Here is a 72,089-nt window from a genome sequence, read left to right as displayed (position 1 = left end):
CCCACTTAAACATACGTTCACCCTCGAACGTGTTCAGAGTTGTCCTCAAATCCATCAAACCGCCGTATAACCTTGCCATGCACATACCCGAGGGTGATCCCACGTCACCATATCCCATATAGGTCCGATATCTCAACGTAACTGAAATTTCAAAATTCAACCAAGCCCACAAGCCTTAGAATCCAATTTCCAACATCTGGAATTTCTTATAAGATCCGAATCTCGCAACCTACACACTGTATAAGTCTGAACAAGTTGTACCAAGCCACAACCATAACCAAAGATACAATTGCATGATATATCACATAACACAGATATTCGTAGCAATGATTTCTAATCACAGTAGCTGCTCAAAATAACATAATGCCAGTAATGAACCTCATACCAACCAAGACTCCATTCTAAAACCTTCGTACACTACCGACAATGAAAAAAACACGCAAAAACTCATAACCATTCATCAGATTCACCAGTCATGGAGCTCTCTCACCTTCGACAAGAACTATAGCAATTTCTAAGTCGGCTTCCAATATTATCCTTCCAACCATGTTGTAATCTATTCCGATAGTATCCATTCTAGGTCCAATGAACCCATCTCGTCCAAATCCAACTACTTTGTTTGCACGCAATACCAATACTACCCAAAGACACAAACCGTGCCATTCATGCACCAATAAGCAACAATCCAAATGTACTCAATCACGAAAATGACTCAATCAAGAGAATCGTCCCGCAAGATTAACAAGTACCGCCACAACAAAATGCTAAAAAATCCATCACACACCGTAGAACCATCACACGAATCTAACACAATGTTCATACCTTAACATAACTCTGCTGCAATGCGTGACCCCATCCAAACGGTTGTTCATATTATATACTCCGAGCCAACCTGCTCAAAATCAATAACCATGTGAAATTCAATATCATGTACCCAAAGTACATGACCATAACAACGAAGAAGCAAATGACACAATGCCACAAAAAAACCCGAAAAAATATAACCAATGAATCACAACTCCTCGTAGCATAGAAGAGTAACTCAGAGATCATTTCAGAATACGGGTAAGCTCAACATCAACCAAATGGAACATTCTTCGACAATAGCAGTATGGAGTCAACTAATCCGACTCGGTATAGAATACACATCCTAATTGAACCTAAAAATTGATCCCCAAATCAACTCTGGTCACCCACAAATAGATAAATAACCCTCCGAAAATCCACAGAGACTGATTCATAATACATACTATTATCTAGCTAGCTTCGTCCACGACTTCACAGTCCGTGACCATGAAACAATCTGCTCCTGACAACTTCTAGTCTCCAAATCCATAGAACACACGAATCACCATTTCTGATTCCATCTCCACAACTCGAATGTCTAACACATCTCTCATACACAATCCTCCCTTTCAAAACTAAACCGTGACATTTGTCACGACCCAAATTTTTTACCTTCGGGACCATGATGGCGCCTAACATTTCACTTTCTAGGCAAGCCAACGTTAGGATATAATTTTCCATTTTAACATAATTTTAAATTAATTAATAACAAAGAAATAAATGAGGAAAAAAAGTCTAAAATAAAGTGAATAATCCATAATAATCAAGATGTGTAAATACCATCCAAGAAATGGAGTCACAAGTGCACGAGCTTCTAGAACAATATAAATAAGGGTCTGAATAAAATAAAGTTGTCTGAAAGAAAACACACAGCTAAAATAAAGTAGACGGGGACTTCAGAACTGCGGACGATGTGCAGTTATACCTCAAGTCTCCTCTGGATGGCTGAAATCCGAGCAAGTCTATGGTATGCCGCTGGGACCAACTCCGCAATCTACACAAGAAGTGCAGAGTGTAGTGTTGTCACCCAAACTCACACCACTAATTTAGGTTGTGAGGCGGTCAATGCAATACTAAAAACCTAACACGAGTCGGGGTCGATTCCACATGGATCTTGATGTAGGATTAGGTATATACCTAGTGTGAATGTATGACGTGCCTAAGATTACACTTTCACATTTTCAAATATTATTTCTACTTCTACTTTTATGCTAATGCTTATACTTGTAAAGCTACGAGACAATGTTTTTGGTTTTGGTTGTTTTTCAAGTTATAAAAGATCTAGGGTTACGACTTCCGCCTAGTTGGTTATCTAACGGATTTAGAGCTTTGGGAAATGTTTGGTTGATCGGGATACAATATAGCAATCACACTCAATTACTCACTCTACACCACTCGGTAGTTTGAGTGATTTTTCCCAACTTGGCTTTCTCTAGTCCAAATGGGTATCTCATGAAACAAGTGATAAATACTCAAGTCGGGTCGTACTATATCTAGATTCGATCCTTTAATTAGGGCTATATATTTCTTGCGTTCACCCCAAATTCTTGTTAGCTAAGTTTTTCTAGACTTAGTCTCACTTTCTCAAGTAAAGGCTGAGTCAATTAGGCATGAATCAACGTTTGCAACCATTAATTCTCAAATTCAAGCAAGAACTAGGCAAAATATCACATACCCAATCATAAATAATCCCTAAATAAATCATCCATTAAGTACCCATACTAGGATTGGGTCACAACCCTAGCTAAGGGTTTAGCTACTCATGGAAAATGAAAAAATTAAAGAAGAAACTAAGATAAAATGCATAATAATTGATTAAGGAAAGAACATCTGATGTTTAAATGCTAAACTAGTACAAAGTTACCCAATACAGTAAATAAAAATGGCTCTCAGTGTTCAGGTGCACCAAACTTAACCTAAAAATGATAAAAACATCTATTTATACCTAGTTGAAAATATCTGACAAACTTTCCACTGTGAAGATTGTGCGGCCGCACAATTATGTATGTGGTCTGCACTTTGAAATTGACTGGTTAGGTGGTCTTTCTGCGGTCTCATAAAAGTGAGACGCAGCCGCACTTCCTCTAATTGTGCGGACCGCAAATTTTTGTGTGTGTCCGCACTCTTGCTCCTGGACTGGATCTGGACTTCATTCTGCGGACCGAACATTTATGAGTGCGGCCGCACTTTGGCATCCTGCGATCGCACAATAATAGTGCGGTTCACACATCTTTAAGATCCCAAACTACAAGTCTCTGAATCTAGTCTTCTGCGTCCGCACAATAATTGTGCGGTCCACACTCTGTGAAAGAGTTCTATCAGTGCATCTTCAGAGTTTGCAGCCGCACACAGTATTGTGCGGTCCGCACTGCAGCCCCTTTTGCCTTTTTTTGGTTCTTGTCCAATTTTACTTTTTTGAGTTGATTTCCACTTCTTTGGCTCGTTTTCCAATATTCCCGCAAGAAAGCACATTTTATTAGTTCTCGGGAATACCTTTAAGCATGTTCTTTAGCTAAAACGTAAGTAAAAGAGAGCAAATAAGCGGTCAAAAATCCCTATTTATCAACTCCCCCAAACTTAAGCTTTTGCTTGTCGTCAAGCAATTAAGGCAATCTCTCACCTCCACTAGAAAAGGGCTATTTCAGCTGGCCTAAGTTGAATCAAACACAAATCAAGTGGGACCAACAATTACCCACACACTCATGAATCATTATCAAGCTTATGATTTGAATGCTAAAGCACAAATGGCTCTAATATGATGCCTGAGCATCAACTGTTGACTTTGTTCATCAAGGAAGCTTGCATTTTCATGCAGGTCATTGTGGATCCCAAACTCCTCCTCCTATACTCTCCAGAAGCTCATCTCACTCACAAATAAAGAATTCAATTCAATGACTCTAGAAAGATTTGCTTATCATTCTCAAAAGAATGTCACAATCCCGACTCTAAGTACCATATGCTTGCCCCTCATGTAGATCACCACTAATGTAAGGTCGTTCGGCTTGAAATCACGTAGGGCATTTTCGGCATGTAATGAAGGCTTTTAGACTAAGGAGGAAAATATCAGAATGGAATTGGATCTTCTTTCCTTTAGCACTTCATATTCTCTTTTTGGCTCTTACTCTGCCGACTATTTGAGTCAATTTCGTTTTCTTTAGGGGGATTAGAGAGACTTGACATCACTCTTTCTTTGTCATGCTATTCATACTTTCCTTTTTTGTTATCTCCATGCTTTGAACTTTTGCTTTCTTTTGCATTTTTTCAACCCTTTCACATTATTCACTTCCTTTTTGTATTTTTCTTTTGTTCTTCCTTTTTTTTTCTTTGCCTTTCCTTTTCTTAATTTCTTTTCTCTTTTTGTGCCTTGAGACCATCTTTAAATCCCTCGTCTCTCCCCCAAATTTATGCTTTTGCCATTTGAATCACACGAGTGCTAAAGAAAGTTCAGGTGCCAAGAGAGAGTGACTATAAAATGGTAAAGGCTTGTGGTTATCAAATAAAAAGGCTTTAGGCTCAAAAGGGTTTACTAAGTATGATATCATTGGTGGGTCATGGAAGGTTTCAAAACGGGTCAAGTAAAGCCTACAATCACTTCTCAAGCCAGGCTAACTTAGAATTTCGCCTAGAAATACATACGGGACAAGTTCTAGACCACTCGCACTGGTACTTGTACTTGTAACAAAATACCTCACCTCTCACACAACCGGATTGTTAAAGAGAATAGAGTCGAGGGCCCACAACAACCGCATTCAAAATTGAAAATTGCTAATGGTTCATCTAAACCACCCGATGATTGCCTAAGTCAACACAAGAGTCACAAGGTCACTAACTAGGGCTATTTCTTTGCAAAAACTTGTTTTTAACCATAAGCGCGTAGTTAAGTGTGTTGATACCAAGTGTAGCATGCTTGACTCTTATTTATTCATTAATACTACTTATTTCTACCTAATCATCATCAACTGACTTGATCCCTTAAGAAGGTTGTCACGCCATCCATCGTTGGGAAGAGTCACCCGGTTCACACAAGACCTACCTTTGGAAAGAACCGTAGCATTAAGAAAACCAAAAACTTATTGTTCACTAAAGCAGAAAAAGAAGCTAATAAAGTAACTAAGAAGCTATACTATTAAAAAAAACAAAATGAAGAAGCTATGAAATAAACTACTGAAAGTAAGGCAGATGAATATACAAACCGAGAGGAATAGAATATATACATGAAAGATGAATATATACATAATGAGGGAGAAAATAAAAAATAAAAAATAAAAGAAAAGGAGTACTAAAGTTATTACAAACCCAAAAGTAATAAAATGTCATCAAAATGTATCACAGGCATCCAAAATGAACCAAAATAGACCATCCCCCAGAATAAGAACAAGCATTTTTCTCAATGCTTAGCACAATCAAAACAAAAGAGGATAGAGAGTAAAGAAAACTCTCTATGTGGTCTCAGGGTGACTGGCACATCACCACCCTCAGTCTCCTCCAACTGTATCTCATCATCACCGGGCTGAGGGACAACAGGGTTGGTGAGCATCTGAAGCATCTCCTCAGTAGTGGGATCTGGCTCGTCAGACTAGCTAGCTAGTGTCTTTGCTGATGGTGCCGCTGGGTCAGCTGGTACTGATGAATCTGTCTCCATCAGTAGGTCAAAATGCAAATCACCTGCTCCTGCTATCTTCGTCACCTCCTTTATCAAACTCTCCACTGCTTTCTTTGAAGCCTGGGATTTTCTCATCTTCTTCACCTGCTTGGTCAACTCCTCAATAGCACCACTGTGGGCCACCAGTGTATCCATAATAATAGTTTTCTGGTTGTCCATAATATTCTTCAATATTTCCTCCACTGACGGAGGGACCTATGTTGCTGCTGGGGTAAATGTTTATGCTGCAACAGTACTGGATATGTCAGACAGCTTAGAAGTGGTTGTCTGCATCCAGTTGTTGAGGCTCACCAAAGTCTGGGAGGCTCGCAGTGCAGTGAGAGGATAAGTGGATGAGGCTGGCACTGGTACTGCAACTGATGGCCTAGAAGATGAAGGTGGTGGCACTTCGGCTGACCCGATGGAAGGCCCGACTGCTGTGGAAGGCATGGGAGTTGTAGATGGCTCAGCAGTAGCCTTAAAACCCACCATCGATGGCTCGTCAGACTGGACAACGGTGGTAGTGACCTTACCCTTGAACTTTAGGTTGTCAGCACCCTGCAGATGGTACCATGAGAAAGGCTTCTTGGACTTTACTATTGTGTCATATGGCCTCGGCTCCACCTTGGCATCATTGAAGTACTCTGTGAGGGTGTTTGGATAAGGATAGTACTTTTCACTTTTTCGGACCACCAATGTGATTTTGGTTGACATGATGGCACCCACATTGATCGGGTACCCCAAAATAATAGAAGCCACCAGAACTACCCGGGGAAGTAGGAGGTTGTTCTTATTCAAACTCGGATCAATCCGGCTACACACAAAGGTTTGCCACCCTTTAGCTTCAAAATTAAGGGTGGCCCGGAGGATAGGAACTCCTGCTGTAATCCATGGTGGGGATGGTCCTCGGGCGGCCAAAATCTCAGTTAACCAAGGGCGAGCTACATCACTCAGAGCCAACTTCTCTAGTTACTGGACTTCCTCCACTTCTTTGAATCCCACATAAGTGTTCAAAGAGCAGGCGTTGAAGCGGACTTTCAAATTTCTCATCTTTGTCACTTTTGTCCCTGACCAAGTGCTCATTTGCATCTTTGACACTGCGGGTGAACCCCTTACACCCCTTGCGCTCGTGAAACTATCTTAGGATATTTGGATTATGAATATCCAAATCATTCACTAAGAACTTTCGCTCAAGTGTGAGCGACCTCTAGGGCCACAATTCCCGAAACCTGTTGAAGGTTGTCAAGCTGACGTAACGATCCTCCCATATTTCCTTTCCTTTTGACCTCTCAAGGCCGCCCACTCGAGTGTCCCCCCCTCTACAATCATCCGGGACATCATCACCATCGACATCAATAGCTACTGGTGCCGGAGGAGCAGGTGTAGAGGAGGGCTTGAAACCCTGGCTTCCTGTATCAGAACCTCCATAAGAACTAGATGTAGGTTCGTCATGCAATTGAAAACATCCAGTGGGTTGGGATGGTTGGGACTAGGCCTCAGGTTGGACCTCCAATGAATGACTCTTGGAGGCTTCCTTGGATAGGGCGTAGGAATTGGATTCTGAGGTTTCTGTGGCCCTTCCTCTATCGGTGGTCAGCGTTTTAGCAATAGGCTTCGATTGCAATCGCAGAGGGCGAGTTCCTTTTCCTCTGCCTCGGGAGGATTCACCTCTCCCTTTTGAAGTATCACCTTCACCATGTGATCTAACTATTGTCTTCAATACAAGGTACATAGGTCAGTTGAGTTCAAAGCAATTCAAACATTTGCAGAACAATTACAGCACAACAGTCATTAAAAGAGACAGTGCGGACCACACAATTATGAGTGCGGACACAGACTGTCTAGTGTGGACCGCACAATTTTGAAGTACTGTCGCACCCCCTGAAGTGTGGACTGCATAATTGTGAGTGCGGCCGCACATTCTGAAGTGTGGACCGCATAATTGTGAGTGCGGTCGCATATATCCAATCCTGAGATACTGATCCTCTAAAGTTCAAAAGTGCGGTCGGACAAATTATTATGCTTTCGCATAATTTTTCTGCGGACCGCACAATTTTGAGTGCAGTCCGCACTTTTCAAGCATAATATTTGCCCTATTCAAGTGGTCTGCGAACCATACAAATTTGTGTACGGCCGCACAAATTTGTGTGCGGCGAACATTTACGGCGGTTAGGGTAGGGTTCATGCAATGTTTCACAATTTAGACATGGCATGCACAAATTAACATGATTAGTGGTCTACCCAGTACCTAATGAACATATAAGAAACTACCCACATGCTCTTAAGCACCCACGACTAACAATTGACATTTTAGGTCTAACAATACTTCTACCACAAAAGAACAAAAACTAAAAGAAATTGTAAAATCTAAAGATGTAATGAACATACCAGTTATGAAGGATGCATGTAAGAATCTACACTGATGAAATGAAGGAAGATTGTGAAGTAATTGATCGTGCACTGTGTTTTCTTAGGGTTCAAGAACTCAGAGTGGTAAGGTTGTGAATAGTGCTTTGAGGTTTTATTTATAGGTTGACCAAGTCGCCCCAAACCTAAGGCGAGTGCGGCCGCACAATTTTGAGTGTGGACCGCACTTTTTAACTAGACCTTGAAGTAACTCTGCAGTCCGCATAAAAGTGAGTGCGACCGCAGAATTTGTGCGGACCGCACAATTTTGTGTGCGTCCGCAGATTGGCTATGAATTTTGACAGGCCAACTTCAGAGAACTTGCAATTTTTGGTCTTCCAGTTGTGTGACCGCACACAGAATTTTGTGGCCGCAGAGTGATTTTTGCTGTTGCCTTTAGAATTGTGCGGTCCGCACAATTAATGTTTGGTCCGCACTCTTTCAATACTTAGCCAATTTTGACACAGTCCCTGCAATGCACATCCATTCCTGCATACACTTCAAAACTAGTTAGCAAAGAGCAAAGCCTATCTAATGAAAAAGAAAAAGAAAAAGACACATGGCTTGCCTCCCAAGAAGTGCCTGATTTAACGTCGCGGCACGACGTAGGTTACAATCAATCACTTGAAATGAATTAACGCCACAATGTGGCCATCATCAATTTTGCCAAGATAATGTTTCACCCGGTGACCATTGACTCTAAACACCTCATCATTCTTGTTCTTCAAGTCTAATGCACCAAAGGGTGTCACATGTACAACCCCAAATAGACCACTCCACTTGGATTTTAACTTTCCCGGAAACATATGCAACCGAGAATTGAACAATAGCACAAGATCGCATTCTTTGAACTCCTTGTTTCGGATGTACTTGTCATGGAGGTTCTTCATATTGTCCTTGTACAAAGACGAACTTGAATATGCATCGAACCGGAATTCATCAAGCTCATTCAATTTTGCCACCCTTAAGTTGGCGGCGACATCCCATTCAAGATTAAGCTTCTTCAATGCCCACATAGCCTTATGCTCAAGTTCCACTGGTAAGTGACAAGCTTTCCCGAACACTAACCGATACAGAGACATACCAATCGGTGTTTTGTAAGCTGTCCTATAAGCCCAAAGAACATCATCAAGTTTCTTTGACCAATCCGTCCGGTTGGAGACTTCAACTTGCCCACTTGCTTGAGGATGATAGGGAGTCGACACTTTGTGATTGACACTATATTTTGTGCGTAAGGTATAAAAAGCTTTGTTACAAAAGTGCAATCCCCCATCACTAATAATGTCCCTTGGAATACCAAATCTCGTGAAGATGTTCTTTTTCAAAAATTCCACCACACTTCGAGCTTCATTGTTGGGTAAAGCCACGACTTCAATACATTTTGACACATAATCCACAACTACCAATATGTAAGTGTTCCCACAAGAGCTCACGAATGGACCCATGAAATCAATGCCCCACACATAAAAAATGTCAATCTCCAAGATGGTGGTGAGGGGAATCTCATTCTTCTTAGAAATCCCACCGGCCCTTTGACATTCATCACAAAGCTTGACAAGATCGCTAGCATCCTTGTAAAGAGTAGACCAATAGAATCCACAACTCAACACTTTTGTTGCCGTTCTACCTCCACCATGGTGACCACCATATGGCGAAGAGTGGCAAGCCTCAAGAATTTCCATTTGTTCCTCCTCCGGTACACATCATCGAATCACACCATCGGTACAAATCCGAAAGAGATAAGGCTCACCCAATAATAGTCAAGGTAATCCCGTTTGAGCTTCTTCCTTTGGTTTGAAGAGAACTCGTTCGATACAATGCCACTCACAAGATAATTTGCTAAGTCGACGAACCATGGCATCCCGGTCATAGAAATGGCTAGGAGTTTCTCGTCAAGAAATACATTATTTATCTCAAGGCCATAATGTGGCCTCCCCTCCTACTCCAAGCGAGACAAGTGGTCTGCCACTTGATATTCACTACCTTTGCGGTCTTGAATCTCTAGATCAAACTCTTGCAAAAGAAGTACCCACCACATTAGTCTTGCTTTAGAATCTTTCTTTCTCATCAAGTATCGAAGCGCCGCATGGTCGGTGTGAACAATCACCTTTGTACCCATCAAGTACAGGCGGAACTTCTCCATAGCAAAAAAATAGCAATGACCTCTTTTTCGGTCAATGTGTAGTTGATTTGGGCATCATTCATGGTCTTACTAGCATAGTAGACCGGATAGAAGATTTTGTTGATATGTTGCCCTAACACCGCTCTAACCGTCACATCACTTGCATCACACATTTGCTCAAAAGGTAAGCTCCAATCCGGTGCGGTGATAATAGGAGTAGTAGTCAAATTAAACTTAAGAAATTCGAATGCCTTCATACAATCTTTGTTGAAATAGAACTTGGCATCCTTCTCCATAAGTTTGCACAAGGGGTTTACCACCTTAGAAAAGTCATTGATGAATCGGCGATAGAACCACGCATGACCCAAAAAGCTCCTCACTCCCTTCACGAATGTAGGGGGGGGGGAGCTTGGAGATCACCTCAATTTTGGCCTTATCGACCTCAATACCACGCTTTGAAATTTTGTGCCCGAGGACTATGCCTTCCTCGACCATGAAGCGTCATTTCTCCCAATTCAAAACCAAGTTTGTTTCCTCACATCTTGCCAATACCTTATCCAGGTTGTCCAAGCACTTATCAAAAGAGTTCCCCACAACGGAAAAGTCATACACGATGACCTCAGGAAAATCCTCCACTATATCAGTAAAGATGGCCATCATACACCGTTGAAAAGTTGTCGGTGCATTGCATAACTCAAATGGAATTCGTGAGAATGTGAAAGTACCATAGGGACAAGTGAAAGTAGTCTTCTATTTGTCCTCCAAAGCAATAAGAATTTGATTGTAGCTGGAGAATCCATCAAGGAAACAATAAAAAGCACGTCCGGCCAACCGATCAAGCATTTGATCAAGAAATAGAAGTGGAAAATGATCTTTCCGAGTGAATTTGTTGAGCTTCTTATAGTCAATACAAACTCTCCACCCGGTGACCATCCTTGTGGGGATCAACTCGTTTTGTCATTTGTTACCACAGCCATGCCCCCTTTCTTTGGGACACATTGCACCAGAGAGGTCCACAAGCTATCAGAAATGGGGTAGACAACCCCGGCATCCAACCATTTAATGATTTCCTTCTTCACCACCTCTTGCATTGCTTCATTTAATCTTCTTTGATGTTCAACGGAGGGTGTAGCGTCCTCCTCCAAAATAATCTTGTGCATGCAAAAGGCGGGGCTTATACCCTGAATATCCGCTAATGTCTATCATATAGCTTTCTGCCTCTTTTGGAGCACCACCAGAGTAGAATCTACCTGTACGTTAGTTAAGCAAGAGGAAAGAATAACAGGTAAAGTAGAACATGGGCCTAAAAACTCATACCTGAGATGTGAAGGCAATGGCTTTAACTCCAAAGTGGGAGGCTCCTTGATTGAGGGCTTTGTTGGAGGAGTCTTCCTGTTCTCAAGATCTAAGGACAATTTTCGGGGTTCATAAGTATACGACCCCATTCCTTGTAATGCATTTACACATTCTACATAGCCATCCTTCTCATCATCATCATGATTTAGCAATACGGCTTCCAAGGTATCATCAAGATTCATCATTGCACTAGCATCATCAACAATTACCTCGGTCACTAAGTTCACATACGAACAAACTTTGTTGCTATTCAGTTGCCTCATACATTTGCACACATGGAAAAACACCTTTTCATCGCCCACCCGAAAGGTGAGCTCACCGGTTTCCACATCAACAAGAGCCTTCCCCGTAGCAAGGAAAGGTCTACCCAAGATAATAGGCACCTCGTAGTCCACTTCGCAATCAAAATTCACAAAGTCCGCTGGAAAGATGAACTTATCAACACAAACCAACACATCATCAATAATACCTAGTGGCCTCTTCATAGTATGATCCTCCATTTGTAACCTCATAGATGTGGGTCTTGGTTGCCTAATTCCCAAAGTTTTGAACACCGAGTAGGGAATCAAGTTGATACTCGCCCCTAGATCACATAGAGCTTTGGCAAAGTCGACGCTTCCAATAGTGCAAGGGATTGTGAAAGCGCCGGGATCTTCCAATTTCGGAGCCATTGAGTGCACAATAGCACTTACTTGATGTGGCATCTTGATAGTCTCACAATTCATTGATATTTTATTTGTCACCAAATCTTTTATGAACTTTACATAACCGGGCATTTGTTCCAACGCCTCAACTAATGGCACATTAATGGATAAGCTCTTCATCATGTCAATAAGCTTCTTGAATTGGTTCTCACTATTTTGCTTGGCGGGCCTTTGACGACATGGAGGAGGAGGCCTTGGCATTGGTGCCTTGGCCTTTTGTACTGCCAGTTTCGGTATGTCAATCACGTGTTCCCTAGACGGGTTCACTTCTTCTTGGGTCTCCTCCACATTATCATCAATATCAATTCTCACTTCTTCATTATCTTGAACCACATTACTTGGAATCTCATCTTCTTGAACCACTACGTCATCATCCACAATTCTTATTTGATTTGAGATGGTTGCATCTCCACCTCTTCCATTCCTTGTTGTTACGGCCATGGCATGTCCCGTGTTGTTATCACCCTTCAGTTTTATCACCGTATCACTAGGTAGTGCCCCCTTCGGACGAGTGTTTAAAGCTTGCGAGATTTGCCCAATTGAACTTCCAAATTGCTGATTGAAGTATTGTGAGAGGCTAATTGAGCATCGGAGTTGGCATTTTTCTCGATCATTTGTTTGAGCATATTTTCAATCCATCCCATATTATTGTTGGAAGAACTAGAACCTTGAGATGGATAAGGAGGCGGGTTGCTTGGTTGTTGATACATCAGGGGCCTTTGAGAGCTTGGCCCCCAATTCCTTTGGTTACCGTTCCAACCCCCTTGGTTGTTGCCTCCCTAATATCCTTGATTGTTGCCACCCCAATTTTCTTGGTTGCCTTTATTGTTCCAATTGCCTTGATTATTTTTATTGTTCCAATTACTTTGATTGTTGGTACCACCACTCCAATTGCCTTGGTGGTTTTGATTGTTCCAATTTCTTTGATTTCCTTAAGACCGCCATTGTTGGTGATTCAAGCCTTGAGAGTTGTTCCTTTGCCCTTGGTAATTATTCACATATTGCACTTCTTCCTCTTGCTCATTGTATAATTCGTTTTGGTCTAACCCACTATCATCTTGCACAAATTGTTCCACATGGTTTTGTATTTGTTGACCATTTTGCCTTCACTTGTTCACCATCATATTGACACATTCCATTGTATTTACTTGCTTAGGACCTTGAACCTGTTGAAGTTGAGATTTGGACAATTGATTCATTGTAGTGGTGAACTCGGCAATTGCTTGCCCATGATCGTCCAATTCTTTGTGTAGGTGAATCACATTTGGATATCCTTGGGGAACTTTGCTCTACTTTTCCATGCCGATGAAGTATCCGCCATTTTATCTAAGATTTCACAAGTTTTGGAATATGGTATTGTCATGAAATTTCCACCGGCAAGTTGGTTGACCATGCAATGATTGGTAGTATTGATCCCCCTGTAGAAGGTTTGTTGAATCATAGCCTCGGTCATGTCATTATTCGGGCACTCTTTCACCATAGTGTGGTACCTTTCCCATATCTCGTGCAAAGGCTCATTGGATTCTTGTTTGAATGCTAGAATCTCGGCTCATGTGCGGTCTGCACTTTGAGATTGATTAGTCAGGTGGGCTTTCTGCGGTCGCATAAAAGTGAGATGCGGCCGCACTTCCTCTAATTTTGCGGACCGCACATTTCTGAGTGCGGTCTCACTCTTGCTCTTGGACTGGATCTCGGCTTCATTCTGCGGACCGCACATTTAAGTGTGGCCGCAATTTGGCATCCTGCGGCCGCACAATAATAGTGCGGTCCGCACATATTTAAGCTCCCAAACTACAAGTCTCTGAATCGAGTCTTCTGTGGCCGCACTCTATGAAGGAGTTCTATCAGTGTATCTTTAGAGTTTGCGGCCGCACACCGTATTGTGTGGTCCGCACTGTAGCCCTTTTTGCCTTGTTTTGATTCTTGTCCAATTCACTTCTTTGGCTCGTTTCCCAATATTCCTGCAAGAAAGCATATTTCATTAGTTCTCGGGAATACCTTTAAGCATTTTTGAGCTAAAACGTAAGTAAAAGAGAGTAAATAAGCGGTCAAAATCCTTACTTATCATGTAGTATGAGTACAACAGACCACATGTACTCTGTAAATGGCGAGCCTAACCTCGACGAAGTAGTGACGAGGCTAAGGCAAGTCGCTTACATTAATCTATACACAATAATAATAATAATAATAATAATAATAATAATAATAATAATAATAATAATAATAATAATAATAATAATAATAATAATAATAATAATAATAATAATAATAATAATAATAATAATAATAATAATAATAATAACAGAAATAGTAGTAAGACCGGTAAATAATATCAATAATTAAAGTCATTTCAAAAGTCATAATCCCTTAATTTATTTCTATTGTGGCGTGCAACCCGCTCCAACAATATAAATATAGAATAAAATTCGTTGCGACGTGCAACCCGATCCAACAATATAACCTTTTAATTAAATTCCGTTGCGTCATGCAACCCGCTCCAACAATATAAACTTTAAATAAATCTGTTACGGCGTGCAACTCGATCCCCCAATATATTTTTATTTCTGTTGTGACGTACAACCCGATCCTCCAATATAAACTATTCAGCATCAAGGCATACAATAATTATAATTTATTTATGAAATAAATAATGACAAGTAGCAATTAATTGTGGAAATCGGGGAGAAAAGGGGGGTAGGCAGTTTATGTCAAGTAGTAATTAAGATACATAAATCAAATAAGCATGTAACAATTGTTGCAAGAATTCAAGAATTAATATTTGACAAGAAATATGAGAGAAACAATTATTATAATAATTAATTCGTGTCTTAAAATAATTTAAGATGTTTAAATAATTAAGCAAATAATTGATTTGACAAAGTATAGGCACTCGTCACCTTGCCTATACATCGCTACACATGAAATTCACGTTGCAAATAATTCAAGGGTTCTATTCCCTCAAGTCAAGGTTAACCTCGACACTTACCTCGCTTCGCAACCAAATTCAAGTTTCCAATACACCCTTGTCTCACGAGTTAGTGTCCGAAATCCTCAAATCGAGTCATAAATAATTCAATATATTCAATACAAATCATACGAATTAATTTCATATGAATTTATAAATTTTCCGGATTAAAATCCGTAATTCATCCCAAAAATCATCAGTGTGGCCCACGTCTCGAATCTCGAAAAAACTTATGAAATCCGAACACTTGTTTCGAGACGAGTCTAACCATATAAAGATTATCAAATTCCGATGTCAAATGGACCTTCAAATCTAAATTTTTCATTTTTTAAAAAGTTTTACAAAAATTCCAATTTCTTCCATCTAAATCCGAAATAAATGATGAATATAGACATGGATTCATGAAATATAATCATTATAGGATAAGGAACACTTACTCAATTCGAACCTTTGAAAAAATCCTTCAAATCGCCCAAAAATCGAGGTTTAAAAGTCTAAACCAAATGAAGAAAAATGGTCATTTTCGACCCCTTAATGTTCTGTCAATTTTCGCTTCTGCGACGAAATGGCTGCATCTACGGCGTCGCTTTTGCAACTGAAATGGCCGCTTCTGCGCTGCCTTCCGCTTCTGCGGACTCACAGAAGCGTCCAGTTTTCCGCTTCTGTGGCTTCTTGCCCAACCCCTCTGCTTTCTCTTCTGCGGTGGGCTTCATGCTTCTGCGACTAAGGATTTGCAGAAGCGAACACACCAGAAGCAGCAAATTTCAGAATTTGCTTAAGTCCACAATTTGATCTGATTTCTATCCGAATCATACTCGGGATACTCGGGACCCCGTCTGAATATACCAACAAGTCCCGTAACATAATACGTACTTACTCACGATCTAAAATCACGTCAATGAACATCGAAATTATAATTCACACCTCAATTCGAACTTTTAGTTTTTAAAACTTTTTTACTTTGCAAAACTCATGCCAAAACATATTAAACGAATCTGAAATGACTTTAAATTTGGCACACAAGTCATAATGACATAACGGAGCTATTCAAATTCCCAAAATTTCAATCCGAGTTCGATATCAAAAAGTCAAATCCGTTGTCAAACTTTGGTAATCTTTAGCCTTTAAATTATTAGTTTCCGTTAAATGATCATAACTTAAGTTAGGGACCTTCAAATTAAATTTCTGGCATACGCCCAAGTCCCAAATCACGATACGGAGCTATAAAAACTGTCAAAACACTGATACGGATCCGTTTGTTAAAAATGTTGACCAAAGTCAACTTAATTAAGTTTTAAAGCTCTATTTCATGTTTTAATTCATTTTTCATATAAAAAATTTCTGAAAATATTTACGGGTTGAGCACGCAAGTCGAGAAATGATGAATAGTAATTTTTGAGGTCTTAGAACACAGAAATAATTATTAAATTTAAAGATGATATTTTTGGTCATCACAACCTTGCACACGCAAACCTTATTTCAATACAACACACCGCATCTATCATTCCATCATATGAAAAATACGAGAACTTCATAACCATTCTGAGTCACAAGTAAAATACATATCCGATCAGCTAGAAGCCTTCCATTTGATCTCATATGGTAGAAAACCACACTACTCAACATGCTCCTCAGGCCGATAGGAAATATCCATCTCAAATCGTGGTAGAAATCCTCGAGAATATTTTGAAATTCATTTGCACATAACCAAGCTATTATGACTGAATTCTTCTAACTCGACCTGGCCACGCAGGTCACCAAACCCAAGAATATTGCCACCAAAATATCTGTAAAATCTTACCACATCGTAATTACTCAAAGGACCGATCCTATCATTACCATACTTGTCCAGTCTACTACCCAGTTGTCCTATTTCTCCGAGTCTCTTTCGAATTTGTTTTCAGATTGATACTTCTCCTTGCTAAAACACCACGATCTTTAACCACAACTCACCCCACAAACCCTAGCATAGAACCACAATGCCCTATGGCCCTTAAGCAACTGTATTCTTCTCAAGAACCTCCATAAATACCACAAATGTAACACTCACTATGAAAATATCTTGTGTGAATTTAAAAATTGTTCTTCTTACCTTCCTTATACGAAAATGTAGAATCCATAGTCATACAGAATTTTCGCAAGTCCAGGCACCATCAAATGTAAATCTCAGATTTTATTCATATACAAGCCCGGGGAAATTCTCAATTGTTGTATATAAACCTCAAACCTATTGAAACTTTCTCGAGAGTCACCCACTTTGCTCAAATCCAAATTATACCGTCCAAATGGGTCAAAAGACACATGCCCTATTAGCACAACAACACTTAAAGAGGTAATCCTACCTTAACACCACCACTCAAATTCATACTCTGTGCGCACTGCATTATTCACTAATAACAACTCACTCAACTTATGACTTTCATATACTCATAAAGTTCAATATAATCCATATTTAGGAATTTCAATACTCGAGTCCTCCTCAATCTCAACTTCTGCAAGACATAACTAATCCACAAGTATGCCTCAGACCAAAACTAAAATTTAACATATAACCATGAATTGAATCGTATAGCAGGCTCCCCCACTTGGATCAAAGCCATAAATTAAAACACTCTATAACTCAAAATATCCATTTTCTATTATTGTGATATTACTGCAGTCAGTACAACGAAAATTCTTCTCAACCGCATACAACGCCAACCATAAAAAAAAAATACCTCAATCGTCCGCTAAGCTCGCATTCATTCTCTGAACACTCAAGTCAACTTTGTCAACCAGATTCAAATTCAAATCTCAACACATACGCCCCACTAGTAGAAAAGAAACTCCCCACTCATATTATAAAAAACACGCCTATGTAGTTTACTCCGCAGGGGATAACCCACCTGCTTAGCCTCAAATTCGTATCTTGTTATACTCTTTCGCAGTCACAATTACTTTGCAATCACTTAGTCTTTCTGAGTCCGAACTCATTAACTAGACATGAGAATTTAATTTATTTTCAAAATTTAAAACCGTGAAAAATCCTTCAAAACATTCGTACTCGAGACTGTACGTTAAACCAAAACGAAAATCAAGAACCCAATGGCCATTTCTTTATATTTTAATAAAACACTTCTCTTCATATTTAAATCATTTTGACACATCCCGCAGTTACATCATACTCATCACAAAGCCATTCCACCGCTCATCGAGCCACAAATTGCACTCGTAGAGACATTACCGGACATATGAGTCCAAATGTACAAGCTACAACTGAAGCTACCGAGCTTAAGCTGCGGTCTAACCATGGCCTCAAGTCCTCCAAACTAGCCTATCACTGAAACACATAATACACACTACAACAAAATGGGACTTTAGCGGCAATTATAAAGTGGCAATAAATTAATTGCCACCAATTTATTTGCGGAAGGCAAATATTAGTTACCAATGGATATTAGTCGGTAAATATTTACTTTTGGTATTCCCTCCAATTTTTAATTTTTCCTCTAAATCCTCTTTCGCGTAAACATTATACCCTCTCACACCCTCTCATACCCATAAATTACAATTAAAGAAAAACAATACCTAGTGCAAGCTCTCTAAATCTCCATCGGCAACCAAATTGACGGCCACCATCAGATTATTGGTAAGTATCTCTATTTTTCTTTAGGTCTTACCATCATGTGGATTGACTATATTAGAGTCAGTGGATGGTACAAAAACAAAGTTCGAATCTCACATCAGATTCCAAAAGCCAACGAATATGATGAGGTTTGTTTATCTTTTTGGTTACTTTGTTGATGAGTTTCTATAATTTTTATCTCCCATCTCAATAACTACAAGAACTCACATAGCAATTATGTTGTCTGAGTTTTGCAATTCAACAATTGTAACAAAACCCAAAGCGCCAGGCTACTCCTCGGACATCGAATAACCATTACACTCACTTCCCAGACCGTCGTCTTGAAACTTCTAATTCGGTTGATGAAATTTTCTAATTGCTGGGTGTAGTGTTTTTGATTGACGAAGATTTAATTCTTGAAAGACAATTTTATTAGTATCTTTTCTAATTTGGTATTGTTGGTTTATATAATTTTCTAGCTTCCAGTTTCTATGAAACTGTTTTTCCAATAATCAAATCACACCACCTATGGATTGCTGCAATGTAGATGATTTTATAGCATTATTTTTCCATATTGCATTATGAATTTAGTGATTTAACTTCATTATTTTTATATTCTAGATCTCTAGTTTTTGATATTTTATAGAAAAGCTAGTGCGATATAATAAGTTTTCTTTTCTCTCTAATATATATTTAGAAAAGCATTCATCTGCTGGAGCATTTGCGATTGTATCAAGAGGAAGAGGTTGAATATGAATACGTTATTTATTTAAGCAAATCTAAAATTGAAAATAAATTATGTGTGTTTTAATATAAAAAAAATAATGTGAGTTTTTGAGATTTGATAAACCTAAGAATGCCCACCTACATCGACTGCGATATAACTAGTACTATTTGCGCATCTTCTTTGGTATTCCTTCTTCTCTGGTTCATATAATAAAGTTGATGTAATTCAATTTTTGAGAAGTGTGTCTTGGATAATTTCTTATGATATTTCTTCAACTCATGTGTTATGGATTTATATATTAAGAAGATGATTTATTGAGCATTTGAAGTCGATTTGTGATTTGTTATGTCCAACTATGGCAGTATGTGATTTGTAGAGATAAGTTTTTTTTTGTTAGCTATGTTGTGATTTTTGATCTTTGGATGCTGTGAAATTGGCGGGAAACTGATTGGATTGATTTCTCTGTTTTTTCTAATGTTATATGTTTACTTTCGATTGTTATAAGCTATTCATAGCAGATTATACTTAAAGAAAATCCCGTCAATTTAAGCGTAAGGCAATTCTATTTGAATTGTATATTTAGGTGGATGTGAACTATTCGGTCATAAGGTAATTTTAGTTGTTAGATTGTCGTTACTAAAATCAGTTCGTTTTCTTTGTAGTTCTAATCCTTACTGGTAATATGGATGTGGATTTTGCAGTTTAATCCTTTGTTTGAATGAATAACTCATTCAAATTTGTTATGCTTAAATCGATTTAAAGGCGTTACATGCATTTGTTATTTACATTTAGTTATCTATGATGGAACCAACCTCAATTATCTTTTATCTTTTCTGCTTCTTCCTCATTTCTTAATTCACTAAGAATTTCTCCTCTTTTTACTAATGTATTTTTAGCTCTTATAATAATTGCAAAAAATAAAAGAATATCTTGAATGTCATGGATATTTCTAAAAATAAAAGATGGATGTATTGTGACAGAGTTAGTAAAGAATACTTAGACGAAGTAGAGGACTTTTTAAACCACGCCTTTTTTTGAAAAACAAGATGGAGAAAAATATTTATGTCCTTGTATGGAACATGCACTTATCCATCAAGTAAATAGGGCCACAACATATGATCATCTTATGGTTAATGGTATTATGCCTTCATATAATACTTGGTTTTGTCATGGGGAATCTCTAAAGGCATCAAATAATACTCAAGTAAATAATCACAACCAATCAACTTTAAGGTGCAGTGATATGAGAGGACTGATACATGATGTCTTTGGAGGCTTTACACATTTCATGGAGACTGACGTTAGTGAAAGGGGTCAGATGGAACCAAACCTACAAGAAAATACTACTCATCCATCTGGAAATCAATCTCATCCAGAGGTGGATAAGTTTGAATGGCTCATGAAGGAAGCAAACGAAAAACTATATCCTGGATGCAAGAAGTTTAGCAAACTATCCTTTGTGGTGCATATCTATCGTACAAAATGCACATTCAAATGGTCAAACGAGTCTTTTAATGCTTTGCTTGGACTATTGAAGGATGCGTTGCCTAAAGGTGAAACATTGCCTCCTTCTTTCTATGAAACCAAAAAGATAGTTGAAAGCTTATTAAAGTATGAAAAGATCCATGTTTGTCCCAATGATTGCATGCTTTTTAGGAAAGAGTTTTCTAATAAAGATGTCAATGAATGAAAAATTTGTGAGGCTTCTAGATGGAAAAATAATGTTAGAAAAATTCCAGCCAAGGTCCTAAGGTATTTTCCTTTAAAGCCAAGGTTGCAGAGATTGTTTATGTCTTCAGAAACTTCTAAAGCAATGCGATGGCATCATGAAGAGCGCAACAAAGATGAAGTTCTAAGACATCCTGCAGATTCTGAAGCTTAGTATTAGCTTCTTATGAGTTTAATACATTTGGTACAATATGAACTGTTCATAGTACATGGCCAATTATTTTAATGAAATATAATCTTCCACCATGGATGTGCATGAAGCAAGAGTTCTTCATTCTGTCCTTACTTATTCCTGGACCGAAAGCACCTGGCAATAATATTGATGTATTTTTGCAACCTTTAATAGAAGATTTAAATGAATTATGGGATGTCGGAGTAGAAACATATGATTCCTCTACTAAGAAGATATTTCAAATGCGAGCAGCTCTTATGTGGACTATAATTGATTTTCCAGCATATCGTACTCTCTCTGGATGGTGCACTTATGATCGGTTTGTATGCCCTTCTTGCAACATAAACACTCAATCTAGAAGGCTCAGACATGGCAAAAAGTTTTGTTACATGGGGCATCGAAGCTTCTTAAAGTCGGGACATAAATATTGGAATGATGCAAAATCGTTTGATGGGACTAAAAAAACAAGACCTGCACCTTGTCCAGTATCTAGGTCACTAGTGCTTAATCAAATTAAAAATATAAAATTTACTCTTGGCCAGCCGAGTGAAGGGGTAAGTGGGGTAATGAAAAATACATAGAAAAAGAGGAGCATTTTTTCGATCTTCCTTATTGGGAGTCTAACTTAGTGCGGCATAATCTTAATGTGATGCACATAGAAAACAATGCGTGTGATAACTTAATTTATACACTATTGGATCTTGGTAAGAAATCTAAAGACAACTTAGAAGCTCGTCTGGACTTGAAGGAGATGAAAATAAGACCAAGCTTATGGCCTCAATATCGAGCTAGTGGGAGAGCATATCTTCCTGCTACTTTCTTCATAATGTCTCCGAAGGAAAAGAAGTTATTTTATGAAGTACTACAAAATGCCAAGTTTCCACATGGCTATGCATCTAATATCACATGTTGCATTCGCAAACGAAAAATATCTGGGCTAAAAACTCATGATTTCCATGTTATAATGCAAGAACTTCTTCCTCTTGCCTACAGAGATCAATAGATAAAAGAGTCAGTTCAGTTATAATTGAACTATGCACGTTCTTTCGTGTTTTGTGTAGCAAAGAGCTAAAACTAGACAAGTTAAATTCACTTGAAGAAAAAATTCTAGAAACCTTGTATACTATGGAGAAACTCTTTATCCCAGGGTTCTTTACTGTTATGGTACACTTGGTTATTCACTTGGCAATTGAGGCTAAACATGCGGGGTCAGTACATTATCGCTGGATGTACCCATTGAAAGGTATGTAGAATACCAGTGAATTTTTATTAGATATATTTAGTTGTTAGATATTATAATCTCAAACTAATAACATTACTTTATTTCATATAGGTACTTGGGTATGTTAAAATCATATGTTCGTAATCGTGCATGCCTAGAATGTTCAATAGCAGAAGCATATATAGCAAATGAATGCTTGGCATTTTGCTCACGATATTTGGAGGGCGGAGATTCAAGGTCTTATTTCTCAAGAAAATACGATGACAACATTGAGCATGAAACTAGTAAAGAAGAATGTCTTTTTCCTACTGTTGGAGAGTCCTACAGTGGAGTAGGTGTATTTGAGTTGGATGAGAAAATATGGTTGCAAGCACATCGACATGTGCTTTTCAATTGCGAGTCAGAGGTTGTTGAGAATTATAAAAATATCACGACCCAAAACCTAACCCTTCATGATGGCGCATATCATGGTACTAGGCAAGCCGACATTTCCAAGACTCTTTTAAAATTGTAACAGAAGTGAATTAAGACATTTAAAATATCCAGAGTTTTTAATAAATATGGGGTAAAACCCAAATAAAAACATAAGTGCAGAAAAATAGCCTGACATCGGGGTGTCACTAAGTCATGAGAATCTAGATAACCAAACTAATACAATCAATGTCTAAGTATCAATACAAGACAGAAATAATTATATAGAAGGAGAGACAAGGCCCTGTGGACGCTGGCAGCTGCCTCGTAGTCTACGGTACTCGATCCTCTCGAACTCAACGACCTCCGTAATCAAACACACCTGGACCTACACATGAAGTTCATGGTGTAGCATGAGTACGACCAACTTAACAAGTAACAAAAATAAATAAGGAACTGAGAAGCAGTGACGAGCTATGCAGTACAGTTCATTTTAAAATTTTTCAGTAAAGAGTGAACATGCTTTCAAATCCTGTGGTATAAGTCAAAAACAGTTTGCACTCATGTAAAACAGATATAAATCTTCCAGAAATTTCACAACAACAACATATAACAACCAAGTGCAACAATAAATAAAGCATGTACAGCCTCTCAAGGCAGCAGTCACTCAACCCATCTCAACCTCACACTCTGGGCTCTCAGCCCTCAATACACACTCTCAATAGGTACATGCGCTCACTGGAGGTGCCCAGACTCATGAGGGGCTCACGTGCTATAATATCATATCTGGATCAGCACGGACAACTCACTTTCCATAGTATAAACATAAAGATCTGCACGGACAACTCACGTGATGCATGGACAACTCACATGCCATAGAACAATACCTCACAACCAGGCCTTTGGCCTTACTCAGTCATGAACCTCTCTAGTCCCATAACTCTCAATAAAGAAAGGGAAAGCAGCCCAAATCAAAGTGTTACAGTATCTCATCAAGGAAAAACAAATAACAAAGACTGAGGTAAACATATACGGGAAACACTATGACTGAGTATAACTACCATGAGCAGGAATATAGCCTAAGCATGATTTCTAACATGAAAGGCAGTCAAGTTCTAGTAAAACAGGAATGCATATAAACACAAATAAAGGCTATTAGACTTCACAGTCTCCCGGGACTAACAAAGTCTCAATCCCGCACGGCGTACATCCACACGCCCGTCACCTAGCATAGGTGCCACCTCCAAACAGTCACATTATACCAAAATTCGGGTTTCATACCCTCAAGACCAGATTTAAAACGGTTACTTACCTCAACAGCATAGAACTCCTACTTCGGAATGCTCTTGCCCCTCGATTCGGTCTCTAAATGCTCCAAATCTATTCACAATCAGTACAATACCATCAATTTAGGCAAAAGGAATGAATTCCACAAGAAAATACCAAATTAGACTCAAAACCCAAAATTAGATCACCCCCCACCCCGGGCCCACGTCTCGAAATCTGACCAAAGTCACAAAACCCAAAAGTCATTCTCTCACGAGTCTAACCATACCAAATTTACCAAAGTCCGACATCAAATGGCCATTCAATTCCCCAAAATTAACTCTCTAAATCCCTATGCTCAAACCCCCAAATTCCACCTCAGAAACTCACCAACTAGGTGTAAAATCAGTGGGGGAAACATAATCATTGAAGAAAACCCCTCTCAAAATCTCTAAAATCCGAGATCAAAATGTTAGAAATGGTGAAAAATCTCGAAACCTCATATTTATGTGTTCTGCCCAGGGCTTCTGCACATGCGGCTCAAATCCCGCTTCTGCAGTCCCGCTTTTGCAGTTGACAGTACGCTTCTGTGGAAATCACTAACTTCTCCATCTACTGCATCTGCGGCCTCGCAGTTGTGGAAATAACCTCGCACCTGCGGCCACTGCCAAGCCTCCTCATTTTCGCTTCTGCGGGCTACTTCCCGCTTCAGCGGGATCGCATATGCGCACATCCACTCGCACCTGTGGTTCTCCCCAATCCTACACACTCTCGCACCTGCGTCAGTCCTACCGCACCTATGACGTCGCACCTGCGGCCCTACCCTCGAAGGTGCGATTACACCAACAACAGCCAACTTCAGAAATTTTCCAAACTTCCAAGTTGATCCGTTAACCACCCGGAATCACCCCGAGCCCCTCGGGACCTCAATAAAACATACTAACAAGTCGTATAAACCCATATGAACTTAGTCGAACCTTAAAATCACTCCAAACAATATCAAAACACCAAATTACCCTCGGATCAAGCCTAAGAACTTCTAAACTTTCAAATTCGACAACCGATGCCAAAACCAACCCAACCATGTCCGAATGACCTCAAATTATACACACACGTCACAAATGACACCACGAACCTACTCCAACCTCCAGAATTCTATTCCGACCCCGATATCAAATTTTCCACTGCCGACCAAAATCGCCAAATTTTTAACTTTCGCCAATTCAAGCCTAATTCTACTATGGACCTCCAAATCACATTACGGAAGCATTCCTAAGTCAAACATCACCGAATGAAGCTAATGGAAACATCATAATTCAAATCCGAGATCGTCTACACATAAGTCAACATCCGGTTGACTTTTCCAACTTAAGCTTCTATTTTAGAGACTAAGTATCTCATTTCACTCTGAAACCACTCCGGACCCGAACCAACTAACCAGGCATGTCATAATATAGATTAAAAGCACAAAGGAAATAGAATAACTCTCAAAACAACTGGCTGGGTCGTTACATCCTCCCCCTCTTAAACAAACGTTCGTCCTCGAACGGATCTAGAAACATACCTAGAGTTTCGAATAGGCGTGGATATTTGCTCCGCATCTCCCGCTCGGTATCCTAGGTGGCCTCCTCCACAGGCTTACCTCTCCACAGCACCTTCATCGAAGCTATGTCCTTTTACCTCAAATTCCGAACCTGCCAATCCAAAATAGCCACCATCTCCACATTATAAGTCATATCACCCTCCAACTAAACCGTGCTGAAGTCTAGAACATGGGACGGATCGCCAACATACTTATGGAGCATGAAAACATAAAACATTGGATGCACACTCGACAAATTGGGTGGCAAGGCAAGCTTATAAGCCCCCCCCCCCATCCTTTGAAGCATCTCAAAAGGCCCTATGAACCGGGGGCTCAACTTGCCCCTCTTTCCAAACCTCATAACACCTTTCATGGGTGATACCTTCAGCAAAACCTTCTCCCCAACCATAAAAGACACATCACGGACCTTCCTGTTCACGTAGCTCTGCTGCCTAGACTGCGCCGTGCGAAGCCGCTCCTGAATCAATTTCACCTTATCTAATGCATCCTGGACCAAGTCTGTACCCAAGAGCCTGGCCTCACCCGGCTCAAACCATCCTACTGGAGATCTACACCTCCTCCCATATAAAGCCTCGTATGGAGCCATCTGAATACTCAACGGATAACTGTTATTATATGCAAACTCCGCGAGCGGTAGAAACCGATCCCATGAACCCCCAAAGTCAATGACACAAGCGCGCAACATGTCCTCCAATATCTGAATAGTGCGCTCGGACTGCCCGTCCATCTGAGGGTGAAAAGTTGTGCTCAACTCAACGTGAGTACCCAACTCTTACTGCACGACCCTCCAAAACTGCGATGTAAACTGAGTGCCCCTATCTGAAATGATGGAAACTGGGACACCATACAGGCGAACAATCTTTCGGATGTAAATCTCATCCAACTGCTCTGAAGTGTAAGTAGTACCAACTGGAATGAAGTGTGCGGACTTGGTTAGCTGATCCACAATTACCCAAATAGCATCGAACTTCCTCGAAGTCCGTGGGAGCCCAACTACGAAGTCGATGGTGATCTGCTCCAACTTCCACTCCAGAATCTCTAACCTCTGAAACAAGCCACCCGGTCTTTGATGTTGATACTTAACCTGCTGATAGTTGAGACACCAGGCCACAAACCCAACTATATCCTTCTTCATCCTCATCCACCAATAGTCCTGCCTCAAATCTTGGTACATCTCTGCGGCACCCGGATGGATGAAATATCGCGAACTATGGGGCTCCTTAAGAATCAACTCCTGAAGCCCATCTATGTTAGGCACACATATCCGGACCTACATCCTCAACACGCCGTCATCACTAATAGTCACACCCCTAGATTCACCTCTCTGAACCCTGTCCTGAAGAGCGAGCAAATGAGGGTCATCATACTGACGCTCCCTGATACGATCATAAAGAGAAGACCTGGAGACCATGCAAGCCAACACCCGACTAGGCTCCGAAATATCCAATCTCACAAGATGACCCACTAAGGCCTAAACATCCAATGCCAAAGGTCTCTCTGCTGCTGGAAGATATGCTAAAATCCCCAAACTCTCTGCTCGGCGACTTAAAGTGTCGGCCACCACATTGGCCTTCCCCGGATGGTATAAAATAGTGATATCATAGTCCTTAAGAAGCTCCAACCATCTCCGCTGACACAAATTAAGATCTTTTTGCTTAAACAGATGATGCAGACTCTGGTGATCAGTATAAATCTCACAATGAAACCCATACAAATAATGACGCCAAATCTTCAAGGCGTGAACAATGGTTGCTAACTCAAGATCATGGACATGATAGTTCATCTCATGGGTCTTCAACTTGCACGAGGTGTAGGCAATCACCCTACCCTCCTGCATCAAAATACAACCAATACATATCCTCTAGGAATCACAATACACGGTGTAAGAACCTGAAGCTGATGGCAGAACTAACACTGGAGCTATGGTCAAAGCAGTCTTGAGTTTCTGAAAACTCTCCTCACACTCATCCGACCACCTGAATGGAGCACCCTTTTGGGTCAATTTGGTCAAGGGCGAAGAAATAGATAAAATCCACTCCACAAAGCGGCGGTAATAACCTGCCAAACCAAGAAAGCTCCTAATCTACGTAGCTGCGGACAGTCTGGGCTAACTCTGCACTGCCTCTATCTTCTTTGGATCCACCTGAATACCCTCACTGGACACCACATTCCCCAAGAATGCTACTGAATCGAGCCAAAACTCACACTTGGAGAACTTTGCATAAAGCTTCTCCTCCCTTAATCGCTGCAATACAACCCTCAAATGTTGGGCATGCTCCTACTGGCTACGAGAGTACACCAGGATGTCATCAATGAATACAATAACGGATGAGTCTAAATAGGGCTGGAATACACTGTTCATCAAATGCATGAACGTTGATGGGGCATTGGTCAGCCCAAAAGACATCACCAAAAACTCATAATGGCCATAACGGGTCCTTCAATTTGTCTTAAGAATATCCAAATCCCGAATCTTGAGTTGGTGATAACCGGACCTTAAATCAATCTTGGAGAACACCCTAGCTCCCTGAAGCTGGTCAAATAACTCATCAATATGAGGCAAAGGATACTTGTTCTAGACAGTGACCTTGTTCAACTGCCTGTAGTCAATGTACATTCTCATGGAACTATCCTTTTTCTTCACAAATAGAATCGGTGCACCCCAAGGTGACACACTAGGCCGAATAAACCCCTTATTAAAGAGTTCTTGAAGCAGTTCTTTCAACTCCTTCAACTCTGCCGGTGCCATACGATATGGTGGAATAGAAATGGGCTAAGTGTCGGGCACCAAATTAATACCGAAGTCAATATCCCTGTCAGGCGGCATACCCGGCAGGTCTGCAGGAAACACATCTGAAAAGTCACGTACCACCGTAACAGAATCAATGGCAGGAGTCTCTACGCTAACATCCCTCACAAACGCCAAATAAGATAGGCAACCCTTATCAACCATATGTTGAGCCTTCAAATATGAAATCACCCTACTGGGTACATAATCTATAGAACCGCTCCACTCAACCCTCGAAAATCCCGGCATCGCCAATGTCACGGTCTTAGTGTGACAATATAGAATTGCATGACATGGAGATAACCAATCCATAACTAATATTACATCAAAGTCAACCATACTGAGCAGCAAAAGGTCCACTCGCGTCTCCAGACCCCCAATAGTCACCACACATGACTGATATGTGCTGTCCACAAAAATAGTATCGCCCACAAGAGTAGATACATGAACGGATAAAACTAAAGACTCACGGGGAATATCCAGAAAATAGGAAAAATACGAGGAAACATATGAATGAGTGAAACCACGGTCAAATAACATAGAGGCATCTCTGTGACAAACTGAGACAATACCTGTAATCATAGCATCTGAAGCAATAGCATCTGGTCTGGCAGGGAGGGCATAGAAATGGGCAAGACCACCCCTTAATCTGACTCCCCCTCTCGGGTGACCCCTAGCTGACTGGGCTCCGCCCCTAGCTGGCTGGGTGGGTGGTTGAGGAACTGGTGGTGGTGCCATCGGTCGTGTACTCCGCTGTGGAGTCCCACCAAATAGCCTATGGCAGTCTCTCATAATGTGACAAAAATCACCCCACTCGAAACAACCCTTCCTCTTACGAAACTGCTACTCCTGATGCCCAAAAGAACTACCCGAGGATACCTAAGAGGGCGGGGACTGATGAGAACTCTACGCTGGTAGTGCACTGAATAATGACTGGCCCTACTGATGACTGTGAGAACCATGGCCAGATGATGCACCATGGTGAAATGGTCGAGCTGTCTGAGCCTGTCTGAAATGATGACCTCTACCGTGCTGGAACTGACCCCCAAACGGAGAACCGCTGAATCTACCTTGACCACGAGTCCTCTTGGCCTCCCTATCAACCCTCTCCTTACCGTGAACCATCTCAATCTACCGAGAAATGTCGACAACTTCATCAAAGGTAACACCAGACACCCTCTTTCTGGTCATAAGCAACCGCAGCTGAAAAGTGAGACCATCTATAAACCTCATGATCCTCTCCTTGTCAGTGGGAACCAACTAGATAGCATGACGGGGCAACTCCGAGAATCGCATCTCATACTGCATCACAGACATGTCGCCCTGGCGAAGCTGCTCAAACTGTCTACGCAGCTCCTCTCTACGGGACTGAGGCACGAACTTCTCGAAAAAGACCATGAAGAACTGCTGCCAAGTAAGGGGTGTTATACCAACAGGCCTACGCCTCTCGTAAGTCTCCCCCCATCTGAGTGCAGCCCCAGAAAACTGAAAAGTAGTGAATGAGACCCCACAAGTCTCCAGAATACCAGCAGTACGGAGTATCCCCTGAAACTTGTCCAAGAAGTCCTGGGCATCCTCTCTCTCAGTGCCACTGAAAGGTGGCGGTTAGAGTTTCCCAAACCTCTCCAACCTACGCTGATCATCCTCAAGCATAGCAGCGACCACATAATCCTGTGCAACTATTGTACGGGCTGAACCTTTGTCCCTACCACAGCCTCTACTGAGGCCGAGGCCTCTCGCAGACCTGGCTGGTTGTACCGGTGGCTGGCCCTCCTGACCAGTAGCACGAGTCCTCACCATCTGTGGGAGATTGAAACAGCAGGTGTTTAGTTACCAGAATAAACCGATTCGCATGAAAAAAAATCCAAGAATGTGATATTTTCCTAAGGTTCTGCAGCCTCTCGAAGATAAGCACAGACGTCTCCGTACCGATCCGCAAAACTCTACTAAACCTGCTCATGACTCGTGAGACCTATGTAACCTAGGCTCTGATACCAACTTGTCACGACCCAAAACCTAACCCGTCGTGATGGCGCCTATCATGGTACTAGGCAAACCGACCTTTCCAAGACTCTTTCAAAATTGTAACTGAAGTGAATTAAGACATTGAAAATATCCAGAGTTTTTCATAAATACGGGGTAAAACCCAAATAAAAGCATAAGTGCGGAAAAATAGCCTGGCATCGGGGTGTCGCTAAGTCATGAGCATCTAGATAACCAAACTAATACAACCAGCGTCTAGGTAAAAATACAAGACAGAAAGAATTATATAGAAGGAGAGACAAGGCCCTGTGGACGCTGGCAGCTACCTCGTAGTCTCCGGTGCTCATTCCTCCCAAACCCAACGACCTCCATAATCAAACACACCTGGATCTGTACATGAAGTTTTCAGTAAAGAGTGAACATGCTTTCAAATCCTGTGGTATAATTCAAAAACAGTTTGCACTCATGTAAAATAGATATAAATCTTCCAGAAATTTCACAACAACAACGGATAATAACCAAGTGCAACAATGAATAAAGCAGGTACAACCTCTCAAGGCAGCAGTCACTCAACCCACCTCAACCTCACACTCTCGGCTCTCAGCCCTCAATACACACTCTCAATAGGTACATGCGCTTACTAGAGGCGTTCAGACTCATGAGGGGCTCCTAAAGCCCAAGCGCAATATGCATGGACAACTCACGAGCTGCACAGACAACTCACGTACTATAATATCATATCTAGATTTGCACAGACAACTCACGAGCTGCACGGACAACTCAGGTACTATAATATCATATCTGGATCCGCATAGACAACTCACGTGTTGCACGGACAACTCACGTGCCAAAGTATAAACATAAGGATCCGCACGAACAACTCACGTGTTGCACGGACAACTCACGTGCCATAGAAAAATACCTCACAACCTTGCCTTTGGCCTTACTCAGTCATGATCCTCTCTAGTCTCACAGCTCTCAATAAAGAAAGGGAAAGCAGCCCAAATCAAAGTGTTATAGTATCTCATCAGGAAAAAACAAATAACAGAGACTAAGGTAAACATGTACAGGAAACACTATGACTAAGTATAACTACCATGAGCAGTAATATAGCCTAAGCATGATTTCTAACACGAAAGGCAGTCAAGTTATAGTAAAACAGGAATGCATATAAACACAAATAAAGGCTATTAGACTTCACAGACTCCCGGGATTATCACGATCCAATTTCCCCTTCGTTGGGTATCGTGATGGCACCTAGTCTTAGGGACTAGGTAAGCCTAAAATTTACTGAGTAACAACAATAACAAAAGAAATCTAACAGTCTCGATATAGAAATCTTTAAAAATTTACAATTTTCCAAAATCGGTAGTACAAGTCATAAGCTCTACAGAGTTTACTATCACTTCTAAATACAACTGTTCGGAAGTAAGTAAAAATAGTGTAAATACAAAATAGGAAGGTGACTCCGAAGCCTGCAAACGCAGCGACATGTTTACTTTGAGTCTCCTCAGCAAGGATCCGCACAGCTACTAACGATCAATACCTGGATCTGCACAAAAATGTACAGAAGAGTAGCATGAGCATATAGTGACGAGTAAGAGTAACATGAGCATGAGCAAAAATGTGGCTAACGATAGAGTAGCATGAGCATGAGCAAAAATGTGCCCAGTAAGTATCAAGAATAACCTCGGTGAAGTAGTGACGAGGACTAGTAAAGGCACCCACTGATCTAATAAACTGAACAAGTATAAGTATAGGGATGACAGAACATGACATCTATCTAAGGACCCCGCGATATGGCTAACTACATAACAACTGAAATAAGGAAGGAAAAATAGCAAGTAGCAGCAGACAGCAGAATAAGACACAGAAGAATGAACGAAAACACAAACCATAACCGAAAAATCACAATACAGTAAAGGCAAGTACTAACTCAGCAACTGCAATAGTTTTCACATCAGGTCTCAGTCAACAAACCCTAGTAAATTAGTCAAATCCTTCAAGTGTAAAATTTTACCCGTAAGTTTTTAAATTGAGGTCTTTAGAATATAATCCTTTCCAATAAGAAATTATTTTTGAAATATACTTCTTTGAAATAAATATCTTTCAAACATAGTTCTTTCAAGATAAAAACCTTTCAAATATAAACTTTTCAAATAATTAGCCTTCAAACATAGTTCTTTCAAGATAAATACTTTTCACGTATAACCCCTTTTAAATAAATATCCTTCAAACATAGTTCATTCAAGATAAATACTTTTCAAATATAAACTTTTCAAGTAATATCCTTCGAGTATAAGTCACCATGTGACACCTAAGCATGGAAGATTAGCAGCTCCGAACACAGTTATAACCACAGGGGAATCTACCGGGATACCGTTCCGTAGTCCTGAATTACAATATGCAGTGCTGGGGGATCTCTCGGAATACGTCCGTAGTCCCAATTTAAATATGCAGCGCAAATAATAGATATAACAACTATAACACGACAGAAACCTCGTACATCACCACAACGAGTACAGAAACAATAATGACAGAAATGCAAAGTACGACGAGCAAATCAACTCAAGAATTTAAATCACAAGAACGGTAGAACTCATTCACAAGGAATAACCACAGTAAAGAATGCTAGGCACAAGGAGAACAGCTTAACAAGGGAAAATAAAAAAAAGATGTAGCAACGATTCCACAATATTCAAGTCAACAAAAAGAAGCCAATATGAGTCAAATAGTTCCAAATAATGGCAAGTCAACTAAGATATAGGTTATCTAAACTCCTTTTGAGGTTGAGCAATTACGAGGAATATTCAACAATTCAAGAAAGGATAAGAAGCGGAAGATAATCATAAATCCAATTAAGACTAAACAATTTTAGGATGAGAAAATAATGATTTCAATTAAAGATAAGCAGTTATGAAAAATATAACACGACGATAGAAGAGGTAAAATCTTTGGTTAAGTCGAATAAGGGTCAAATGGACAATAAGAGTGAATCCTAAAGCAATTATCTCTAATCAAAGCGTGTAGAGGTGAAACTAGCAAATAGGAATTCAAACGTATCAAAAACAATATCATACACGGTGAATATAAGGACATAAGAACCCTAAAAGGCCAACTTTCCACAAATAAGTCCGAGCACGCACTCGTCACCTCGCGTACACAGACTACAATCAACATAAATGACTCAAACCCTAAGGGGTAGTTCCCCAATACAAGGTTAAGCAAGATACGTACCTCGAGTCCAGCTCAATCAATCTGTAAGAATGCCCTTTCCACGAATATCCGGCTCTGAATGGCCCAAATATAGCCAAAAGCAATTACATATCATAATTACAACAATAATAGACTCATCTAATTAGCGAAATCAACATTTTAACGAAAATTCCGAAATTAACTCAAAATTGCTTGTGAGGCCCATTTCTCGGAATCAGGTCAAAGTCGCAAAATACGAAAGATCATTCACTCACAAGTCTAACCATATCAAATTTACTAAACTCCGACACCAAAATCTTGATCAAAACCCAAAATTTCGGCCTAAGAACTTTTTTGTTAATTTTTCACCCCAAATCCGAATTTAAACGATGAATTCGAGCATAGATTAGTGGAATATAACCATAAGGGAGTTAAGAATTTTTACCCAAAAAATTCCTCCGAAAATCTATCCAAATTCCGCCTTCTACCGAGCTCTCAATCAAATTTGTGAAGTGAACTTCAAACCCTCGCATCTGCCCCTTTTCTGCCAAGTTATTCTGCATCTGCGAACCTTGGGTCGCACCTGTGACGCCACACTTGCGGAATTTCCTTCGTAGGTGCGGAAATGACTTAAGAGGGCTGGGTCCGCTTCTGCGAAAAAAGGGCCGCACCTGCGGACTAATGTCCGCTTTTGCGATCTCCTCCGCGCCTGCGTGTCCTCTAGCGTATCTGTGGGCATCGCAGATGCGGCATTTCCTTTCGCACCTGTGATCCCTAACCACACATCCCAAATCTGCTTCTATGCTTGCCTCTCCGCACGTGCGATCACGCACCTGCGGTCTCTCCACCGCAGGTGCGAAAATGACAGATGCCTGAAGACTTCAGTACAACACAAATCCAACTTTTGATCTGTTAAGCACTTGAAACTCACCCGAGCCCCCACGGGACCTCAACCAAACATACCAACCAATCCTAAGACACCATACGAACTTAGTCGAGCCCTCAAATCACATCAACTAACGCTAAAATCATGAATCACCTTCCAATTCAAACTTAAAGAACTTGAAACTTCAAATTCCTACAACCGATGCCGAAACCTATCAAACCACGGCCGAATGACCTCAAATTTTGCACACAGGTCACAAATGACACTACGAACCTACAACCACTTTCGGGAATCCATTCCGAGCTCGATATCAAAATTTCCACTATCGGCCGAAATCGCCGAAAAGCTAACTTTCGCCAATTCAAGCCTAAATCTACTACAGACCTCCAAAACATATTTCGGACGTGCTCCTAAGCTCAAAATCACTCAACGGAGCTAACGGAGTCTACGGAATTCCATTCTGGATCCGTCTTCACACAGTTCCGACTACGGTCCAGATTCTAAGACTTAAGCTCTCATTTAGGGACTAAGTGTCCCAATTCACTTCGAATCACCCGATAATTGAATTCAAACTTGCACGCAAGTCAAGGCACATAATACGAAGCTGCTCAGGGCCTTATGCCGCCGGACGGGATTTAAATTCTCAAAATAACTGGCCGGGTCGTTACAAGGACGGACCAAGTCTCAATCCCTCACGGCGTACATCCACACGCCCATCACCTAGCATGGGTGCCACCTCCAAACAGTCATATTATACCAAAATTTAGGTTTCATACCCTCAAGACCAGATTTAAAATTGTTACTTACCTCCACAGTGTAGAATTCCACAAGAAAAATACCAAATTAGACTCAAAACCCGAAATTGGCTCAACACCCCCCCTCCCCCCCGGGTCCACGTCTCGAATCCGACCAAAGTCACAAAACCCAAAAGTCCATTCTCTCATGAGTCTAACCTTACCAAATTTATCAAAATCTGACATCAAATGACCATTCAATTCCCCAAAATTAACTCTCCAAATCCCTAGCCTCAAACCCCTAAATTTCACCTCAAACACTCACCAACTAGGTGTAAAATCAGTGGGAAAATGTAATAATTGAAGAAAAATAGACACAAGGATCTTACCTCAAGAATTACCTTTGAAAAACCCTCTCAAAATCTCTAAAATCCGAGCTCAAAATGTTAGAAATGGTGAAAAATCTCGAAACCTCGTATTTATGTGTTCTGCCTAGGTCTTCAGCACCTGCGGCGAAAATCCCGCTTCTGCAGTCTCGCTTTTGCGGTTGACAGTCTGCTTCTGTGGAAATCACTAACTTCTCCATCTACCACACCTTCGCACTCATTGTTGCTTATGCGGAAGCGCTTCTGCGCAATAGGTCCGCATTTGCGGCCTCACATCTGCGGAAATAACCTCGCACTTGCGACCACTGCCAAGCCTCCTCCTTTCACTTCTGCGGGCTACTTCCCGATTCTGCGGGATTGCAGATGCGCGCACCCACTCGCACCTACGGTTTTCCCCAATCTAACACACTCTCACACCTGCGTAAGTCCCACCGCACCTGCGGCCCTACCCTCGCAGGTGCGATTACACCAGCAACATCCAACTTCAAAAAATTTCCAAACTTCCAACTTGATCCATTAACCACACGGAATCACCCCGATCCCTTCGGGACCTCAACAAAACCATACCAACAAGTCTTTTAAACCTATACGAACTTAGTCAAACCTTCGAATCACTCCAAACAACATCAAAATACCAAATTACCCTCGGATTCAAGCCTAAGAACTTCTAAACTTCCAAATTCGACAACTGATGCTGAAACCAACCCAACCACGTCCGTATGACCTCAAATTATACACAAACGTCACAAATTACACCACAAACCTACTCCAACTTTCGGAATTTCATTCTGACCCCGATATCAAATATTTCACTACCGACCAAAATCGCCAAATTTCCAACTTTCGCCAATTCAAGCCTAATTCTACTAAGGACCTCCAAATCACATTCCGGACGCATTCCTAGGTCCAAAATCACCTAACAAAGCTAATGGAACCATCAGAATTCAAATCTGAGATCATTTACACATAAGTCAATATTCGGTTGATTTTTCTAACTTAAGCTTCTACTTTAGAGACTAATTGTCTCATTCCACCCTGAAACTACTCCGGACCCAAACCAAGTAACCCGGTATATCATAATATATATTAAAAGCATAAAGGAAAATGAAATGGGGGAAATGAGGCTATAACTCTCAAAACAACCGGCTGGGTCGTTACAAAAAAGTAAGTGTTATATGTATTATTGAATATATATATATGACTTATTTGATAACAAAATGATATATGCGAGTTACATGAATAGGGAACGTATTGCTGAAATCAAGAGATCATATCGTAAACGTCGTTTGACACAACGTCAACTTAATCGTGTGCATTTCGATATACTTCATGAGTGGTTCAAGGAGCAAGTAAGTGACTAAGTCATTGGCTACGTTAAATTATTGTCCTTGTAGAAATATCTACATTTAGAGTTTTATCTTTCTATTTGGGTAGGTGAAGGAGTTGGAAGCCACATCTAACATCTCAAAGGATGTTAAAGTCCTTGCACAAGGGCCTAATTTCATTGGGAAAAGATTTAATGCGTTCGATGTAAATAACGGGTATCGTTTTCGAACGAAGCAAAGTGAAGAGTTTAAGGAGACACAAAATAGTGGTGTTATGGTCGTTTCAAAGACTGAAATTTATGAAAGTACAAGTGACAATGCTCAAAAGCCTGCAAATATCAAATATTATGGCAGATTGAATGATATTATGGAGTTAAACTACTATGAAGAATTTAAGGTTGTCTTATTTAAGTGTTATTGGGTCAATGTAACCAGAGGTAGAGGAGTTACGGAAGACGACTTGGGTTTCACACTTGTGAATTTCTCTCGCTTGACAGACTCTGTAACAACTAGGTCGGTCTTTTCGAGTATTATAACCCCATTCTCCCATTTACTGCTCAATTTATGCTTTATAATTATTTAATGACTTGTCGGGGTAGTTGGTTCAGGTCCGGAGTCTCATAATTGAAAATTTAAGTTAGAAAAGTTGACCGAATATGGACCTATGTATAAAAGACCTCAGATTTGAATTCTGATAATTCTAATAGCTCCTTATGGTGATTTTGGACTTTGGAGCATGTTCAAAAAATTATTTGGAGGTCTGTAGTGGAATTAGGCTTAAAATGACGAAAGTTGAATTTTTGGGAAGTTTGATAGGGGGGTTGAATTTTTGATATCGGGGTCGGAATCCGATTCTGAAAATTTGAATACCTCTGTTATGTCATTTAAGACTTGTGTGAAAATTGTGAGGTCAATCAGACTTGATTTGATAGGTTCCGGCGTCATTTGTGGAAACTTAAAATTTTAAAGTTCATTAGGCTTGAATTGGGGTATGATTCGTGGTTTTAGCGTTGTTTGACGTGATTTGAGGGTTCAACTAAGCTCGTATGATGTTTTAGGACTGGATGGTATGTTTGGTTGAGGTCCCGAGGGGGCTCGAGTGAGTTCCGGGAGGTTAACAGATCATTTTTGGACTTGGCATGTTGGCTGAAGACTGGTGGTGTGTTTTCCTGGTTTATTCTTCACGTTCGCGAGTGGGCCCTTGCATTCGCGAAGAGGAATTTGAGGCAGGAAAAGTTTACTCTTCGCGTTCGCTAGTGGGCCCTCGCGTTCGCGAAGAGGAGATGAGTTGTTCATCGCGTTCGCGAATGGAAAAATAGTTGGCATGGATTTTTGCCTTCGTGTTCGCGAGCAGTGTCTCACGTTCGCGAAGAGAAAATGTTGGGCAGCACAATTTTGTGCTTCGCGAACGCGAGGGACCTGTCGCGTTCGCGAAGAAGAGAGTTTTGGACAGAAAGTTTAAGTTCTGAAAATGGGACTTCGTCCCATTTTCCTATTTTAACGATTTAGAGCTCGAATTGAGGCGATGTTTTGGGAGATTTTCAGAGGAAACAACGGGGTAAGTGTTCTTAACTCAATATTTGTTAAATTACCCGAATCCTTGGTTGTTTCTATCATTTAATTAGTGAATTAAATTGGAAAAGTTTGAAAACCCTCTTGGATAAATATGAGGATTTGAGGGCCGAATTATTATCGGAATTTAGTAATTTTGGTATGGTTAGACTCGTGGTTAAATGGGTGTTCATATTTCGAAATGTTTGTAGGGTTTCGAGATGTGGGTCCCACATGCAGTTTTTAGCTAAATTTTGGATGTTTATGGAAAAATTATATTTTTATATGGAATTAATTCCAATAAATTTTATTGACTAAAACAAATTATTTTTTACTACATTCGAGGCATTCGGAGGCCGATTTGCGAGGTAAGTAACAGTTATAAATGTGGTTCTAAGGGTATGGAACCCCGAAATTTGGTATCAAGTGATATTTTGGAGGTGACGCACATGCTAGGTGACGAGCGTGCGGGCATGCACCGAGGGGATTGTGACTTGGTCCGTCCCGTGGAAACTGTAAAGTTGAATGACTTGTTGATAGCTATGTTCTCTCTATGTGTTATGGAAATTTGACTATAAGCCATGTTAGAAACCATGTTTAGGCTACATGTTGGTATTGTTGGGACCCACAAAGGTCGTGTACATGTTGAACTATCTGCTTAATTGTTGTTTTGTACTCAGCCACAGTTTACTTGTTTATTTTATCTTAGTCTCTATTGTTCATTATTGATGCATCATATCATTGTTGTTTGGGCTGATTTCATGATTTTTGAGAGCCCGAGAGACTGGAGAGATTTGTGACTGAGTGAGGCCGAGGGCTGATTTCATGATTATTGAGTTTTCCGTACAGCACGTGAGTTGTCCGTGCGAATCCTTGTATTATACTATAGCACGTGAGTTATCCGTGCAACGCGTGAGTCGTCCGTGCATATCCAAATATGTATACTATTGCACGTGAGTTGTTCGTGCAGCACGTGAGTTGTCCGTGCAGATTATTGTGCTTGGGCTGTAGGATCCCCTTCGGAGTCTATACACCCCCAGTGAGCATGGGTACCCCATTAAGTGTGAGTGTTGAGGGCTGAGAGCCAAGTGGTTGAGTTGTTGTGATGAGTTGAGTGACTTTTGCCTGAGAGGCTATACTTGCTTTGCATTTGTTGTTGCACTTGGTTGCTATCTGTCATTGTTGTGAAATCTCTGAAGGATTTATATCCGGATTACATGAACTTGAACTGTATAAAAACATTGATTTGACTTAAACTGCCGAATTTGAAAGCATGTCTATTCTTTGCTGGAATTACTGAAAGTGAACTATAACTGTGTAGCTCGTCACTATCTTCAGTTCTTTATTTATTATTGTTACTTGCTGAGTTGGTTGTACTCATACTACACCCTGCACTTTGTGTGCATAACCAGGTGTTCCTGGACATAGCGGGTGTTGATTATTTCGCACAGGTGATTTTTCGGAGATTCAGAGGTAGCTGCCATGTTTCGTATACCTTGCCTCTCTTTCCCTATCTCCTTGTTTACAGTAGTATTTGGTCTTTGATTACTATAGACCTTATTTTCCAGACTTGTATTCATAATAGATGATCATGTACTGAGTGACACCAGGTTTTGGGAGTATTTGTATCTGTAATTGCGAGATTTGTGGATTGTTTTTAAATATTGAATTTTCAATCTTAAAAGATATGGTGGTTTATTGGGATTGTCGGCTTGCCTAGTATTGAGATAGGCTCCATCACGACGGGTGAGATTTTGGGTCATGACAAGTTGGTATCAAAGCCTAGGTTGCATAGGTCTCACGAGTCATGAGTATGTTTAGTAGAGTCTTGCGGATCGGTACGGAGACGTCTGTACTTATCTTCGAGAGGTTGCAGAACCCTTAGGAAAATTTCACTTTCTTGTATTCTGTATTGCGAATTTGTTGATTCCGAAAACTAAATTTCTGTTATTCTATTCTCTCATAGATGGTGAGGACACGTACTATCGGATCGGACGGCCAACCACCAGTTAGGGCCGCGAAAGGCCGGGGCCGTGGTAGAGGACGGGGCCGAGGTAGAGGTCGAGGTGTAGCTCCTACCACAGTTTGACCAGCACCTGTAGTACCACCAGTTGCTCCAGCTCAGGAGCAGATTCCTGATACAGTTGAGCCGGCAGGACCAGCTCAGGCACCAATTGAGCCCATTGAGATTCCAGGCCTTCAAGAGACTTTGGCCCAGATATTGGTAGCTTGCACTAGTCTTGCTCACGTGGTTTCGGCTCAGGCCGCACTTGCCACTTCTCAGGCCAGGGGAGGTACTCATACCTCTGTTGCCCATACTCCAAACCAGGTAGTGCAGGGACTTCATATACCGAGAGCACTACCATCCCAGCCGGTTGCAGGGACTCCGGTAGTTCATGTTATGGCAGATGATGAGCAGAAGAGACTTGAGAGATTTGAGAGGCTACGACCTACACCATTTAGCGGTACTGAGTCAGAGGATGCTCAGGGTTTTCTGGATAGGTATCAACGTATGTTTTAGACAACGGGTATTCTGGAGACCAGTGGGGTCTCATTCACTACTTTTCAGTTTTCTGGGGATACCTTCAGATGGTGGGAGGCTTATGAGAGGCGCGGGCTAGTTGGTGCAGTACCACTTACATGGCATGAGTTCTCCGTTCTCTATTTGAAGAAGTTTGTGTCGTAGTCTTGCAGAGAGGGGTTGCGCAGACAGTTTGATAGTTACGTCTGGATGGCATATCTGTGATGCAGTACGAGATGAGATTTTCCGAGTTGGCTCGTCATGTAGTCTGGTTGGTTCCCACTGATAGGGAGAGGATTAGGAGGTTCATTGATGGCCACACATATCAGTTGCATTTACATATGACTAGGGAGAGGGTATCCGGTGCTACTTTTGATGAGGTAGTTGACATTGCTCAGCAGATAGAGATAGTTCGTAGCCAGGAACGTGGAGAGAGGGAGGCTAAGAGGCATCGTGGTCCATGTGATTACAGTGGTGTTCCTTCAGGGGGTCAGTTTTACCATGGTAGGGGTCGTTCTTATAGGCACGCTCAAACGGGTCGTCCAGCTCATTATGGGGCATCAACTACCCACAGTTCTTATTGTGCTCACACAGGCCAGTCTTCATTCAGTGCACTACCAGCGCAGAGTTCTTATCATTCCTTGTCTGTTCAGGCTTCTACAGGTAATTCCTTGGGTTATCAGGAGCAACAGTTTCGTCAGAGGAGGCGTTATTTCGAGTGCAGAGAATTTAGTCATTTCAAGAGAGAATGTCTTAGGTTTTTGAGTGGGGCTCCACAGCAGAGTCCTCGATTGACTCCACTAGCACCAACAGTTCCATCACCCACCCAGCCATCTCGGGATGGGGGTCAAGCAGCTAGGGGTCGCCCAAGAGGGAGAGGCCTATCAGGTGGCGGTCAGGCCCAATTCTATGCTTTTCCTGCCAAGCCAGATGTTGTTGCTTCAGATGCAGTGATCACAAGTATTGTTTCAGTGTGCCACAGAGAGGCTTTTATATTATTTTACCCTGGTTCCACTTATTCATATGTATCATCATATTTTGCTCATTATCTGGATATGCCATGTGAGTCCTTAGTTTCACTTGTTTCTGTATCTACACCGGTGGGCGATATTATTACTGTGGACCGTTTGTATCAGTCGTGTGTGGTAACTACTGGGGAACTGGAGACTAGAGTTGATCTCTTATTACTTGGTATGGTTGATTTCGATGTAATCCTGGGTATGGATTGGTTGTCTCCATGTCATGCTATTTTGGATTGTCACGCAAAAATCGTGACGTTGACGATGTCGGGGTCGCCAAAGGTGGAATGGAGAGGTTCTCTAGATTTTGTTCCTAGTAGGGTAATTTCTTATTTGAAGGCCCAACGTATGGTTGGAAAGGGATGTTTGTCATATTTGGCCTTTGTGAGAGATGTTGATGCATATACTCATATTATTAATTCAGTACCAGTCGTGCGAGACTTTCCGAATGTATTTCCTGTAGACCTACCGGGTATGCCACCCGACAGAGATGTTGATTTCGGTATTGACTTGGTGCAGGGCACTCAGCCGATTTCTATTCCTCTGTATCGTATGGAACCTGCTGAGTTAACAGAATTAAAAGAGCAACTTCAGGAACTCCTTGAAATGGGGTTTATTAGGCCTAGTGTGTCACCTTAGGGTGCACCGATTCTGTTTGTGAAAAAGAAATATGGTACTATGCGGATGTGCATCGATTATAGGTAGTTGAACAAAGTTATAATCAAGAATAAATATCCCTTGCCGAGTATTGATGACTTATTTGACCAGCTTCAAGGAGCGAGGGTGTTCTCCAAAATTGATTTGAGATCTGGGTATCACCTGAAAATAAGGATTCGGAGTTCAGAATTGGCCCAGGCCATCTTCAGTTACTGAGATTCAGAGTTTTCTAGGCTTGGCTAGTTATTATCGTCGCTTCGTGGAGGGATTATCGTCTATTGCATCACCTATGACTAAATTGACCCAAAAAGGTGCTCCGTTCAGGTGGTCGGATGAATGTAAAGAGACATTTCAGAAGCTCAAAACAGCTTTGACTACAACTCAAGTATTGGTATTGCCGACAGGTTCAGAGTCTTATATTGTGTATTATGACATGTCGCGTATTGGTCTCGATGCAGTGCTTATGCAAGACGGTAGGGTGATTTCCTATGCGTCCAGATAGTTAAAGGTACATAAGAAGAATTATTTAGTCCACGATCTTGAGTTAGCATCTATTGTTCATGCCCTAAAAATTTGGCGGCATTACTTGTACGGTGTCCAGTGTGAGATACATATCGATCATCGGAGTCTACAACATTTATTTAAACAGAAGGATCTTAATTTGCGGCAGCGGAGGTGATTAGAGTTGCTTAAAGATTATGACATTACCATTCTCTATCATCCCCAAAAGGCCAATATGGTGGCCGATGCCTTGAGTCGTAAGTCAGAGAGTTTGGGCAGCTTAGCATACCTACCGATAGCAGATAGGCCTTTAGCCTTGGATGTCCAGGCCTTGGCCAACCAGTTTATTAGATTGGATGTTTCCGAGCCGAATTGAGTTTTGGCTTGTGTGGTTTCTCGGTCTTCTTTATATGATCGCATCAGAGAGTGCCAATATGATGATCCATATTTGCTTGTCCTTAAGGACACGGTTCAGCACAGTGATGCCAAGGAAGTCACTATTGGAGATGATGGTGTATTACGGATGCAGGGCAGGCTATGAGTGCCTAATGTAGATGGTTTGTGTGAGTTGATTCTCCAGGAAGCTCACAGTTCTCGGTATTCCATTCATCCAGGTGCCGCAAAGATGTATCAGGATTTGAGGTAGCACTATTGGTGGAGGCGAATGAAGAAAGATATAGTTGGGTTTGTAGCTCGATGTTTAAATTGTCAATAGGTAAAGTATGAACATCAGAGACCGGGAGGATTGCTTCAGAGACTTGAAATTCCGGAGTGGAAATGGGAGCGTATTACCATGGACTTCATAGTTGGGCTTCCACAGACTTTGAGGAAGTTTGATGCGGTTTGGGTGATTGTAGATCGGCTGACTAAGATCGCACATTTTATTCATGTTGGTACTAATTATTCTTCGGAGCGGTTGGCTGATATTTATATCCGTGAGATTGTTTGCCTACATGGTGTGCCAATGTCCATCATTTCGGATTGGGGCACGCAGTTTACATCACAGTTTTGGAGAGCAGTGCAGCGAGAATTAGGCACAAGGGTCAGTTGAGTACAACATTTCACCCTCATATTCTGTCACCTAGTATATCAGGTGTTCATCCAGTGCTCCATGTATCCATGCTGCGAAAATATGTCGAAGATCCATCTCATATTCTGGATTTCAGTACAATGAAACTGGACGGTAATTTGACTTATGATGTGGAGCCGGTGGCTATTTTAGATCGGTAGGTTTGAAAGATGAGGTCAAAGAACATAGCATCAGTGAAGGTACAGTGGAGAGGCCAGCCGGTCGGAGAAACTACTTGGGAGATTGAGCAGGAGATGCGAAAAAAATATCCACACCTATTTGAGACTCCAGGTATGATTCTAAACCCGTTCAAGGATGAACGTTTGTTTAAGAGGGGAAGAATATAATGACCCGGCCGGTCGTTCTGAGTATTATAACCCTGTTCCCCTATTTACTGCTCAATTTATGCTTTACAGTTGCTTTATGACTTGCCGGGGTAGTAGGTTCGGGTCCAGAAGGAATTCAGAGTGAAATGAGACACTTAGTCTCATAATTGAAATTTTAAGTTAGAAAAGTTGACCGGATGTGGACCTATGTGTAAAAGACCTCGGATTTGAATACTGATAATTCCAACAGCTCCGTATGGTGATTTTGGACTTCGGAGCGTGTTCGGAAAATAATTTGGAGGTCTGTAGTGGAATTAGGCTTAAAATGCCGAAAGTTAAATTTTTGGAAAGTTTGACCGGGGGGTTGACTTTTTGATACCAGGGTCGGAATACGATTCTGAAAATTTGAATACCTCCATTATGTCATTTATGACTTGTGTGCAAAATTTGAGGTCAATCGGACTTGATTTGATAGGTTCCGGCGTCGTTTATGGAAACTTGAAATTTCAAAGTTCATTAGGCTTGAATTGGGGTATGATTTGTGGTTTTAGCATTGTTTGAGGTGATTTGAGGGTTTGCCTAAGCTTGTATGATGTTTTAGTACTTGATGGTATGTTTGTTTGAGGTCCCGGGGGGCTCAGGTGAGTTTCGAGAGGTTAACAGATCATTTTTAGACTTGGCATGTTGGCTGAAGACTGTTGGTTTGTTTTTTTGGTTTCCTTCTTCGAGTTCGCGAATGGGCCCTCGCGTTCGCGGAGAGGAATTTGAGGCAGGCAATATTTACTCTTCGCGTTCGCAAGTTGGCCCTCGCGTTCGCGAAGAGGAGCTGAGTTGTTCATCGCGTTCGCAAAGAGGAAAATAGTTGGCATGGATTTTTTGCCTTCGCGTACGCGAAGAAGAGCTCTGTAAAGCATTGCGTTCGCGAGCAGTGTTTCGCGTTCGCGAAGAGCAAATGTTGGGCAGCACGATTTTGTGCTTCCCGAACGCGAGGGACATATCGCGTTCGCGAAGAAGAGAGGTCTCGATAGAAAGTTTAAGTTCTGAAAATGGGACTTCGTCCCGTTTCCCTTTTTAATGATTTGGAGCTCGGATTGAGGCGATTTTTGGAAGATTTTCAGAGGAAACAATGGGGTAAGTGTTCTTAACTTAATATTGGTTAAATTACCCGAATCCATGGTTGTTTTTATCATTTAATTGGTGAATTAAGATTGTAAAGTTTGAAAACCCTCTTGTATAAATTTGAGGATTTGAGAGCCGAATTGTTATCAGAATTTAGTAATTTGAGATATTATATTATAGCACGTGAGTTGTCCGTACAGCATGTGAGTTGTCCGTGCAGCGTGTGAGTTGTCCGTGTGGATCCTTGTATTATACTGTAGCACGTGAGTTGTCCGTGCAGCGTGTGAGTTGTCCGTGTGGATCCTTGTATTATACTGTAGCACGTGAGTTGTCCGTGCAGCACGTGAGTTGTTTGTGCGGATCCAGATATTTATACTATGGCACGTGAGTTGTCCGTGCAGATTATAGCGCTTGGGCTGTAGGAGCCCCTCCGGAGTCTGTACACCCCCAGTGAGCGCGGGTACACATTGAGTGTGAGTGCTGAGGGCTGAGAGCCGAGTGGTTGAGCTCTTGTGATGAGTTGAGTGATTGTTGCCTGAGAGGTTGTACTTGCTTTGCATTTATTGTTGTACTTTGTTGCTATCTATCATTGTTGTGAAATCTTTGCAGGATTTATATCCGGATTACATAAAATTGAACTGTGTAAAAAATTGATTTGACTTAAACTGTCGGATTTGAAAGCATGTCTATTCTTTGCTGGAATTACTGAAAGTGAACTATAATTGTGTAGCTCGTCACTATTTTTATTTCTTTATTATTATTGTTACTTGCTGAGTTGGTTGTACTTATACTACACCCTACACTTCGTGTGCAGATCCAGATGTTCATGGACATAGCGGGTGTTGATTCTTTCGCACAGTTGATTTTTCGAAGATTCAGAGATAGCTGCAATGTTTCGTAGACCTTGCCTCTCCTTCCCTATCTCCTTGTTTATTGTATTTGGTCTTAGATTATTATAGACTGTATTTTCCAGACTTGTATTCATAATAGATGCTCATGTACTCAGTGACACCAGGTTTTGGGAGTGTTATATCAGTAATTGCGAGATTTGTGGATTGTTTTTAAATATTAAATTTTCAATCTTAAAAGATATGGTGGTTTATTAGGATTGTCGACTTGCCTAGTATTGAGATAGGCGCCATCACGACGGGTGAGAATTTGGGTCATGACAGACTCTGGCGATCGAAAACGTCATGAGCCCTTTATTTTTGCAGAACAAGCTCAACAAGTAATATTTGTGCAAGATCCTCAAGAACATGAATAGTTTGTCCCTAGGTTAATTAAACCTCGAGACATTTTTGATATGGGAGAGGATGTGCATTTTGAGTGATCAATGCAGAGTGATGCCACTGACTTAGCTCTCTTAGAAAATGCTCGTGTTCGAGAAGATGAGTATAATGATTGGGTAAGAAGTGGTGTCGATGGGATAGAGATTGATAGGAACACACATTCTCAAGATTCTCCAAATGATGGTGAAGCTAATGTTGAGGGAGGAAATGACATTAAAAATGAAAGCGATTCTGAATAAGATAGGTGGTAATTATAAAATATTATTTTGCAAGTGTTATTTAAGAACTTCTAGAGATTTTTCTTAATGCAGAAATTTGAATAAATATACTTTTTTTCTTTCAATTTAAGTCATTTTATTGAAGATGCATGTTAGTCAGCTATGGATTTTTCATGTTTGTATTGGTTGATTATTAGTTGAGTTGAGTGAATTCTTTGTGCTTTCTTTTACTAATATTTTGCTTATTGTAGCCAATGTATTGCAATATGCTAAGGTGTTATTATCATTGGACAATTGTTTTTGTTGGTGCATCAATACCTTTTATCTCTTGAACTTGTGTGCACGAATTGCTATTTATTTGTTTTACACAACTTGAGATGAGGAAGATGCTTCCTCCAATTTTGCGTGTGACCTGTTGATTGGTTGGAGTTAATCTGGTAATAGTATAACTTAATGTAGCTAGATAGTTTCTTTATTTTGGAAAAGGAACTATGCAAACTAGAGATCGCAACTGATTGGTAACTAAACAAGACGATGATGAAGATGTGAGACCTTATATTGAGCACTTGATGGATGATCAAAACTACTCTAAAGCCCAGCCATATATTGAGCAGTTGATGGATAGTCAGAACTACTCTAAAGCCCAAACACATGATGGTCACTCTAATGAGTTGAATAGTTCTGTTGGTGGCACTAAGATTCAACATGATGACAATTCAGGTAATGTTTCTGTAGTATTACAATCTGATTATATATAGAATTAGATGATAGCTTTCATTTTCTATATTAAAAAGAAGTCTCAGTGGATGGCTCACCAGAAAATTGTGAAGTTGCATCTTAAATCAATAAAAGCTCTTAGTAGTCTCATTTTTTTATTCTTCCCAGTAGTTTGGACTATGATCTCCAAATAACAATGCATATCTGTGATGCTTATTCGTGTTAATTGCTCTTGAATTATGAAGTTCATGAAGTTGGAACACAACAAAAAACTATATATTGAGATGAATTCCTTGCTTCTATTTCACTTATGATGTAAAGAGGAGTTGGTAGAAGGAGTAAAATCACTGTCAAACATCATAGAATCCCTGTAAGATGAACTAGGAAACTTTTATGCTTTTTTGTGGATTGTAAATATGGTTCTTGCACTTCCGTTGAGCTAATGGAATATAGTTTGTTATCTTTCTCAAAAATGTTTTTGCTTCTCAACAGTTTTGTCTGCCCGCGGTGTTAACATACAGAGAAAGTTCTTGTCTAGTTTTACTGGTGTTGCTCTTTCCTTTAATAGTTAAATTCTTAGGACGGTAAGTGTCACGACCCAAAATCTCACATGTCGTGATGGCGCCTATCTCAATTCTAGGCAAGCCGACAATCTCAATAAAAACCATATCTTTTAAGTTTGAAAATATAATATTTAAATTCAGCGGAAGAAATCTCACAATTACATATATAAATACTCCCAGAACTCGGTGTCACTGAGTACATGAGCATCTAATATGAATACAAAGTCAGATTGACAAAAAATTATCTGAAAGTATAGAACAGTACAATAACTGAAAGAAAGGGAGTCAAGGTCAGTGGACTCTAGGAAGCTACCTTGATAGTCTCCAACTGATTAGAACTCTGAGATCTAATGGTCACCATTTCCGAAAGCACCTGGATCTGCACACGAGGTGCAGAGTGTAGTATGAGTACAACCAACTCAATAAGTAACAAGACTAACCTTTGGGCTGAAAGTAGTGACGAGCTCCGCAGGTACAGTCCAGTATAAATAATAACAATACAGAAATGTAGGCATACTTTCAAGTTCAACAGTTGCTTTCAGTACAAGTAAAACAGATAAATTCTGAACAATACGGGGAATATGACATCTCCGTATCTACATGTCAATGTACATACTGTATGTGATACACCTTAGTGAAAACTCCATGTACTCACAATCTAAGATACTCAATTACTCAGTACTGTATATGGCCAATCCAGCCCATGGAATGTCCATCCCAAATATATATGTATATCCATCAACTGACACTCAGTCACTCAGTACTGTATAAGGCCAAACTCCATGTACTCACAATCTAAGATACTCAATTACTCAGTACTGTATATGGCCAATCCAGCCCACGGAATATCCATCCCAAATATATATGTATATCCATCAACTGACAGTCAGTCACTCAGTATTGTATAAGGCCAATCCATCCCAGGGGAAGATCCATCCCCAAATATCAATGATTCGAACAAGATATATGTCCAGAAAAAATCCACCCCTCAATATAAATGCTTCGGGCAAGATCCATGCCTAGGGAAGATCTATCCCTCAATATAAATGCTTCGGGCAAGATCCATGCCGAGGGAAGATACATCCCTCAATATAAATGCTTCGGGCAAGATCCATGCCCAGGGAAGATCCACCCCTCAATATAAATGCTTCTGGCAAGATCCATGCCTAGGGAAGATACATCCCTCAATATAAATCAACCGCGCTCACTAGGGGTGTGTGCAGACTCTGGAATGGCTCTTTCAGCCCAAGCTCTATAAATCAACCACCCGGTCAAACTTCCTAAAAAATTAACTTTTGCCATTTCAAGCTTAATTTCTCTACGGGCCTCCAAATAATTTTTCGGATGCACTCCTAAGTCCAAAATCACCATATGGAGCTATTGGAATCATGAGAATTCAAATCCGAGGCCGTTTACACATAAGTCAACATCCGGTTAACTTTTCCAACTTACTTTTTCAATTATGAGACTAAGTATCTCATTTCACCCCGAAATATTTCCGGACCCGAACCAACGAACCCGGTAAGTCATAAATTGAGTAGTAAATGGGGGAACAGGGTTATAATACCCAAAACGATCGGTCGGGTCGTTACATTCTCCCCCCACAAAAATATATGTTCATCCTCGAACGTGCCAAGAGTTGTTTCCAAGCTACCAAATCCCTATTCCATCTTACCACGCATGAACCTAGGGGTGATCCCACGTAACCCTATTCTATATAGGGCTGACAACACAATACAACTGAAAATCATTAATTTAACCCTACCCCATAAACCTAGAACCCAAATTTCCAACATACAGAATTTTTTTCAAGACACGAATCTCATATCTACACATTGTATAATTCTAAAAAAGTTGTATCAAGCCATAACCATAACCCCAGATATAATCACATAACATACTACGCAACTCACATGCTCGCAGCACCATTCCCGATCACAGTAACTACTCAAACCAATCGGTACTGGTATTAAACACCATATCAACCAAAACCGCGTTCCAAAACTTTCGTACACTGGTGATAATGACAAAAACACGTGGAATCTTATGACCCCTTATCAAATCAACAAGTCATTGAGCTCTCTCGCCTCAACGAGAACCATAATCACTTTCTAAGACGGCTTTCAATATTATCCTTTTGAATATACTGTAATCAAACCTGATAGTACCCATTCTAGGTCAAATGACCTTATATTATTAAACACAACTATCCCACAGACAAGCCACACCAATATAACTCAAGCCACAACGGATTAATTCATACACCTAAAAATGGAAAATGTCTCAAAGAAGAGAACCGTATTGCAAGTTCATCAAGCACCACCACAACTGTAATGTTATAAGCTCATTATATATTGTAAAACCAGACACACGAATTTAATAAGAGTAACCAGCTCTTCTAGAGCTCACATTATCATCACTCGCATGGACAACTCACATGCTATAGTATCAACATTTGGACCTGCACGGACAATTCACGTGCCAATAATATAATCTTCCTAGCATGGTCACAGGCCTTCATTCCAAGCATAACATACCGGAGCAATCAAATAAGTACACGTGTATATGATAAATAAACTATGAAACTCATGCTCCTAGACTAGTACAAATAACATGCCATGGAGTAGGTAGGTGCAATGTGTGCTATCACTACTCAAATCAGCAAGTTAACGCAGAGATATTAACTACCCAAACATGCCGAAAAACACAAGTCCCATTAGCACAACGGCCCCCAGAGAATTAACCTTGCCTTAACACCACCAATCAAATTCATACTTCGTGCGCACTACATCCTTCAAAATAACAACGTAATCATTTCATAATTTTTTCATAAAGTGCAATATAACCCGCATTCAAGAAATTTTCTTACTCAAGTCATCCCTGACCTCAATCTCTGCAAGTCATAACAGATTCACATATATGCTTCAAACCGAAATCAGTACAACACATAACCATGAAATCAAATCGTCAATAACAGGCTCCCTCACTTGACTCAAAGCCAAATAACACAACATCTGATAACTCACCATACCCAAATTAACATTGAAATCGACCATACTAAGAAATAAAAAATCAACTCTAGTCTCTAGTCCCCCAATAATTACCGCACACGACCGATACACACGGTCTACAATTATAGCATCTCCTGCCGACGTAGATACATGAACATGTGAAACTAAAGACTCGTGGGGCATATCCAGATAATGAACAAAATATGATGAAATATACGAACATATGGAACCAGGGTCAAATAATATAGTAGTATCTTTGTGGAACACTAAAACAATACATGTGATAACTGTATCTGAAGCAACAACATCTGGCCTGGCAGGAAAAGTATAAAATCGGGCATGACCACCACCTAATCGGCCTCCCCCTCTTGGGCGACCCCTAGCTGACTGAGCCTCATCCCAAGCTGGCAGGGTAGGTGTTGAAGCAGCTGGTACAGATGTCGTAACATGACTCCTCTGCTGAACTGGACCTCGCGTAAGGTGGGGACAATATCTCTTTATATGGCCCAAGTCTCCACACTCAAAGCAACTCTTATTTGAAAAGGCTGGTAAGTTCTGAGGCGGATCTTGAGAACCAGAATAACTACCAGAAGAACCTGGTACAGATAATCCCTGAACAGAAGGAGCACATGCGTACTCTGGGCTGGAAGTGCACTAAGAGATGGCTGACCCTAATGAGAACCGTATGAACTATGGCCGGATGATGCACCCCGGTGAACTGGACGACCTTCCTGAGTGTGTCTGTAAGGACGACCCCTGTTGTGGTAGGACTGTCCTCCAGAAGGTACCCCACCAGAACCGCCCGAACCTCGAGGCCTTTTGGCCTCCCTCTCAACGCTCTCCTTGCTACGGACCGCCTCTATCTGCCGAGCAATGTCAACCACCTCTTCAAAGGTGGAACCAGATACCCTATCCCTAGTCATAAGTAACTGCAGCTGATATGTGAGGCCATCAATGAACCTTCTAATCCTTTTCCTATCAGTGGGAACCAACCAAACAACGTGACGAGCCAACTTAGAAAATCTCATCTCGTATTGCATCACAGACATGTCATCATGACGTAACTACTCAAACTACCTGTGCAGTTCCTCTCTACGAGCCTGAAGCACAAATTTCTTGAAAAAGAGAACGGAGAATTCCTGCCATGTAAGTGGTACTGCACCAATCATCCTGCACCTCTCATAAGCCTCCTACCAACTAAAGGGAGCTCCAGAAAACTGAAAAGTGGTGAGCGAGACCCCACTAGTCTCCAAAATACCCGTTGTACGGAGAATCCTCTGAAACCTATCCAAGAAGCTCTGGGCATCCTCCGACTCTGCCCAACTGAAAGATGGAGGTCGTAGTCTTCCGAACCTCTCTAGTCTCTTCTTCTCATCCTCAGTCATAGCGAGAACTACCGGGGCCTGAGCAGCTACAACCGGGTGGGCTGGTAGTGCCCCCTGTATTTGAAGTCCCTGCATTACGTGACCTGATCTGTAGTATGGGCAACAGGGGTATGAGTACCTCCCCCGGCCTGAGAGGTGGCAGGTGCGGCCTGGGTCGAAACCACCTGAGCAAAACCAATGCAAACTGTCAATATCTGGGACAAAGTCTCCTAAAAACTTGGAATCACAATGGGCACAGATGGTGCCTGAGCTGGTCCCGCCGGCTCAACTACATTTGGAATCTACTCCTGAGTTGGAGCAATTGGTGGTACTACAGGTGTTGCTCCAATTGCTGCACGAGCTACACCTCGACCTTTACCTTGGACCCGGCCTCTACCATGACCCCGACCTCTCGTGGCCCTAACTGGTGGCACTGGTGGCTGACCATCCGATTCGATAGTACGTGTCCTCACCATCTGTGGGGGAATAGAACAATAGAATTTTAGTTTCTGGAATCAACAAATTCGCTCGATAGAATACAAGAAAGTAAAATTTTCCTAAGGGTTCGGCAGCCTCTCGAAGATAAATACAAACATTTCTATACCGATCTGCAAGACTCTACTAAACCTGCTCATGACTCGTGAGACCTATGTAACCTAGAGCTCTGATACCAACTTGTCATGACCCAAAATCTCACATGTCATGATGGCACCTATCTCAATACTAGGCAAGCCAACAATCTCAATAAAATACCATATCTCTTAAGTTTGAAAACATAATATTTAAATTCAGCGGAAGAAATCTCATAATTACATATATAAACACTCCCAGAACCCGGTGTCACTGAGTACATGAGCATCTAATATGAATACAAAGTTTGATTGACAAAACACTGTCGAAAAGTATAGAATAGTACAATAACTGAAAGAAAGGGAGTCAAGGTCAGTGGACTCCATGCAGCTACCTTGATAGTCTCCAACTGATAGAACTCTAAGATCTAAAGGTCGCCGTGTCCAAAAGCACTTGGATCTGCACACGAGAAGTAACAAGACTAACCTTTAGGCTGAAAGTAGTGACGAGCTCTGCAAGTACAGTCTAGTATAAATAATAACAATACAGAAATGTAGTCATGCTTTCAAGTTCAACAGTTTCTTTCAGTACAAGTAAAACAGATCAATTCTGAACAATATGAGGAATATGACATCTTTGTATCTACATGCCAATGTACATATTGTATGTGATGCACCTTAGTGAAAACTTTATGTACTCACAATCTAAAATACTCAATTACTTAGTACTGTATATGTCCAATCCAGCCCAGGGAAGATCCATCCCAATTATATATGTATATCCATCAACTGACAGTCAGTCACTCAATACTGTATAAGGCCAATCCAACCTAGGGGAAGATCCATCCCCAAATATCAACGATTCAGACAAGATCCATGTCCGAGAAAATCCATCCCTCAATATAAATGCTTCGGGCAAAATCCATGACCAGGGAAGATCCATCCCTCAATAAAAATGCTTCAAGCAAGATCCATGCCCAGGGAAGATCCATCCCTCAATATAAATGCTTCGGGCAAAGATCCATGCCCAGGGAAGATCCATCCCTCAGTATAAATGAATCGCGCTCACTGGGGGGGTGTGCAAACTCCGGAGGGGCTTCTTCATCCCAAGCGCTATAAATCAACCCCCCGGTCGAACTTTCCAAAAATTCGACTTTCGCCATTTCAAGCTTAATTCCTCTACAGACCTCCAAATAACTTTTTGGATGCGCTACTATGTCCAAATCAAAAACGGAGCTATTGGAATCGCCAGAATTCAAATCCGAGGTCGTTTACACATAAGTCAACATCTGGTTAACTTTTTCAACTTAAGTTTTTAATTTTGAGACTAAGTATCTCATTTTACCCTGAAATCTTTCCGGGCCCAAACCAACTAACCCGGTAAGTCATTTATTGAGCAGTAAATGAGGGAACGGGGTTATAATACTCAAAATGACCAGTTGGACCGTTACAGTAAGGTGGTTCAACTATTGATCTATATCATTGTATTGTTAGGGATATATTAGATATGCCCTAGATCCAATCTCATATTTGATGATTTGAACATATTTTTGTGAATGTTATTTGATATAAAAATATATGGCATTTGATATTCATTTATCATAGTTATTATTAATTGCTTGATTAATTTAATAAGGTCCTTGATTAATATTTGAGACTTGTCATCATGATGGAGATCATGATAATGAGAGTAAAGTCTCTTACAATTTAATCTAAATTTTGTTCTTGATCGTAGGACTATTAATTTGGACATTAGTAATCCGGTTAGATCAATATTTATGTGATCGTCTTTATGGGATAAAGATTAGTTGATCAAATTAACTAAATAACATAAATAGATGATGCATATAGAGATATGATCATTGAACTGATTCATTGGATAATTCCTAATGGTTAGAATTACCATAAACTGTCAATAGGATATTTTCTTGAAGAATGTGATGTAAGAGTTTCCTTTGACCAGATATCATCATAGTAATTGACAAGTTATTTATTGTGCTTTGATACTAGACACTTATGGCCCTAGGGCGATCGTTGAAAGGATATTGGGTATAATCAAATACTTGTAGAATTAGTGATTGATCAAGATGGAATCTGTCAACTCTTGGTAATGAGTTTAAGCTCCATGTTGTCATAAATTATAACCGACAAAATTAAGAACTTGGCCAGGGCGATTGAATGAAAGAAGAAAATAGTTTCTTAGGTCATTCAATGGTCGATTATTTTTTACATGAACACATAGCCGACCGCCTATTAGGATTTGACGGTTGAACCATATCCTAGGGTGATCTAGAGCTATAAGGACAGAAGGAATTAATATATTATTCTTCTACAGGTTCTTGAGAGTAAACTATATACTTCATGCTATCCGGTCGTTAAGAAGTGTTGCTAGACGCCACCCTTGATTAGTATATTGATGTGATCAATTTACTACCGGTTTAGTATTGAACCCATGGGGTCGTACACTAACGAGCGTCCTAATCTTTGCTAAAGGATTAATTACTTTATTATTTGATAATTAAATTAAAGAATTTAATTAGTCAAATAAATTTAGTTATTAGTCCAAATAAAATATTATTATATACTTTGCTACCACAAAGGATATAATTAATATTGTGAAAAAGTTGAAGTTTTCTATTTTAAAGAAAATTAAATTACATCTCTTGTGTATATATATATATATATATATATATATGCACTTGGTAATTATAATTATTATTTGTAGAATTCAATTTAGAATTGAATTCCATAAATGAGTTACATATTTTTATTTTAAAAATATGACTAAGTTATAGAATTCAATTTAGAATTGAATTCCATAAATGAGTTACGTGTTTTTATTTTAAAATGTTGACTAATTTGTAGAATTAAATTTAGAATTGAATTCCATAAATGAGTGACATGTTTTTATTTTAAAAGTATGACTAAGTTGTAGAATTCAATTTAGAATTGAATTCCATAAATTAGTTACATATTTTTTAAATATTTACCATAAAGCATGTGATTTGTATTTTCCAATGGCAATTATGTGTATATAGATATGTGTGAGTAATAATTAAGAATTATGGTGATATAGATCTTATACATATTGTAAAAACCAAGAGAGTTATTCTTGAGAAGAAAATTGCTTTGAGAAAGTAATAGTGTAATACAAAGCCAAGATAAAAAATACTAGTACAAGAAAATTATTTCTTGTTCTTCTACCTTTGAGCTGAGATTTTTGAGAAACATTTCAACACAATATTTTCATTCAATTGGTTCGCGGAATTTCGTTGATCAAAGAGTTGATAGCAAGGATCAGTCTCGGTGTGGATACGCATAGCGTCTTCGCACTATCGAAGAAATTTAAAACGAGACTCTCTTCACCAGGTACGTCTTAGATCCAATCTTTGACATACAAAATAAATTTTAAACATGAAAAGATCTGCCTAGGATTGTTATTGTCTTCCGCTGCGTGTTATGAACACCTCTATGCAATCTAACAGTGGTATCAGAGCAATGCTTATTGTGTCTAAAATTTATTTACGAAATATTTTAAGATTATATTTGAAGAGTTCAACCCATAATACATGTGTCTTGTGCAACAGTCAAATTGCTTGAATGCATATGAATTGTGAATAAAATATGTATTCATATAAGTTAAACTATTGAGATAGTTCGTAACTTGAATTTGAAATTTCGTACAAGATGCGACGGTAATCTATAATAGGTTATTAGATTATACAATTATTTTAATTGTTATTAGTTTATGAGATATAAATTAAAAATAATATTCTAGCATGAATTATTTTATGTGACATATAAGAAAAACATGTTAGAAGATGGTTAATTTCGTTTTTATGTCACGTGCTTGTTCATTACATAATTTTGAATTTTTTATTACATGTGATGTAAATTAATTTAGGACTAAGCATGTAGACAACTTGAACTAAATTCATATGCTATAAAAGATTTGATCTTTATGTTATTAAAAATTATTTTAGTAACAATCCCCTCTTACTAAAATTTGAGTTCTTTAATAATAAAATATAAGATATTTTATTGTAAAGCTATCCATCAAAATAAATAATTTTATTTATTTCTTGTTTATAAGGAGCGGCCTGATAACCAGGAGACTTATAGTTCGAGAATATGTTAAAATTATTTATTGCAATAGATATGTGGATTGGAAGAATTATTTAATTTTACACTAGACACTTGGACTACCCGGGGGAGTATAAAATTTAATAAGTTCTTTGCTTTCATGACGGTTGAACTCAACTATGCCAATAAGATTGACCTGACTACCAGGGGACTATTTGACATAGAGCTATTTAAGAATATTGTATGGGAATATAATTGGTAAAAGTACCTACCTTTAAAATATATGTGAGAAACGACTTGACTTACAAGGGGCTCATACATATTGTTAAAGGATTCCTTTACTCCACTAAAAGAAATAGATATTTCTTAAACTATATTGAGGGTAAAGAGTTTAAAATAATTAGTGGAAATATTATTTAGATAAAAGTCCATGTCTTTATGATATATATGTAAATATGTTCTTATATTATTGCCTTTTCTTTTCCATATTTTAGATTTCTCAATATGTATGTTATATCACTGCGTGGAATACTTGAGGCCAACAAGTTGGTAGGATCAAACTTTCATGATTGGTACAGTGTCACGACCCAAATTAACCCTCTGTAAGGTGTCGTGATAGCACCTAGTCTTTACGACTAGGTAAGCCTAATATTACAAAAAAATATAAAGAAAACACAACATTTTTAAAGATAAACAGCATATTATGAATAGCCCAGAGTAGTACCACTCGGCATATACAAAATAATTTCCTAAGACCCGGAATATCACTAAGTCACAAGCTGCTATAATCTATGTAGCTCTATACAGAAGTATGAAGATAATAAAGAAAGTCTCTAGGAGAGGAAGTAGAAGGGGACTCCAAAGGTCTACGGATGCAAGCAGTAGTACCTTGAAGCCTCCTTGAATCAGCAGCACGCACTAACCCCGAGGCTGATAGCTCGCACCTGGATCAGCACACGAAAATATGTGCAGGGAAGGGCATGAGTACACCACAATAGTACCCAGTAAGTGCCAAGCCTAACCTCGGTCAAGTAGTGACGAGGTCAGATCAAGGCCCAACCAGAGTAAATATAATAAATTAAATAGTAAAAGATATAAGTAAAATTTACGGTAATACAGTTAAAGAAATTCTCAAAAATTTAACAGTTAAGGGAGCCCTGGGCTCAGAACAAGGTAAACACAGTGGGGAATCTCCCGGGATACCGTCCCGTAGTTCCAAATGAATATGCAGTACAGGGGGATCTCCCAGAATACGTCCGTAGCCCCAAAGTAAATATGCACTGCTGGGGAATCTTCCGGAATACGTCCGTAATCCCAAAGTAAATATGCAGTGCTGAGGGATCTCCCCGAATACATCCGTAGTCCCAAAATAAATATGCAAGACAGGGGGATCTCCCAGAATACGTCCGTAGTCCCAATTTAAAAATGCAATGTAAGATGAAATGGCAGGTATGGCATCGAGTTATACAGTTTATACTGAACACAGATAAGGAAAGTAGGGATTTAACTAAGCATAGCACATAGAATGTGTCACGACCCAATTTCCCTTCCGTTTGTGTATCGTAACAAGTTGGTATCAGAGCTCTAGGTTCATAGGTGATACAAGTCATAAGCGAATTTAGTAGAGTCATGCGGATCAGTACGGAGATGTCTGTACTTATCTTCGAGAGGCTACGGAACTATTAGGATAATATCACTTCTTTCATTCTATCATGCGAGTTCATTGATCTCAAAGTTTGAACTTTTATCATTCCATTCTCTCACAGATAGTGAGGACACGAGATACAGTTGCTGATAACGTTACCCCCGGAGCGGATGTCGCAAGGGGCAGAAGCAGAGGCCGACGAGGAGCACGTACCGCAGCCAGAGTAACTCCAGAGTAGCAGGTTCACATTGGTCAGATTCTAGGTATAGTACCGGTACAAACTGTTATTCCGGTTTGGCCTGAGGTCAGGCCTGAGGCATCAGAAGAAGAACAAAAGAGACTTGAAAGGTTTAAGAGGTATAGTCCACCTACTTTCAGTGGCACAACTACAGAGGATGCCCATGGATTTTTAGAAAATTGTCACCGTATTCTACGCACCGTGGGTATTGTGGAGCTAAGCGAAGTTGCCTTTACTACATTTCAACTGTGAGGCGCAGTGTATCGGTGGTGGCTAATCTATGAAGAAGATAGACCAGCTGATTCCACACCACCAACTTGGGCTCAATTTTCGAAAATATTCTTGAAAGAGTTTGTTCTCCAGACTCTCAGAGATGCATGGCGCACAGAGTTTGAACGGTTGCATCAGGGCACTATGACAGTGTCAGAATATGCTATTAGGTTCAGTGAGTTAGCCCGTCATGCACCTATCTTGGTTCCTACAATCAGAGAGCGGGTCCGCAGATTCATTGAGGGGCTCGATTATGATATTAAAATATGCATGGCTCGAGAGTTGCAAACTGGTACTCCATTTCAACAAGTAGTGGAGATTGCAAGGAAGATTTGGAGGGTTTAGTGAGTTTTACTCTTCAGCTAGAACCCATTATAGCGGAGGCTGAAGCAGTCGGTCATCTTAGTCCACACATCAGATTACTCGGAGTGCTCCAGTTTATAGTGCACCTCCAACATGAGATTCTTACAGTGGTTATTCCGGTTATCTGACACAGACTCAAAAGTCACAACCTCAGAGGGGTTGTTATGAGTGAGGTGATACTAAGCATATCATGAGAGATTGTCCCAGACTTGGGAGGGGGTGGATTTCATCATAACACTCCAGCTACAAGCATTATTCCAGTCGATACTCCACGTGCACGGTCAGCTAGAGGTGGAGGGCTGGCGGGTACTGGGCGCCTAACAGGTAGAGGCCCGACCCATTGATTTAATCACTATGATTTGGCTGAGGCCAATACACCAGATGGTGTCGCTACAGGTACGATCTTGATTTTTATTATAAAAGGATATTTTTCTTAATTTGATTCGGTTATGAATATTGAGGTGAGTCCTCCTATTATGATCTACTTATGGGTGAGCTTCGTAAATTTGTGACCCACTTATATGTTTATCCCTGTTGAGAGATTTGAAGGTGTGAGCCCGTGTCTGTCATTTATTTTTGTACACCATTGAGGGCTATAAGTCCAAAAGTAATTTTTATTATTCATTACAATGGGTTTAATGTGTTTCGGAATAATTGATTCCAATTTATTTTTATGAATTATACGCCCTACCAATATGAGAGTTCATTATGTGTTGTGAAAACTATTTATGAAATATATTGAAAAGAATAAAGAAAGGAAAATTTAAATTTCAGTTGGCACAATGTGCAAAATACTTGTGATTCGGAGTTGAGGACGAGATCCTCGCATTTTATATATGATGTGAAATATTTAAACTGGACTACAAGTCACGGTGGAAGTTATATAAGGACGAGGTCCTTGTGGTGAAATATTTATAAGTTTAAAAATTTTCCCTTTATGAAATTTAATTGTACAATAGTATTAATAGGGAGTCATGCATGTTAGGCTTATTTGATAATTCTTGTATATTTTTTGTTCATATATATAAGGTGTCGTGATGGCACCTAGTCTTTACGACTAGGTAAGCCTAATATTACAAAACAATATAAAGAAAACACAATATTTTTAAAGATAAACAGCATATTATGAATAGCCCAGTGTAGTACCACTCGGCATATACAAAATAATTTCCTAAGACCCGGAATATCACTAAGTCACAAGCTGCTATATTCTATGTAGCTCTATACAGAAGTATGAAGATAATAAAGAAAGTCTCTAGGAGAGGAAGTAGAAGGGGACTCCAAAGGTCTGCGGATGCAAGCAGTAGTACCTTGAAGCCTCCTTGAATCAGCAGCACGCACTAACCCCGAGGCTGATAGCTCGCACCTGGATCAGCACACGAAAATATGTGCAGGGAAGGGCATGAGTACACCACAATGGTACCCAGTAAGTGCCAAGCCTAACCTCGGTCAAGTAGTGACGAGGTCAGGTCAAGGCCCAACCGGAGTAAATATAATAAATTAAACAGTAAAAGATATAAGTAAAATTTACAGTAATACAGTTAAAGAAATTCTCAAAAATTTAACAGCTAAGGGAGCCCTGGGCTCAGAACAAGGTAAACACAGTAGGGAATCTCCCGGGATACCGTCCCGTAGTTCTAAATGAATATGCAGTACAGGGGGATCTCCCAGAATACGTCCGTAGCCCCAAAGTAAATATGCACTGCTGGGGGATCTTCCGGAATACGTCCGTAGTCCCAAAGTAAATATGCAGTGCTGAGGGATCTCCCGGAATACATCCGTAGTCCCAAAATAAATATGCAAGACAGGGGGATCTCCCAGAATACGTCCGTAGTCCCAATTTAAAAATGCAATGCAAGATGAAATGGCAGGTATGGCATCGAGTTATACAGTTTATACTGAACACAGATAAGGAAAGTAGGGATTTAACTAAGCATAGCACATAGAATGTGTCACGACCCAATTTCCCTTCCGTTTGGGTATCGTAACAAGTTGGTATCAGAGCTCTAGGTTCGTAGGTGATACGAGTCATAAGCGAGTTTAGTAGAGTCTTGCGGATCGGTACGGAGATGTCTGTACTTATCTTCGAGAGGCTACGGAACTATTAGGATAATATCACTTCTTTCATTCTATCATGCGAGTTCATTGATCTCAAAGTTTGAACTTTTATCATTCTATTCTCTCACAGATGGTGAGGACACGAGATGCAGTTGCTGATAACGTTACCCCCGGAGCGGATGTCGCAAGTGGCAGAGGCCGACGAGGAGCACGTACCGCAACCAGAGTAACTCCAGAGTAGCAGGTTCACATTGGTCAGATTCTAGGTATAGTACCGGTACAAACTGTTATTCCGGTTTGGCCTGAGGTCAGGCCCGAGGCATCAGAAGAAGAACAAAAGAGACTTGAAAGGTTTAAGAGGATGCCCATGGATTTTTAGAAAATTGTCACCGTATTCTACGCACCGTGGGTATTGTGGAGCTAAGCGGAGTTGCCTTTACTACATTTCAACTGTGAGGCGCAGCGTATCGGTGGTGGCAAATCTATGAAGAAGATAGAATAGCTGATTCCACACCACCAACTTGGGCTCAATTTTCGGAAATGTTCTTGAAAGAGTTTGTTCCCCAGAATCTCAGAGATGTGTGGCGCACAGAGTTTGAACGGTTGCATCAGGGCACTATGACAGTGTCAGAATATGCTATTAGGTTCAGTGAGTTAGCCCGTCATGCACCTATCTTGTTTCCTACAATCAGAGAGCGGGTCCGCAGATTCATTGAGAGGCTCGATTATGATATTAAAATATGCATGGCTCGAGAGTTGCAAACTGATACTCCATTTCAACAAGTAGTGGAGATAGCAAGGAAGATTTGGAGGGTTCAGTGGGTTTTACTCTTCAGCTATAACCCATTATAGCGGAGGCTGGAGCAGTCGGTCATCTTAGTCCGCACATCAGATTACTCGGAGTTCTCCAGTTTACAGTGCACCTCCGACACGAGATTCTTACAGTGGTTATTCCGGTTATCTGACACAGACTCAAAAGTCACAACCTCAGAGGGGTTGTTATGAGTGTGGTGATACTAGGCATATCATGAGAGATTGTCCCAGACTTGGGAGGGGGTGGATTTCATCAGAACACTCCAGCTACAAGCTTTATTCCGGTCGATACTCCACGTGCACGGTCAGCTAGAGGTGGAGGTCTGGCGGGTAGTGGGCGCCTAAGAGGTAGAGGTCCGACCCGTTGATTTAATCACTATGATTTGGCTGAGGCCAATACACCAGATGGTGTCCCTACAAGTACGATCTTGATTTTTATTATAAAAGAATATTTTTCTTAATTTGATTCGGTTATGAATATTGAGGTGAGTCCTCCTATTATGATCCACTTATGGGTGAGCTTCGTAAATTTGTGACCCACTAATATGTTTATCCTTGTTGGGAGATTTGAAGGAGTGAGCCCGTGTCTGTCATTTATTTTTGTACACCATTGAGGGCTATAAGTCCAAAAGTAATTTTTATTATTCATTACAATGGCTTTAATGTGTTTCGGAATAATTGATTCCAATTTATTTTTATGAATTATACGCCTTACCGATATGAGAGTTCATTATGTGTTGTGAAAACTATTTATGAAATATATTGAAAAGAAGAAAGAAAGGAAAATTTAAATGTCAGTTGGCACAATGTGCAAAATACTTGTGATTCGGAGTTGAGGATGAGATCCTCGCATTTTATATATGATGTGAAATATTTAAACTGGACTACAAGTCGCGGTGGAAGTTATATAAGGACGAGGTCCTTGTGGTGAAATATTTATAAGTTTAAAAATTTTCCCTTTATGAAATTTAATTGTACAATAGTATTAATAGGGAGTCATGCATGTTAGGCTTATTTGATAATTCTTGTATATTTTCTGTTCATATTCAACCATTTTCGTGTTGTAAATATTGAGTTTTAGCCTATGAGGTGAGTACCAAGGTGGCGTTAAATGACTCATTAATCGGAGTAAGTAATCATGAGGTCTTCATGCCTCACGTTCTGTTGTCAGTGTTGTGAAAATTCGAAATGAGGTGATAGATAATATGAGATTAATTGATGATGTTGGAATTAATTATGAACAGCTCTTAAGACCATAGATGTGGTGATGAGCATACATATGATGTGCATCATGTCCTGATATCATTATGATAATGCAATTTTGAGATTAATGTTATTGATATATACCCTGTGGTATTTTGTTGGATTATGGATGTGTTGTAGGAGTTATTTTGGTGTTACTCTGGCAGGTGGATAGGCCCAATTACAGGGGAGACTCTGCCGAAATTTCTAAAAAATTGGGGAGTTAGTAAAATTTGAAGGATTGAGAATTGCAAAGGAAGAGATAAATATGTTATGTGTTTGAGGGCGAACGATCCTAACCGAGGGAAGAATGTAGCAACCCAGAGAAAGTTTTGAAGTACTTCAACACTATCAAGAAAGTTGATATGTACATAGGCACGAGTTGCTATAGCTAGTTGTGACTAATACCGTGCGTCGAAGTGAAAATCAGGCATTTTGGAAATGATTGGAGAGTTAAGGATTTTGCTTTAAAGCTTACAAGAATGGGAAAAAAAAAAGAAATAATCTCAAATGAGATGGTGTTCTCGGGCTTATCTCAAATGCAGTAACGTGGGATCAACTGTGAGTATATGTGTAAAAGTAAAATCATCAATTTGGTAATCCCAGAATAATTCTTAGCACGTTCGAGGATGAAAGTTTGTTTAAGAGGTGGAGAATGTAACGACCCGACTTGTCGTTTTAAGAATTTACGCCTCGTTCAGTGACTTAAGGTCTCGAGCAGCCTCGCAATATGTATTATGACCCGCGTGTGTGGTCGAGTTTGATTTACGGATGATTCGGAGTGATTTGGGACACTTAGTCCCTAAGACGGAAACTTAAATCTTAGAATTTTGACTGTAGTCAGAACTGTGTGAAGACGACTCCGGAATGGAGTTTCGTCTGTTTCGTTAGCTCCGTTGGGTGATTTTGGACTTAGGAGCGTGTCCGGACTGTGAATCTGAGGTCTGTAACCGATTAAGACTTGAAATGGCGAAAGTCGAATTTTTGGAGAATTGGACCGGAAGTGGACTTTTTGATATCGGGGTCGGAATCCGATTCCGGAAGTTCAATTATGACTTGTGTGCAAAATTTGAAGTTATTCCGGATTGACTTGATGTGTTTCGGCACAAGTTATAGAATTTGAAATTTCAAAGTTTATTAGGCTTGAATTGGGGTATGACTCGTGGTTTTAGAGTTGTTTGAGGTGATTTGAAGGTTCGACTAAGTTTGTATGATGTTTTGGGACTTGATGGTATGTTTGGTTGAGGTCCCGGGGGACTCGGGTGAGTTTCTGGATGGTTTCAGATCATTTTTCCTTGTTTTGCAACTGCTGGAACTGATATCTGATATTGTTCTTCGCGAACGGGAAGGGTCTCACGCGTTCGCGAAGAAGGACTTTGGATGACTGGGATTTGCCCATCGCGAACGCGATGAATAAGATGCGAACGCGAAGAAGGGAGTAGAGGAAAGCCTATGCGAACGCGAATGGGCAGACGCGAACGCAAAGAGGAAGGGGAGTTGGGGGCCTGCCTGGCGTTAAGCCTTCGCGAACGTGACTCGAGTCTCGCGAACGTGAAGGGCAGAGGTCGGAAGGCATCGCGAACGCGATGAGGATATCGCGAACGCGAAGAAGGAATCTAGGCAGCACATTTTTGTGCTTCGCGAACGCGAATCTATGGTCGCGAACGCGAAGCTATGGCCGCGAATGCGATGAAGGCACTTCTGGGCAGAATTAAAAGTCCCAAAATGGGGGTTTGAGTTCATAACTCAATAATCTAATTGGGAGCTCGGTAGAAGGCAATTTTCAGAGAGATTCTTGTGTGGGTGTGTGGGGTAAGTGATTCTTATCCAGTTTTGATTAATTTATATGATTATGTCTTTGAATCCATCATTTAATTCGGATTTAATGGAGGAAAAATCAAGATTTTTGTATAATCTTCCAAAAACGAAAATTTAAGATTTGGAGGTCGAGTTGTTATTGGAATTCGATAAAATTGGTATGGTTGAACTCGTATAGGAATGGGTGTTCATATTTCATGAAAATTATGTCGGGTTCCGAGGGGCGGGCCCCGCGTTGACTTTTTGGAATAAATTTTTAAGTCGACGTATTATTATCCGGAATTGTTTCCGACAAATTTTAATGGAGTTATACAATTAATTTGGATAGATTTGAGCTGTCCGGAGGTCAATTCAAGCAAGAAGGATATTTTGGAATATCGGCCTAACTTCAAAAAGGTAAGTATCTTGCCTAACCTCGAGTGGGAGAATTACCCCTTAGGCATTGAGTCTTATGTGCAATTTGTGTTATTGAAAAACCATGTACGCGAGGTGATGAGTACGTACTTGGGTTATACGTGCAAATTACATTGGTTAAAAATCCTTAGACGCCCTTATGTATAAAATGGAAAATTATTGGCACTTATTAAATCCTCTATTTGTCATGCCTAGATCCTTGTTTGTTGAAATTATTTTTACATGATGATTTGGTGTGATTGCCACCTTGATTTTTATGTGAAATATTATTTTGTTGAGTTGTTCACTTCCGGATATTTTGTTAAGATTTTTGTGCACATTATGGTCGAACCATGGGCTCCTTATTGTGGAAAATAAGGTAGTGGTAATTTTTGTGGCAAGTTGTGATATTTGAGCTATTGATGTGCAATCTGTGATAAGTTATAATATTTGAGCACTTGATGTGCAATCTGTGATAAGTTGTAATAATTGAGCATTTGATGTGAAATCTATGCTATGTTGTAATATTTGAGCACTTGAGGTGCAGTTTATGAGATGTGATATTAGTACGTTATATTGTGGGAGTTATGTTCGGGTGTTTGCACGAGGTTTTTGCCGTGCTATTATTACTATTGATTTATGCACATGCGGCATGACAAGGCGGGCTATTTATATATATATGTGGGTTTGCGCATGTGGTGAGACAAGGTGGGAACATTATTATGCATGTGTGGCGAGACAAGGCGGGCACTTACTTTATTATTGCACACGTGGCGAGACAAGGTGGGCTATGTCGGGGATTGATTTGTGATGGCCTGGGGGCATTCTTGATGCTGCATATTTACTTTTGGGACTACGAGGCGATACCTCGGGAGTGCTCTTTTGTTGATATTTTCTATGGTTGCACTTGCCTTTGGTTATTTTGTTTTTCTGTGATATGTAAATCCTTGTGTTCTTCCATGATATATTATTTGATTTTATTGTGTGTTTGTATTCCTTGTTGTAATGTGTTGGCTTTGGCTCTTGTACGAGACTCTGAGGATTTGTGTTTCTAGTTTTTACTAATTTTTAAGGTTAAGTTGTTTTGAATAAATAAAAAAATTTGTATGCTTTAATTCTTATAAGTTTCACATCCAAATCAGCAATTATCATGTGTTTCATTTTTATTGAAATGTTATTTTCTCCACCCAAATAATTTTCTAAAATAAATTCATTCTTTTGTTGATTTCTTGCTTGATTTAAAAAATTTAAACTTACCTTATTGGGAATAAATTTATCATGTGGATCTTATATACATGGATATTATTGGCACGTGAGTAGTCCGTGCAGTTGTGATAGAAATATAGGCACGAGGTGCCGTGAAAATATAAAGGTGGGTTGAGACTCGTATTTGATGATTATGAAATGAAGTGTCACAGGGTGACTTTTAAATTGAAGAATTATATTTTTAAAGATATTTATTTGAAAGAGTTTTATATTCGAAGGATACTTATTTGAAGAAATATATATTTGGAGGGTATTCTATTTGAAGGGTTCTTATGTGAAAGACTTGTTTAATTGGTTGTACTTGTGTTCTTTCTTATTGGTCGGAGTAATAATTGTGGTGTCCTTGCTGCCTTACTATTTATATCACTGCTATTTGTTCTCGATCATTTTAATATGACACAGATTATTTGACTAGTGAGTTTCTTGACTGTACCTCGTCACTACTCCACTGAGGTTAGTCTTGATACTTACTGGGCACCGTTGTAGTGTGCTCATTCTACACTTCTGCATATTTTTTATGCAGATCCAGGTATTGTTCGTTAGTAGCCGTTGGGTTCATTGCTATGGAGACTCAAGGTAAACCTGCTGCTGCGTTCGCAGGCTTCAGAGTCACCTTCAAGTTTTCATTTTGCACTGTTTATTCTTATTTGTGGACAGTTGTATTTAGAAGCTTTCTAACAAACTGTAGAGCTTATGACTTGTACTACCGGGTTTTGGAAATTATAAAGTTTAAGATATTTCTATTTCAAATTGTTAGATGTTATTTAAATAATGTGGTTTCAATTAATGTTAGGCTTACCTAATCCCTAAGACTAGGTGCCATCACGATACCCAAACGGAAGGGAAATTGGGTCGTGACAGAATGTCAAATAGGCAGTTAAAATAGGTAAGCATGCTTCTCTAGTCTAAGTTTAACAATTAAACGTATTAGTGCAATTTAATAAGGAAAACCAGTTTATGATATAGAAAGGAAAAGAAAACAAAACGGGATTTTTGCAATAATAGCCTGTGTACGTACCCGTCACCTCACGTACACGGCACTCAGACATCAATTATTAACAAACATCCTAAGGGAAAGTTCCCAACACAAGATTAGGCAAATCACTTACCTCGAACCGCTCAAATCAACTTGACATCACGTTCTTGCTACGAGTATCCGACTCCAAATGGCTCAAATCTATTCAAATTAATTGCATAATGTAAATATAACTACAAGTAACTAATTTAGCTAATTAATTCGAAGCTAAAGCGTGAAATTAGGAAAAATGCCCAAATTGTCTCCCTGGGCCCACGTCTCAGAATCGGGTAAAAATTACGAATTTTGAACACCCATTTACTCACGAGTTTACTCGAACAAAAATCATCTAAATTCGACGTCATATTCCCATTCAAATCTCAGATTTTTAACTGGGGAACCTTTTTCCCCCATTTCCAAACTTCTACCCTCAAATTCCTTAATTAGACGAGGAAACCAATAATAGATTAATGTATTATGATCAAAATAGAGATAGAATTAGTTACCCAATAGTTCTCTTTCAAAATCCCTCGAGAAATCGCCTCCCACCGAGCTCTAAATCGAATTGGTGAAAAATGAGGAATGAACCCTCGAAGCTGCCTCTTCAACCCAGCGATTTCCGCACCTGCGCTCATGGGGCCGCATCTGCGGTCACGCACCCGGCTGGACATTTTGAGCATTTACGCTCTTTTAAACTATTTAAAGTCTTGAATAACTTCCTACGAGGTATTATGACTTGTGTGAATTGCCGGTTTTGGTTTTAAGACATTTCAAAGTTAGCTTGGAAGAGTAAAATTCATGTTGGAAACTTAAGTTGAAATAGTTGACTGGCTGGTGACTTATGTGTAAACGACCCCGAAATAGAGTTTTGATAATTCCAATAGCTCTGTATGGTGATTGTGGACTTAGGAGCATGTCCGAAAAATTATTTGGAAGTCCGTAGTGGAATTAAGTTTAAAATGCCGAAAGTTGAATTTTTGGAAAGTTTGACTGGGGGTTGACTTTTTGATATCGAGATCGAAATCGGATTATGGAAATTGGAATAGTTTCGTTATGTCATTTATGACTTGTGTGCAAAATTTGAAGTCATTCCGGATTGATTTGATATGTTTTGGCACAAGATATAGAATTTGAAAGTTCAAAATTCATAGATTTTAATTTGAGGTGCGATTCGTCGTTTTGATGTTGTTTGATATGATTTGAAGCCTCGAGTAGGTTCAGTTATGTTATGGAACTTTTTGGTATGTTTGGATGGGGTCCCGAGGGCCTCGGGTGAGTTTCGGATGCTTAACTGATTGAATTTGGATTTGGAGGAGGAGCTGAAGCAGCTGGACATCTGGTGTGATCGCACCTGCGTAAAAAAGGGCCGTAGGTGCGAGCTCGCGGATGCGAGGAATTAGTCGCGGAAGCGGAAAATGCATGGGCTGGCCAGGCACCCCGGGTGCGAAAATTTTTGCCGCAGGCGCGAAGAAATCCATCGCGGGTGCGAAGCCGCAGGCGCGAAGAAATCCATCGCGGGTGCGAAGCCGCAGGTGCGAAGCCGCAGGCGCGTAGCAAATCATCGCGGGCGCGAAAATACTCGACAGAGTGTTAAAAATAGAGGGGCTCTGAGTTTTGCCATTTTTGGGCCTTCAAGCAAGGTTTTAGCGGCGATGTTGAGAGAGAATTCAAGGGAAACTTGAGGTAAGGCACTTGTGATCATTTCTACTCCATAATATTGAATTATCATCGAATAATCCGACTAGATTACATGTTTTTGAGGTGTAAATCGGGAGTTTGAACTTAGGGATTTGAAAATAAGATTTGAAGATTTGGAGGTACTAAGTCAGAGGATGCTCAGGGTTTTCTGGATAGGTGTCAACGGATGCTTCATACAGCAGGTATTCTGGAGACCAATGCGGTCTCATTCACTATGTTTCAATTCTCAGGGGCTCCACTCAGATGGTGGGAGGCTTACGAGAGGCGTAGGCCTGTTGGTGCAGCACCCCTTACTTGGCAACAGTTCTCCGTAGTTTTTTTGGAGAAGTTCGTGCCTCAGTCCCGCAGAGAGGAGCTGCGCAGACAGTTTGAGCAGCTTCGCCAGGGTGATATGTTCGTAATGCAGTACGAGATGAGATTTTCCGAGTTGGCTCGTCACGCAGTCTGGTTGGTTCCCACTGATAGGGAGAGGATGAGGAGGTTCATTGATGGCCGCACATATCAACTGCAGTTACTTATGACTAGGGAGAGAGTATCTGGGTCTACTTTTGATGAGGTAGTGGACATTGCTCGGCAAATAGAGATGGTTCGTAGCCAGGAACGTGGAGAGAGAGAGGCTAAGAGGCCTCGTGGTCCAGGTGATTACAGTGGTGTTCCTTCAGGGGGTCAGTTTTACCGTGGTAGGGGTCGTTCTTACAGATACGCTCAGACGAGTCGTCCAGTTCACTGTGGTACATCATCTAACCATGGTTCATATATTTCTCATCAGAGTCAGTCATCTCTCAGTGAATTTCCAGCCCCGAGTACGCTCCGTGCACTATGAGTTCAAGGATCATATGTACCAGGTCATTCTGGTTGTTATTCTGGTTCTCGAGGTCCGCCTACGAACTCGCCACCATTCTTTGAGATGGTGTGCTATGAGTGTGGAGAGCTGGATCGCCTAAAATTTTGCCGGCCCATCAAAAACCACCTAAGGAACAATAGTCACCGCCTCACCATGACCGTTCCTCGGTTTTTGGCATTTTAGGGCCATAAAACTGTAATTCCGCCTAATTCCCAGATTTTCGTGTGCTATAGCCCACACCATCGGCATGGGCCCTGACGATCGGACCCGGATCGCCTAAAATTTTTCTGATCCATAAAAAATAACCTAAGGAATAATAGTCACCGCCTCACCATGACCGTTACTCATTTTTTGGCATTTTAGGGCCATAAAACTGGAATTCCGCCGAGAGTCTAGATTTTCGTGTGCTATTGCTCACGCCTCCTACATGGGCCCAGACCCAGATCGCCTTAAATTTTGCCAGCCCATCAAAAAAGACCTAAGGAATAATAGTCACCTCCTCTCCACGACCGCTACTCGTTTTATGAAGTTTTAGGGCCATAAACCTGGAATGGCGACCGATTCCCAAATTTTCGTGTGTTATAGCCCACTCCTCCTGCATGGGCTCGGGTGCCCACACATGAATCGCCTAAAAATTACCCAGCCCATAAAAAATGACCTGAAGAATAATAGTCACCTCCTCATCATGACTGTTACTTCTTTTTTGGCGTTTTAGGGCTATAAAATTGGAATTCTGTTCGATTCGTAGATTTCCTTGTAGTATATCCCACGCTTCCTG

General features: G+C 40.4%; 1 protein-coding gene across 1 annotated transcript; it reads right to left on the bottom strand.

Moving 5' to 3' along the window:
• Window positions 1-50,878: 50,878 nt before the first annotated feature.
• On the bottom strand, window positions 50,879-52,681 carry LOC138893522 (uncharacterized). Its single transcript, XM_070178135.1, has 3 exons — window positions 52,315-52,681; window positions 51,911-52,228; window positions 50,879-50,949 (listed from the first exon to the last, which is right to left on the bottom strand). Exons 1-3 carry the CDS (start codon window positions 52,679-52,681, stop codon window positions 50,879-50,881), a joined length of 756 nt encoding a protein of 251 aa, XP_070034236.1.
• Window positions 52,682-72,089: the final 19,408 nt, after the last annotated feature.

The sequence above is a fragment of the Nicotiana tomentosiformis genome, chromosome 6 (genome assembly GCF_000390325.3).
Source record: "Nicotiana tomentosiformis chromosome 6, ASM39032v3, whole genome shotgun sequence".
NCBI lineage: Eukaryota > Viridiplantae > Streptophyta > Magnoliopsida > Solanales > Solanaceae > Nicotiana > Nicotiana tomentosiformis.
This window is presented reverse-complemented; position numbering and strand designations above follow the sequence as displayed.

Bases quoted from the DNA above. Each gene is read 5' to 3' on its own strand.
- LOC138893522 (XM_070178135.1), bottom strand. From the start codon at position 52,681: ATGTCTGTGATGCAATACGAGATGAGATTTTCTAAGTTGGCTCGTCAC. The intron at 52,229-52,314 runs GTTCTCATTAGG...TATCTGTACCAG, and splicing joins ATCCGGCCATAGTTCATACG to GTTCTTCTGGTAGTTATTCT. The intron at 50,950-51,910 runs GTATTGTTTTAG...ATAACATTACAG, and splicing joins TTCAGATACAGTTATCACAT to TTGTGGTGGTGCTTGATGAA.